A 72,089-nucleotide genomic window follows, 5' to 3' on the forward strand; every position below is an offset into this window, starting at 1 on the left:
GCAGCCCTGACTCAGTGCTCACTAGCACATAACCAAAAGGTACATCCAGGGAAAGAGACTTGACGCCTGCAGGATCTCAGCCAGCTTATTCCATCACTGCTTGGAAAATGGCCGTGACTTGGAATGCCTATGTCCACCCCCAAAAAGCTTCTCTCTCTTTTTCTGAGCCCCCACAACCCCTCTCGGCTACTAGATTATGTGTGGGCGCTGAGACTTCCCACAGAAGAGTGCAGCAGGGAGTGCAGGGAGTGCCGCTTCCATCTCCTAGTCTGGAGGCAGAGAGATTTAATCACGTGCTTTCCACAGAGCTTAGGGCTCCTAGCAGTGATGATGGAGAATGACTCTCTTCCCGATCATTAGGAGGTTCTCACAGAGGCTTTCCCTGTAGTTATCACACCCTTCAGGGATACAGGTGCATCTGCTGAACACTGCAGAAACCTGCTCTGACCCCGTGCACGGCATTCACCTTTGGGCTCTCTCCCGCCCACACTAAGGCCACAGTTTCTCTTACATCTCTGTCTTTTTAGGATGACATCCAAGTGGGACTGAAAGACTTCAGATGACAAGGAACTTACCATCCCTAAACTGTCCCACTGGCTAACCAGCCTCACAGTTCAGAGTGCACACCCTGTTTCCAGACGGCCTTCAGCTGCCAACCACTGAGGTGACTTCTGTATTAATAAGCTAAGCAGTTCAGGCCACGCACTCAAGCCCTGACATGCAATTTTCTGCATTGTTAAACAGTTAGCCTGCTTCATGGCAAGTTTTGGCTTGTGGCAGCTAGTACTCTCCTAACAACAGCAGGGCTGAGTCTGACATCACATGTCAGGCCATCATTCCCAACAGGTTATTTGGACAAGACTACCTTCTTTGGGGTAGAAGAAATTTTATTCAGAAGGATGCTGTGCCACTTGCCCTCAGGTTCAGAGAACTGGCCCTGGATCGCTTTATTTACTAGTGTAGGTGTAACCTAAGATTTCAATGAGACCTTTTCTGCCAGCGTTGTTTACTATTAGAAATCTCTCTCCCAAGTGAAGTATTTGTAGACTGTGATTAAGTAAATTCTTAACTTTCTCTTATATAAACTACATTTTGAGTCCTTTCCAGTTTTCAGCATCCTTTGAGAAATATAAACAGGAAACCAGAAGACAGTACTCCAGTATGATCTCACCAGCCATACCTGTACTCCAGGTCCTTCCCAGCTTCCCTTCCACTTATGAGCATAGCACAAGGCACAAGTCCTCCTGTCCTCACCTGTATACCTCATTTCCAGAGTCAGGAATCCTACAGGTGTGGGCCAGCTGGACAATACACTAATCTGGTCCCTGACATGAGCTTTCAGGGGACCAAGAGTTTAAAGGGTGCCAAGTTACATTTGTGCTGCTCAGCTTGGGAACAGAGGTTAGTGGGACTGAAAAAATGAAAATGTCCCACTTGCTATTCCCCTCATACATTTAGGAGTGATATCTTTCCTAAACTGTTGAGCTTTTTAGCCTAAAGATTATTTACTGTGATGCCCATACCCTCTATAGAGGCACTGTGTTCCAGGATACTGTCTCCAATCTCCCTGGCACATCCCACATACACACTTTGCTACAAGAAGGTAGCTGTGGCATTTCGTTGTTCAAATGCACTCAACAGATCCATCTCTGTGCAATTTGAGCTGACCTTCCTGTTGTTGCCCTTCCCACTATTATTTGTGTGACATGCTAATATGCTAGCAATTAAATTTTCCTGATAAATGAGTTCAGTACCACCAGGCTAAAAATTTACCTCTGTAGGAACCCCACTAGAAGCACTTGCTGATAACATGATCCCTCCCTGGCAGGTACTTTCTTAAGTCTAACCATTGATAAGCTTTCAAGCCATGCAACAGAGGTGGTATTGGTTATCTTTGCCTCTAACACTGGCATCCACAAGAAGGTTTGTCTATCACAGCCCACGGACTCTCACATGCCACAGGCTTGAAAATTACGTCGTAACACAAAAATAACTGTACTATAAATGAAAGGATGGGTTTGTATGTAAGGCATTGCTCTTGAATACAGTTCCAAACACAGCTGTACAGGTCTACAGAACTGCCACTCAGCCACTCTACCTCTTGTCTCTATGACTACAGCAAGGCTTGGTCATTTCTGTTCGCAGGGACGTTGCTAACACCAAACGAGGAAGCCGCTGCAGGGCACTTGGTGCTAGAAGTTAGGTGAGCGTGTAGACGGTGTCACTCTGTCACTATGCCCCCACTCAGGGATACACTGATGCAAGCACTGCACTGTTGCAAAACAAATACTATAGAGTTTCAGCCTCACCAGCCCTCTGGTATGACACAGCTGTCATTGTGCCTCAACACAATTGTCACCCCCTTGTAGGCAACCATCACAACACGGTAATGTCCTGTCAATATACAGCAGGAAGGTCATAAGGCCAAATCTTCAGCAGCCATCTCCAAGACTTCTTTTGTAGAGCTCCCCTTGGCTGGGTAGCTGAGGAAACAGAGATTTTCTCCAGCAAGCAGTATTTGCATGGGTAATTAAGAAAGAAAAAAGGGAAAATAAAAGCCTCAGCTTGCTTTGCAAGCACAAGTGCAGTTTGCAACTATGAAGCTGAATTTCCCAGCCATCAGAATGAGTTTTTCCTCTGTATCTGTCCCTTTTCTCTCCTGCCCCAGACAAACACTGCACTCTCTGATTCAAGGGGAAAGTTTTAGGGGTTAAATCCAGCCCCCTTGGAAAGCACCATACCTGCCACACTAAGAGCTTATTGTCAACACAAAGACTTCCCCTTGAAAAATTACTGGTAACCTCTACTGGGGCACTGCTGCTTAGAGGGACAAGACTTTGCCTTCAGCAGAGAGCGAGGTGGCATTAAGTGCTGAGCATTAGATAAAGCTAAGAAAGCAGGAGACTTATTGTGCTAACCCTTATCGCCAGAACCACCTTTGACATGCAGAATGTTTGTTCACCGTGATTACCTGGGTGGAGAGGTTATTGTTGCTTAAATTATTTACTTTTAAAACCACAGTTATTTTCCTCCACCCTTCTCACGCTGCCCTGTGCACCCCAACACTAACACACCTTAGCATAACTGGGGAACACCGGGAAGGACTGTAAAGAGTGCTAGGAGCATGGCTCCTCTGGGATACATCTGGCAAGAGACAGAGATGTCCACTGGGAGCAGTCATCAGAACGAGAGAGCAAAAAAGTGGCACCTGCCTCTGTTGTAAGGGCTACTGGGCAGGGGAGTCCCATGGGGGCAGAGGGCGTTAAGTGAACTAAGACCAAGCCTGGTAGAAAGGCATCTATTCCTTCCCCTTTCCCTGCCTCTGCCAGATCAGAGGCCAGGGCAAGCTTCAATTAATCAAATAAATACAGCTTTGCAGGCCTCATGCACAGTATGGATGTGCTCCCTCCCATCCCTGGTGGTGAGAAGTAGATCTGGCTCTCTCCTCCTAATGCTCTGTGCATCTCAGAGACTCTTGTACCATTCCTTAACAGCTGCCTGAAGGGAACAAGCAGCAGAATTGAATGGAAAGGCATGGTTTTGGATATCCTGGTGACCCTGCCACCACCACTGCACTGACAAGAAACACCTTTGAATGTAGAAGAGAGATGGAAAATCAGCACTGGATTACTGTTTAGAAGGAGCCTGTGTCCCCTGAGGTCACTGGCAATGCTCGCATTGCTTTTTTATGGTGCAAGGTCACACCCATAGTCTTCGTCACAGACAAAGCAAGATCATTTCCTGGCCTGCAGTGTGTTCTCCTGTGTCCAGTCCAGTTTTGGGGACTAGCGCTGATAGGCTAGGCTTCCACTACTGGGTTTCCCTTGGGAAGCTATTCCACACACCAACAAAAGTCAGCTGCTAGCAAAGATTTCCTGATATTCAACTGAAAACTTCCTGTCACTCAAACTCTTCATTACTCCAGCTACTTTCTTTTTGATCTTCTCCCTTAAGCAGCGTATTCCACTTGCCTCCATCGTTCCAAGAAAAAGTTTCATCACTGTGTGTGCAAGCCCAGCTTTTCAGAACTGCCTGTGCCAGCCCTGCCCTGCCCTGGTTCACCCCCCTGTCAAAAGGAATCACACCACTTGCAAGGCTAGGAGCAAGAGCTAGATTTTCAGAAGTGATAAGAAACCACAGTTCCAGAGCAGTCTGTGGGAGCTGTGACCATCTCCAGCTGCCCACAGCAGGCAAAGAGGCTACAATCCTGGTGGAACAGGACTGGTTGCCTCCACACTGCTCCTGATGACAGCCATGTGGTCACCAGCAACAGAATAACCGAGGTGGGAAGGTCAGCATCACACGTCTAGAAATATTCCCCAAAGTATCCAAACTGAAGAGCACATGAAAAGAAAATGGCTTCCTTCCAGGCCAACCCTTGCACTCTGAAACAGGGACCCAGACCTCTGTGATCACTATTGCATTTCAGCATCACATTTACCTCTACGGACAGTGGTGGCTCATTAGATATTCCCCAAAATACATGTCTATTTGAGATGTTCTGGTGATTGTATCCCACAAAGAACAATTCTAGCTTGATAAAAGAAAAAAAAAGTCACTTATTCCCCAGAGCTATTAACCCCTTGTTCCCTCAACAGTCTTCTCAGGGAAACAGTCACAATGTATGAGTCAAACTAAGGTAGCATGTAAGCTGAATATGGCCCAGATACGTGTAGACCATTCTATTACATTACATTATATGGGGCAGCCTAGAAAGCCAAATTAAGTCAGACAAGTCCCTATAAAATGTGTCATGGTTTAAGTCACTCTTGTTCAGCAGTTTATTGCTATCCTCTCAGCTAAGACGCACAAGCTGAACAGTGCCTGTAGTAGTATGAAGTGGAACAGGACAGCATAAATCATATCCTGCAACAGTTAACCTTTAAAAAGTTGGATGGATGCCTTTAATCTCTCAGGGGTTGAGAACTAGATAATTGATACAGCTCTTTTATAATGTATTCCTCCACCTCTTGAGTGCATGTACATACATATACATCTATTCTTCTCAGAATAAGGCTCACTTACTTTAAGAGTAAATATTCAGCCAGCGACCATGAATGGACTAACGTAGAATATAGCCTCTCTAGTCTGCTCAGATTTGCAATACAAGAAGGAACATCGAGGCAGATGTTTCTAGGCAAGCAGGCATGCAATATGAGTGCAACAATACCTTGTGTGACACCAGAAGTTAAGGTAGTGGGACCCACTCAGGTCTCAGAGACCCAATACAGTGTGAAACACCCAAGGCTATTGTGCAGCCAGACCAGTGAGCTCCCCCAGGAAAGAGACAAGTTACAGGGTGCAGGGAGCCACTGGCCATTATCAGAACATAAAAGCCGACAGAATCCCATTAGAAAACAAACAGGACACCCCCCTCACTTCTTTTTTTAAGGGAAAAAACACACCTGCTTCCTCTGTGCCAGGCCTTAAATACCAGACCTGCAGCTCAATGATCTTTGTCCTATTAGTCACGACAGGGGCATTTACGATGACGGTGAGTGTGGTTGCTAGCATTGTAAAGCACTCAGTAATGCAGTCATAGATGAAAGCATATACAGGCTAAGCAAACACAGAAATAACAAGTAAGTCTCTGTTCCGAGGTATTTAAAATGGACTTACAAATTATCCACCTGGCAAGCAGGGGTCAGATTACAGCAATTTACTCTAAGTGGGCAGGGAGGATGCAAGAAACCTAAAGTTTTACTCTTCGGTGGTGGAAAAGTAACTAGGAGCCTGGGTGAGCTGCTCTACAGACAAGATGCAGCCCACAGACCACCGGCTGGACCGTTCAGACAAAATCAGCTGTGGATGTTGGAACCTACATAATGCTTCAGACAGCTTCATTTAACTGTTGCTGGGTATGTTTAACACCTCAGAAGAATAAAGGGCCCTTTTTGAATTGCTTTCAAAGTGGGTATTTGGAGACCTCAAAACTAGCAAGCCCTAAACCCAAATAACAATTGTCTTGTGGGGAAGAAAGTTTTTAGTCTTGAAGTCTGGCACTTGCAAAAGGATGCAGGGGTCACAGGCTTCTTCACGGACTCCCCTCACAAAGCCCCTTTCTGCCATGCCTGCACAGAGTATTTAGACAGAAGGTTACATGGGTTGGATTTCAAAGCAAGGAATGTCAGAAGAGATCTTCCAGCTGTGAATGGCCTCCAGATGTGGGCTTTTCTTCTCCAGGCCTGGGGGAGGGGATGAGAATGCCTTGCATATGCCTTGCGTTTGCCTCATAAAATTAAATGGAAAAACATTGTCTACCAAGGAGGGTGGGCAGGCAGAGAAGGTGGAGTCAGAAACTGGGCGGAATAGAACAGGAAAAAAAAGCAGAACCACAGCTGAAATGTTTCAGGACATGTACCATCTTAAAAGCTGTAGTCTCTGAGTAGAGGTTGGTCGTTAAATGCCATGGCAGACACCAGCAATCAAGGCATCTGTAACGGAAAGGGCCAAATAAACCAAAATGTAGTTTTGTTTGCAGAAAGTATATTCTCCCCCTCCCAGAGCTGTGAAAGGATCTGACACTGTGAAAAACCCCCAGAGAGGCTGCAGCCAGGGCCGCTTGCTGGTTGAAACTGTGCTAAGCCACGACCAGCATGTTTCTCTTAACAGCACTCCACAGTCCTGGACTTGTAGCTAGTTATCTTTTCCTCTGCAAAGATTGTCTGTGGACAGTTTATACCTCCTTCCAGCTTATTCATGCAAAATTATTCTCCTTAGTTGAAATTTGGCCCCAAGCAATGAATCTGTGCAAGCTGGAAAGACCAGCGTCCCTGGGGACAAATTTTACTCTCAGTTACTTCTGCAAATGTTCTACTCACAGTTGCGAATACACAGAATCCAAATTTCATTGCTGATATGGAACTTGGCATTTTCTGCTTGGACAGGTGTAACTGTTTGGATCAGACAGCCAGAGCGTATTTACTGCTCATCCAGCAAGGGAAGGCTATGTATCTCTTCTAACTCCTAAATGTCTAAGGACATCTACTGCCCTGGCAAAGCTAATAGGGAAAACAATGCTTTTCTCATTTTAAAAACATGACCACAATCTTTGCTTACTTTCACTCAAAAGTCCCTATTTCTGGTTTATGGCATGGCCTAGCACACCAGTGCAAAGAACATTAGGAATGTCCATAACAGATGTCAGGTCTCCGTATAGAAGTTTGTGGTCTTCTCCAGCTCATTGGTTCACTTTCCACTTCTCCTTTAATATCTCACCAGCTGTCAGATAATAATTTGGGAAATTACTGTAGCAAAAAAAAAAAAAAAAAGAGTTTTACTAAAAATGTAAGATGACCTGTACTGGCCCAGACTGAAGAACCAGTATCTCTTCTCTAGCAATCACCAGTTATTAAGGAAAGGAGTTTAAGAAACAGAGGAAACATAAACTACATCCAGGTACACCTGCTCACCTTACATCAGCCTGCTGTTTAGGACACTTCTGATGCAAAGGTAGCATCTGTGCTGCTGCATTCAACAGTCACCAAAGGAAATGTGCTGCATAGATGTGCCCAACCCATTATGCATTATCTTCCACCAATAGTCTGTGGCAATGAGTTCCATTATTCCTTGATGCTTACATGGAAAAGTCCATAGCTTGTTTGTTTTAAACCTGTTGCCTCACCATTTTATCAGATGCCATTAGTTTTTGTGATATGGGACTGCATGAATGTTAGCTCTCTGTTGACATTCTCCGTACCATTTGTGATTCCCTTTCAGGCATCTCTTTTCCAAGATTAGCAATCTGTGCTTGCCCAGAAACTATCTCCTACTTCTGATCATTGTTGGTGTCCTCTCTATTCTTGCTAGTGTTTCTCTATGCTCTTCAAAGTAATAGTCAGAAGCACTCACAACTTTCAAACTTTCAGCAGACCATGAAGTACACAGAGGCACAATTATGTTCTTTGTTTCTTCTGTACTCATTCCTAACATTTCTGTTTGGCTTTTTGACCTCTACAGAGCCTTGAAAGAGTATTTTCAGCAGGCTGTCTGCAATGAATCCAAGATCTCTCTGCTGGCAGCATCTGACTTAGAGCCGTTCGGTGTATCTGTACAGCCAGGCTGTTTTCTTCCTCGTGGAATTCCCTTGCATTTGCTGCCACTGAATTTCATCTTCCAGGGAGTGCCCAGCCACTCACAGATTTTCTGCAACCCTTTGCAGTCAGCTTTATATTGCCTCTCTGGAATAACTGTGGGCCACAAGTAAATTGTTAACTTGCTGTTCATGCTCCTCTCCAGATCAGGACAAGTGTGTTGAATAGTGCTAGTGTTAGCACAGAGCCCTGTGAGGTCCTTCGATGAGCTCTTTGTCGAGACTGACCATTTGAAGTGCTGAGGTTGATGCTTGTTTTCTTACTTGTGATCCCAATTGGGAGAGCTCTCCACAGCCAGGGCTCACCTTTGAGAATAATCCAGCGCATAGGACTGCCTGGCACCAGCCTTTTACAGATGCAGTGTGCTCAGACAGCAGGTATGTGAGGACACTCTACGATAACTAGACCTAATTGCTTTAATGGCCTGGACCTTAAATCTAGCAAATCCAGGGATGGAAGAAACTGGACACAGTTGCTTGCTGGTTTCTGTGTTACTGAGTTCCAGGGGATGTGAGGGCTGCATAGGAAAAACAGACTTACTGCATGGGAAATGTTGGGGGTCTTCACATGAGTGGAGGATAGGGTACACATCTGCAGCATTCCATTGCAACTCCTCCCCTCCCTTGACTTGGATCACTCCTGATACGTCCCTTCCCTTTCTCTATGGGGCTGGTGACGGCAGGCAAGGATGCCTTGGGCAAGTTTTCACCAGCTGTGAACAAGCCTGCACACAGAAGGATCCTCCTTGAGCCATCCATCAAGAGTGGTATAGATCAGAAAACAGATCAGTGGGCCAAGTGTGGGCACAGCACACCCTCCACTCTCCTCTGCCAAACCACAGGCTCTCTGAGCCAGGGTGTCACCCCAATATCCTCCTCTGATACACCCCAGTGCCTCCAGATCCAGCCCCTCAGACTCCCCCAACTGGGATTCTGATCTGCAAAATACGTCTTCTGCTCCTGACTTTGCAGCTGTAAATAACCTCATGGTCATGTGGCCCATGGTTTCAGGTGCCACACTGTCTCCAAGGTGAGAGGGGCCACCTTGGGGGAAAGCAAATAGGAAACTATCCCAGGCATGAAAATGCTTCTGTGGTTCTTGAGACAGGAATTTCTCTCACACCCCTCCCCTCCCCTCTATTCCTCTCCACTGCTTGGTGCAGCTGAAACCCAGCAGCAGCAACAGCAGGCAAGTTTAGTCACTCTACCACCTGGGTATCGATTACACCTGCAGGTGGAAGCCAACTGATCAAAAACAAAATGTCAGCTTTGCCAGAGGATTCTCCTCGATTCCCAGTGTGGGCCCAGTGCCAGTCCTCACCCTGTTGCGTTTCAGCATCCCAGCTCTTCCCATGACAGTCTGGCAGGTGTTTATTCAGGCAGAGGCATTTCACTTCAAGTGTCTTCAGCTTTCATGGAAGGCAGAGAAATTCCAGAGCTGCTTTCCTGAGCAGCATTGAGCAACCCAACACCACTGACAGCCAGGACAGGCATAAAACAACAGCTTCTTTGTGTCTGGGTCAAACCCTCCCATTAGTTGTTTCTGCCTGCTGACATTTCCCTAGATGGCAAAAGGATTTTTAAATTACAGTGACAAACTGGCTTTTCGTGTACTAAGAACTCAGCTTTACAAATAGCACATGGTACCCAGCAAGGCACTGGCTGAGCAGCAGCCTGCCTTCAGAGACTGCTCTCCTGGGAGGAGAAACCCCTGCAGATCTCCTGTGACTCAGTGCCTCTCAGCTCGGCAACTCTCTCCAGGCATTTTGGGAGGGACACAGTGCATACCCAGGGACCCACGCTGGTGAGCAGCATCAGCTGCCAGCCAGCACAGAGAGTGGGTCTACCAGCAGTTGCTGCTTGTATGAGTATTGGGTGGGATCAGTTTCCAGCAAAGAGAAAGGCTGGGAATTCATGTCTCCAATGCACCCACATATCCTGCTCCCCCAAAAGGGGACAGCAGACACAGCAGTAAAACCCCTCTGAGAGAATGGAGATGCACGTCAGCTACCAAAGACTTTGCAGCTTCCATTTTTCATTGCTGTTTCCACCCTGCTTTCACTCTGCAATCAATTATTTTGGTAGCTGTGACATGCAGAGGTCTCCGTTAACTTTCAGAGCTCCATCATGCCCACTCTTTGGCCCATGGCATGGATATTACCTCTACATTGAGCCATGAAGGTGACAGCACTGGACTGGAACAAGCAGGTGGGAGGCAGCACAAGGAACCTCCATAAGCCGCATTGCAGCCCACAAGTGTTCATTACCTGATCAGAGCTGGTCTGCCCGCCTGCATCACTGCTTCTGAGTCACACAGAGCCCATTCTTGCCATGAAACTTGGAGGGTTCAAAGGAGCTCAGTACCTCCCTTCCCCTCCACCCTGACCACTTTTCTTACAGAGAAAAGGACTCCACAGCCAGCCAGATGGAACTGCTGGTGATGGCTGGTGGGAATAGCTGCTCTGCAAGTCGTCCATGAGGCAGAAGGGCCTCTTGTCCCCACCACCTGTAGAAAACATCACCAGCTTAAGGAGTACAACCAGCTATAAGAGATGTAACTCAAGTACCACATAGGAGTTCTTAACATGTGGTTCGCTGCCCCTTTAGCCACAATAATAGAAATGGGATGTCAGAGTGGCCTATCACCCTGCCAGCACATTGCTCATCCCGACACATAGACAGCAGCACTGTGAAGAGGATCAGACCCTGCATTCAGAAGTCTTTTGCCCTGTTCATCTGGAAGTGATGAAGATGATGGTGCCCCTTGCTCCTCTGTGTTTCACCTTGACCCGGTAAACTCATCATTCATACCGAACCTGGCCACCACAAAGCTATTGTTGCAGGTTATTCAGCCCATGCCTTATTTTGCTCAGTTTCACCCTCTAGTCCAATTTGGACCAGTATTATAAAGTAGACCCACGTGCTTGCATATCACAGGAGACATAACATTTGTTCTCAGCAAGGCAGTACCTACAGCTTTGGGGTTACCCTTAAGCTTCAGTCCATGGTTCAAAAATCCCCTCACATAACCACATCCTCCTAAGCATTTCTTCAGTTCACCTCCAAGAGCCCTTATTCTTTAACTGGGAGCACTCTTAACCAGTCTGCCATGTCCTTTGCTTCGATTCATTCATTCTCATTGTTTGTCTGGTTGATCATGTATCTCACAGGGATGGTGGTGCCCAGACACAGCTATCGAATTCAAGCCATCATTTTACGCCATTGAGATGTTTTATGGATTTTTGTTCCACACCCATGAAGCATCACGCTTTATAAGCATACTTGAAATCAAAAAGCCCAGGCTTTTAATTCTTTGCACTATCTAATAATCCTCAGAGCCAGGCAATGTGGTGAATGCTCCTTTTCTCCTCCCCCTTGTCTAGCTCACATCTTCACCCACGCTCCCAGCATGAAGCTGCACAGCGACATGATGTCTCTGACTTTAACTAGTATGAAGGTACCACAGGCCAGCTAGGCAATTCCTCAGTCCCACAGCACTGCTGGGACTACACTAGAGTGATTCCTTGCCGTAGGATTTGAGGCAAATCTCTCAGCAATGAGAACCTTCAGCTTTTGCTGTCATTACCAGTGATAGGGCCTCTCTGGGGGTGATATATGGCTCTGAGATTTGTGGATGCGAGAGGGACATCAGCAGCTGAAGAGCTGTAAATTACATTGGCTGCCTTCTCCCCTGCTGAGTGCCATAACACGTTGCAAGCTCTTCTCCAGATCTCTGTCTGCTCTCCGTGTTAAGTGGCTTCCACTTTATTTCTCTCGCAAGTTCCAAAGGCTCCCGCCCTCTGAATAGCTAACTTTGGGTTTATTTTCCCCCAGATAATAGGTTTGCGTTTTTCCAGTTTGAATCTTGTGTTATTATTTCCTGCCCATATCCTGCCTCAAACACAAGGGAGCCACGAAAGTGGTGACTGTACATTACAAAAGGAGAAGGAATGGAGTCATGAAAATTTTTGTGTTTGTGAATGCATAAGGCACAGAAAGGGAGCATGTGTGTATAAGGGGCAGCAAAGCATGATTATGTTACCTCTCAAAGACCAATGGACAGCTGGCAAGAAGCAGGGGAGCAGGTAGCAAGGAAGGAGAGAGAGCTTAGTTGAATGCTCAGTCTCTGTGCTGAAGTGAGAGGTTTTCCCCCTCACAGATTCTCTCTCTACCACCAGTTTCTTGACATGGTGGCACTGCTTCAATCCCTGATTCAAAATCAGAAAGACTGCCATGAAGTCGATACGAGTTGTTCCAATTCTGTGCTGTTGCAAATAAACTCAGAAGCTGGCCCACAGTCTGACACATGTAGATGTTTCCTCTTTTAGAAGGGAACCATGCCTCTGCAGTCACAGGAATTGTTTCCTTCTTTGTCAGGCAACGAAAAAGCAAACCTAGAGATCGTCCCCTCCCTTCTGCCATGCAACAGCAACAGGAGGGAAAGGACTTCCCAACCTCCTGACAGACCTCTACACTTTGCTCAGGGACTTGGAGCTCAGAGGCGCTTTCCTTATTGGCTCCATCACCAATGGTGTTCAGCCCTCTCTGCCCTGCCCTGCCCCTGTCAATGGCCAGCCTGTCTTTCCATCTCAGCTGCATTTCCCTGTTTTCCTTCTCCTCCCGCCTCACTATGCACTGAGCTTGGTGCTTTTCCCCTCCCACCAACCCTTCCCCTCACTGGGAGACCAGTACAGGTACCACTGCCCTCCCTAGCAAGACTGCTCTGGGCTTTTCTTTCAGTTTAGTTAGGTGATCTGCCTGCTTGGTTTGTTCATATGCCAGGCCCCTTGCGATCTCTGACATTTAGCTTCCTAGGCTAGCACTCTCCCTTCCTGCACACATGTAGAGCCTGTGACACAACAATGTTACTTAAACAAATGCATCCTGAGATTAAAAAAACCAAGATACTGCAAAGAGTGAGAAGCAAGTGTACAGTTAGCCTTCATGCACCCTCCAACCCTTATCTCTGGCTGCAGAGGGAGATCCTACAACTTTCTCAGGACAACAACATCTGCTCTAAGAAGAAAGTCCAGCAAACCTTGAGTAGAGCTAACACGTGCAAACATGGGAGCAGCAGGTAAACAGAAAGATGTCCTGTTATCAAACCTCAACCACAGCACAAATGGCACTTGCCCTTGCCTTGGCTTCTTAGCCAAGGTCAGTTTCTACAGCTAATGACACAGCTGTAGTCCAGGACACAGGACTGTCATGCAGCTAATTCCCTTTGTCAGCACTGAATGAAAGCAGAACAATAAGGCACTGTCAACTCATGCCATTTCTTGGAGCTTGCAGGATTTTTTTTTCTCCACTAACATGGTAAAACCTGTCAGTGAAGCAATCAGTAGTGTGTACTGCACAATACAGCAGCCACAGAAGGCAGAGGTAGAAATGAGCCAGGAGCAGGAGAAAGCAATAAAGAAAACCTCCTTGGTTGCCAGAATGGATGAGAGAGGCCTTCATGTGCAGGTGGAGAATACCACCAGCCACTTTGATGTGGAATGGGAGAGGTTCTTGGGGAAAGTAACAGCTCAGATGGGTCTGCCAGGGCAGAGGTATCATTTGCACATTACAAGCAAATGTCTTCAGCTGGGCTGTTTCCAACAGAAAAAAGGAAGAGATTGAAGTAGAGGTTAAAGTAAGGGAAAATGACATGGGGAGTGCAGTTCCCCCACTCTCATAAAAGTAGGGGAAGACCGCCTCATTTTAGATGGCTCTCGTCTCACCACAGCTTTTTTGCTCCAGGGCATGGAAGAAAGTTATGTTTTCCCAGGTTCAGGTCTCTGTTCCTAGCACCAGCCAGCTCATGCTGCCTCCTCCAGGTGTTCAGAATCTCAGCCTGAGGATCACACTTAGGCAACCCAACAGCACCTGGGAAGGCAAGGCACTTCTGGGCTAACTAACGCCCTGAGAACTAGTCCAAACCCCTCACCCAGTTACGAACAGATTGCCATTTACCCAGTTTGCCAGAATCTCCAAATCTGCTGCAGAGACCACAATGTGAATGTCAGTACTCTAAGACAGAGTGAGATGCCAGTCCACCCACTGCACAGAGGAATCATAATCCATCCTCATCTCCGTTTCCAATGTAAGAATGAAGTGTATGGTCCTTTTCACACGGTAGGACAAAACTGAATTCCAATCACTATGCAAATTATGGTAGGAATGGTCTCCTTATCTCATGCCCATATTCATTTTTTTATTCCCATTAAGAAACAAGGGAAGTTTTGAGGCTTCCCAGATGTGGTAGGTGGGATGCGGGGAATGCATTCTGGCATAGACCCCATGCATAATGCTCAAGTCCTGGAGGAAACTATTGCAGTTCTTGCCTGTTAAAAGCTTTGTGACAAACCATTCCTACACAAATACTATAAACACAGGGCATTTTCAACTCTGTACCTATCAGCCACTTTCAAAAGAGCAGTCAAGTCTGGCAGTCCTTAGTGATTTTGGAAAAATCAGATGTAGATGTTTCTGTAGGTTTTGTTATTCATACAGTTTACTAAAGTATTTGGGCCAGAGATCATCCCTGCCACCAAAAAAAGAAACCAACCCTAAAAAACAGAGTGTGCACAGGAAGAGTTACATCTGCTCAGTGTTGACTGCAATCCACTCCCTTCTTGTGCCACTGAGCTTGTAAAGTCAGCTTCCCTAAGTACCAGAAGTCTAGCAGTCCTTGGGGGGACAGGAACATGACAAGACACATTAGAGAAATGACCAAAACCATAAAGGAGTGACTTCCAATATCTGCTTCCTCAGAACTGAGTGAAGCTATAAATAAGGGAACCATCGCTTTTTCCTCTCCAGTGGATGAATGCTCCCATTTGAAGCCCTGCAGGGTCATGCGTGACAACTGCAGTTTATCATATGGCTCTGAGATGTATCATAAGTCTCTGCAAATTACTGTATCACATGGATAACCCCATGATACACACACAAACGCATCAGTTACACCACTACAGAGCAGTATGAAACTTGTTGGTTACTATTTTTTTAACCCCACACATTAGGTCAGGCTCAACCTCGCCTTCTCCATGTCATGACAAGTGGAGAAGTAGCAAACACCATGGAGCATATCACTTCCACTTGTCCTGCAACCAGCCAGAAGAATGTTGCACAGAGTAAATAGCACATACAAGAGAGAGGAAAGGGTTTAAGTACCTTTAGGTGGAAAGGCATGCTGTTTAGACTTGGGGGGATTAATATGCAATGTATGTTTTCAGATAGTTATCTAAAAAAGCATTTCCAAATAGCATATGTTGAATTCCTGTTGAATTTATACTTGAAAGCATCCCAGAGAGCATGGGAACTCAGCTACAGACCTCTCCCAAGCATAGATTCTGGCATCTGAAGAAAGTGCAGAGAGACCATGGCCTATCTTCCCTGACACCCCCCTCTCTAGAAACAATCTGTTCTGGATGCTTCCAGCTGAGCCTGACTGTGCCTCCCCCACCCCTAACTCCACAGCCCATCTTCCACTCCTTATCGTCTATTCCTCCTTTGGTCTGGGCTTGCAAAAGCTTAATATTTGTCTTATCTAATGTCACTGTGGATGATCATCTTGATACACTAAGGGCTACTGTTCACACACAGTAGTGATGTGTGCAAATGTGTGGTGCATGGCAAAATAAGCAGACAGACACACTGCAAGCTGCTTGTTTGGGAAGAGCTTCAGCAAAGGCATGGCATGCATGGGAAAGCTTCACCCTCTCATTGCCCATGGAAATGCCAATCCAGATTCCCACAGCTTAAATTCTCATGGCTTTCACCTAAACACCTCCTATTAGCTGGCTGTAGGCATTCAGAAAAGCCTCTGAAATGAGTGATGCTTAGGTCAAGGGACACCATGGATTATGGTGTGGGGATCTTAGTTAATTCAACCTTAGTGCGTCAAACCGGCAGCATGCTTTAGAATTTTGATGCCATGATGAGACTTTTCCTGCCTTGTGAAAACCACACACCCTAAAGGGAGAAGTTGCTGGAGGCACACAGAAAGACCAGCCTCTTCTCTAGGTGGTGGATAGAGCTGGTTCTCCATCACACACACACATAAAGGCTTATGGAGCTAATGCTCCATCCACAGACAAACTACAGAAAACATGACAAATCTTATCAAGTTGAAATACTCTCCTACCTTTACCTATTGGTAGGAAGTTCTCTCACTTCTACCCTGTCTCCCTGTCCAGATGCAAGGTGGAAATATCCCAGAGAGCTACCAATCTGCTCAGTGGAAGCTGAGCTCTCCCCGCACCTCATCCCACCCTGACATTAGGGGAGTACCCTGCCCTCTGGCAGGTGGGCAGTCACAGAAACACAGAATCACTAAGGTTGGAACAGACCTGTAAGATCATCAAGTCCAACCATCAACCCAACACCACCATGCCCACTAAAACATGTCCCGCAATGCCACGTCCACGCGTTCCTTGAACACCTCCAGTGATGGTGACTCCACCACCTCCCTGGGCAGCTTATTCCAGTGTCTCACCACTCTCTCAGTAAAGAAATTTTTCCTAATATCCAGTCTAAACCTCCCCTGGTGCAACCTGAGGCCATTTCCTCTTGTCCTGTCGCTAGTCACCTGGGAGAAGAGACCAACACCCACCTCTCTGCAACCTCCTTTCAGGTAATTGTAGAGAGTGATGAGGTCTCCCCTCAGCCTCCTCTTCTCCAGACTGAACAACTCCAGCTGTCGCAACTGCTTGTCATAAGACTTGTGCTCCAGACTCCTCACCAGCTTCATTGCCCTTCTCTGGACATGCTTCAGCACCTCAATGTCCTTCTTGTAGTGAGGGGCCCAAAACTGAACACTGTATTCGAGGTACAGCCTCACCAGTGCCGAGTACAGGGGCACGATCACCTCCCTGCTCCTGCTGGCCACACTGTTTCTGACACAGGCCAGGATGCCATTGGCCTTCTTGGCCACCTGGGCACACTGCTGGCTCATATTCAGCCGGCTGTCAACCAGCACCCCCAGGTCCTTTTCTGTGGGGCAGCTTTCCAGCCACTCGTCCCCAAGCCTGTAGCATTGCATGGGGTTGTTGTGACCGAAGTGCAGGACCCGGCACTTGGCCTTGTTGAACCTCATACAATTGGCCTCGGCCCATCCATCCAGCCTGTCCAGATCCCTCTGCAGAGCCTTCCGACCCTCGAGCAGATCAACACACCGGCCCAACTTGGTGTCGCCTGCAAACTTGCTGAGGGAGCACTCAATCCCCTCATCCAGATCGTCGATAAAGATATTAAACAAGACCGGCCCCAAAACTGAGCCCTGGGGGACTCTGCTTGTGACCGGCCATCAACTGGATTTCGCTCCATTCACCACAACTCTCTGGGTTCGGCCGTCCGACCAGTTTTTTACCCAGCGAAGAGTGCACCTGTCTAAGCCATGATTCGCCAGTTTCTCCAGGAGAATCCTGTGGGAGACAGTGTCGATGGCTTTGCTGAAGTCCAGGTAGACAACGTCAACAGCCTTTCCCTCATCCACTAGGCGGGTCACCTGGTCATAGAAGGAGATCAGGTTGGTCAAGCAGGACCTGCCCTTCATGAACCCGTGCTGGCTGGGCCTGATCCCTTGTTTGTCCTGCGCGTGCCCTCTGAGCGCCCTCAAGATGAACCTCTCCATAATCTTCCCTGGCACCGAGGTCAGGCTGACAGGCCTGTAGTTCCCCGGATAACTTGTCACTTGTGAACAGGCCTGGGCCAAAGGATGCTCTACCACAGCTGAACTCTGGTCCACAGAGTCTGCTTTGGGATTGTGCACTCCAGTATTTTGTGTGGAGCTGAGCATCCCTCACTCCAGTAAACTCTGCTGGGGGAACAGGGAAGGGCAAATGGACAGTGCAGCTCAATGCAAATGCCAGCTCCTTCTGCAGGGTAAGCAAATGTATTTTCCTTTCCCTGGATATCACATTCATGTATATCACCAAGAAGCACGTTCTAACCCATAGGTATTAAACACAGGCTTATTCTATCCTCGGGGAACAAAAATCTATCTTTATTTTCCATCAGTGGCAAAATTCCCATGGGATTTTCTGGGCACGATATCTTTGCCCACCATATGTGTCATCTTTGCTACTGTTTTATCCATAGCTCTGTTTTTAGGCAGGTTTCTATAGCCTAAAATTAGACCAGACACATATCAATAACACCAGAGAGAAGGAATAATCTGAAGAATGGCAAGGTCTTTTAATCTGTGTAGACTTCAAAGAGCACCAGCTTTGTCTTTCAAATAAAGGCAATCCAGTGTCCTCCTCGTTAAAGTGGGAAAGGCCTTTGCCAGATATTTTATCAGTATCTGCTTATCTCTTTCCAGGCCTCTGCAAAGACAGGCTTGATTTCTTGCAGTAGCAGATCACGAACTCTATCACAATATGGATCACATTTTAACCCAGATGCTTTCTGACAAACTTCTTCCCCCTTCACCCACATCTCAAGCACATCCCCACTAAATCTTGCCTGTAGCATCCACGAGACAGCTACACCAGTCAATTCTCTGCAAATGTAAAGGGTCTATTTTTAGAGGTCTTTAAGATGACAAGAAATGCTGACCTCAGAACACTGTGAATCACAAACTCCTTATTTCATCTTCCTTGCCTGCTCTCTCTCCGTGGAAGCAAACCACCACCATCTGGCCAACTTGCTCCAGAGTAGCCACCAGGCCAGATGTGTGTTTTGAGCATCTCTGCTCCTTGGTATGTTCCCAAAAGTCTTGTCCACGCCAACCCCACAGGTCTGATGTGCATTTCCACATGCCACCAACCTTGGGGACTTCTCTCTATGCAGCACAGGGAGGGGATGTGGTGACTCACCCAGTGTCACAATGCCCCCTGCCAACCAGCTGCTTGTTTGTTTGAGTAATTGTATTGTTGAAGTCCCGTTGCCACATTTGTAACTATACTTTTTTTTTTATGACAACCAGAAGTTCAGTTTTATAAACAGATGCTGTTGTGGGCCTCTATTACTCAGCTGGATTAGCGTCAGTCGTTTTTCCAGGCTGCGGTCTCTGTACTGCACATTGAGTCAGACTAAGTCCTGCACAGATTTCTTTGAATCGCTGGTTTCCTCCCAGCGACTCTTGACTCCCTGCCAACAAAGCAGGGCGTAGCTCATTAATTTTTTTTTTCCTTCTCCCTCTCTTTAAAGGCAGACTGATTCATAGTAACTCCTTTAAAACAGAGTGGAAAGACACCACCCTCCTGCACCACCGAAGGAAACTTAAACCACCACCAGGTCACTCCCCTTCACTACAGCTCCGTGCTCCAGGACATCAGCACTGCAGCCCAGCACGCTCCTACTCCCACAGGTGCCAGGACCGGCCCCAGCCCACACGGTAAGAGCTGCTCTCAAAAATCCTCAGCAACTTTTCTCCCTCACTGGCGGCTGCTCCCCTCACTCAGCAGCTCTAGCCTGCTTTTCTCCTCTACTGCGCCACTTCTCTTCAACTTGGCACATGAGCTGGACACAGGAAACATCTTAACTTTTCAGCTTTTGCTTTAAAATCCAGCTGCGTTACGGGGCAAAGCGACTCTGCAAGGTACCCCGGTGCAACCGTAGAGTGCTGGCAGCAGCAATGTTATTTTCGCCTCCAGAGAATGTGCAGCCAGGGTGCAGGCACAGGGTGCCCAACCTGGGCCAGCCCTGGTGTAGGAGCTGCCACGCGCTTTTGGAGTAGCATTGTTTACAAACGTGGAGAAACACCTGCTTGAAATTAGGGTTGCTGGTTCAGCGTTTCTGGCTCTCACATTTTTCTGCGTGTGTTTCTCCCCTCCATTGGTAGTTTGCCAAGCTTTAATTTAAAACAACAACAATCATTGCAAGTGAAGTCTGAGAGGCCCCAAAGGTGCAGACTTTGGGGTACAATGGAGAGGAGCTTTCTTTTTCTGTTGGGGTCCTGCGCCCCGAGGTTGACGCCAAGCCCCGGTTCTCAAGCAAAGCCACACGATAGGTAGAAATGCATGCTACACCTTCCTTGGCAGCACAGACCCTGGAGTGGGGAGCACTGAGAGGCGAAGTGAGGGATCGAGTGGAATTGCTAAGAGCACAGCGGGCTGCATGGTAGGGTGTGGTGGCGGGAGGCACTGATGGGAAGTGTAGGTTTGCAGAGACTGGCAATTTTCCCTATTCACCTCCCTTTTTCCACGCAACCACCCCCTCCCTCCTCTTCTTCACCAGTTCTTTCACTTCATCTGTCTGCTATGGTTTGAATCCTGCGGTCAAATCTGAACTATTTTTGAGGTCTGAGAAAGGGAGTGCAGCAAAGCCAGTTTGTTGGCACTAGGCTTTGATTCCTGTTGCAGGAACCCAGCCCGCCCCTGTACAGTTTCATGGGTCTGAAAGAGACTGAAACAGTATTTAGCTTAGTCTGGCCAGGAATGGCTGGGGCTCAGGCTGCTGCTGTGGACAGTTGCTATACGAATGGCCGAAAAGCTGAACTGACCTTAACTTTGTGGCAGAAGGATGGATTTTGTGAATTTTGAGGTTCTCTCTGCCCCTATTGCTTGCAACTCGGTCATGCAGGGGTGCCTCCTACCTGAGAAATAGATGTGTTTGAGTTGTTTGAGTGGTAGGGAAGTTAACAGTGAGTGTTTCCAGGGCAGTCAGCAATCAGTCTGGGTAGAAAGCATTTTGGGAAGCTGTCATTTACCACGATTAACAATGAAATTGGTTTGAAAAAAAAAAAAAAAAAAAATGCTGTGGCCACAGAGCAACTTTCACTCAAAAGCTTTGAATTCCTCAAGGCACCTCTGAGAGCAGATTTGCCCAGGAACTGCCCACTTGACATTTCTAGACGGAGTGGGATTCTTTTCTTAGCAAACACACAAGAGGGAGCTGGGATTGAAGAGTGTGAAAACTTGGGAGCCCATTAACTATTGTTCCTATGATAACAGGGGTTTAAGTCAGCCACATGCCTCCACCCAGCCCACCTCACACAGCTGCCAAACCTGGGGACTGTGTGCACTGAGAGAGTGTGGGCTTAAAGGCAGCTTATTTCTATTTGCTCCCTTGGGGGATCAGCATAGGAAAAGGATCAAAATTGAGGTATCTTACTACCACTAACACTGCAGTGCCTGGAAGCACACCCTAAAGTGCAGCTCCTTCATGCAAGGCGTTGCACACCCACCTAAGGAGTTCCTCCCAGTAGGCTCCCGTGGAAGCTCCCCCCAGCTATGACTAATCATTCAAACACGTGGCACACAGTCTGAGCCATTCATCCAGGCTACCCTCATGTGAGAGCTGGGCAGGCATGTCCACCAGGCACGTGCCATCCTGAGGTAGACATCTGAGAGAGATGGAGTTGAGCCACACCCAAGGACACATTAATGGAGGAGGGACTTGGGATCTTGTGGAGAAACACCCAGTTTTGAAGTGCGTGCCTCAGAGCTGCAGGGTTGCTAGTGCTCCCCAGTACTTTGCTGAGGACAGAGAGCCCTGGGCTTAGAAAACTGACCCTGCTGGCCTAGCCAGTGGTCTCTGAGTTTTGCAGTGTGCGAGCAATGCAAGTACCTGCAGGAATTACTGTTTGGTGGCCTGGGGTGGAGCAGAGGTTGTATTTTGAAACAGTTCTGGGAGATCTGCTGATAATAGCCAGTGTTTTTTTGGTAAAAGACCCGCCTCAGGGCCTTGTTTATAACGAGATGGGGGAGATTTGCTGCAAGCATAAATCCTCCTCTCTATTCATCACCCTCTCAGCTGCAAGGCAGGCACATGGCACTCAGCCTGTGCCTGCTTGAGTTTCCTCAGAGCAAAAGCGGGAGGGGTGGTGCTTCTTTAGCCCTGCCTGCTCCCACGGGGCTTCACAGGCCCCATCAACCCCACGTGGCAGCCGCGACACCCCTTCCACAGCACGTTTCCACTTGCTCACCCCTCTGGTTTCCTTTGGCTGCTGGACTGGTCCTCTCTTCACCAAGTGCTACACCAGATGGTGTGTAGAGGGAGGCACCTGATGCCGGGCTGGGATTTGCTCTTGGATACTCAAGTGCCCCACAAGGCAAGAAATAGCATTACTAGACCCCTTTGATCTCAATTGGCTCCTGTGCCTGTACCCTTCAATAGAGAGGTGACAGCACTGTCACCCAACACAACACAGGCCAGGCTGCAGGGCGTGGTACTCCTAATTTTTTTCCTTCCTACTGTTCTCCTGAAAAAAAAGTAATGAAAAAGGGCTAAAAGATGAGATTTCTTTACCCTTCCTTCAAGGCAGGGAGAAGTAAGAAACCCAGAGGTACTCTTTTACACCTCCAAAAGGGAGAGGAAGGAAGGGGATTTCCTATCTCCCCATCTGAAGATGGATGCTTAATACTTCAAGGGTCTTTTCTGCTGAGGCAAAGCAGTGTGCACAGAAAAGGAGGCTCTTCTCCATGGCCCTGCTCCTTTGACAGCCCTTGCCAGGACTGATAACTAACTGGTAGCCACAGTGCTGTAATACTGGCCCTGAATAAACATGCTGAAGCACCAGCTCAAATGTGACTACACAGATCCTCTGCCAGAGCCGGTCCACACCCAGTCATCCCACAGCATGACACAGGGTCCAGCAGAAGTTCCCCATATAAACTCCCCAGAGGGAAGTCTAGAGTGCCTGCTTTCTTAAACTTTCTGCTGTTACATTGCAGGGAAGGCAGCAAAGCAGCACATCTGGCAGCTGCCATCTGGAGCGTGATTTCTTCAAACCCCGCTGGGATAGTTTTGGAAAGTACCTCCTTACTTAAAATAGCTGGACAATGAACAAAGGAAACCCTGGCCAATCTGCAGTTCCACGTATCCTTGTCCTCCTGAACTGTTTGCAGCAGGGCAGAGAGTACATGGAAGCTGCTCCCTGAGTAAGATGAAACATAGCCCATGCCTTGTCATGGTAGGGAGGGACAGGACAACTCAGCTCCAGAACCCACTTTGCCCAAGGGAGTGACCGGTTTGCCAAGCTCATAAGTAAGATCTATCCCCTTTCCCCTGTGAAAACCAGTCTGTACTGCAGGCATGGGGAGACACCCACAGTGAGAGCCCAGAGACAGATCCTGGGCTATGTCATCCCCAGTCATGCAGAGAAATGCAATGAACTGTGAGCACTGGAGTGGCTGATGGCAGGTGAGCCGTGGCTCATGCCAAAGGTTTAGCTCTTGTGATGTGGGGCCACCTGGGAACACATTTGGATTAGAGGAAATCTGGGGCGAGGACCTTTGCTGTCCTTTTGCCCTCGCAGGGCAGAGTCTACTCAAGGAGGGGCGTTGTGAAAGCAGCTGCCTCGACTGGGTCCAGCGTCCACATTCTTCTCATTCTGCAGAGACATCTCCCATACAGGCCCCAGTAAGCCTCTGGAAAAGACAGCGAGAGCCATGGGAGCAAGAGGGCAGAGCTGCAAAATGCTCAGAGCTGAGAGCAGGCTGGTCAACGAGTTGCTGAAGGTCAGCTCCAGGAACGTGGACCACTGCTGAAGGAAAGCTGGGCTCTGAGACTGGTGCAGACACTGGTCGTGCCAGCTCAGGCAGCTGAGCCAACCTGCCTGCTAGCTGGCCTCCAGCAGCTGCAGCCAGGCCAGCGTGGTATGCCCAGACAAGGGGAGTTCTTGATGCCTTGTGGAAAGCCATTTCCACATATAAGATGAGCTAGAATGAGCCTTATACCATTCTGCTAGCCCATACTAATCACAGGTGTAAGAAGCCCTCTTGAAGCCAGATGGGGCATTTTACCTCACAACCACCTTTACCCCACCCTGCACAGAGCACCAACCAACTCCAGGCTGCACAGTATCCTCTTGCTTCTGCTTTATACTCATGGTCCTGCTCCCCCCAGTCCATCACTTGTGCACTGTGGGTTGAAAGAAAGAGCTATCACACAATTTTGCAATTTAATCCTGCACAGTCATTTCCAAGCTGGGTTGCAGGAACAAGGACACCCTGGAGGCAGACTGACCCAAAATCTCAGACTCTTTAGATGCCGAAGTTGCATTGACCTCAGTGTCTCATAGGCTGTACTGGCATGTTCAGAGGTTTTGTAGTCTTGAGAGAGAGGGACGCTATCTAATAAGGAGCCATTTCTTTTTCAGAGTTACCCTCCCTTGAAAAAAAAGGGAAGATCTTTACGAAACTGTCTATGTAAATCAGATCATTGCAGTTTTAATTTTAAAATGCAGCCAAAAGCACAGCTGATGTGGGCTCTATGGACCTTCCACCGCTATCTAAAGGCTGTTGCACTTTTGCTCACACCATGCCGTAACCTGAATTTTTTTGTCAGAGCTGTCAAATGGTTTCTCCCACGTGGGCACTGTCAGTGTCAAAGTCACACAGATAGATACACGGACCCATAAGGAAGCCATGCATGACCACGCACACAGGCAGACACACACTCACACACACGATTCAGCTCTGCTCACAGGGAAACCACAGATGCACACTCCCATTAGAAGAGGGAGCCATGCAGAGCTGCAGATGCACACCCCTACACACACCACGTCATCACCCAGACCATCAGTCCTCCCACAAACGTTTCTCGCATATCTCAGCATCTTGTTTGAACCCCTGCAAGTCCCAGCAACTCCCGTGACTAATTAACCCACACAGGGACTCTCCAACATGCTATGGGGTGAGGGAGCTCCCCATTGCACCTCCAAAGGTGCAGAGGAACACTTCTGCGCTTCCATTAGCCCTGAGGTCCCCTTCCCCATCCCTCCCTCTTACTTGCTGCCCATCAGTCCCAGCCCTTCTTTGGCATGCAGAGTGTGAGGAGTGACAGTGTTTTCCTCCAGCAGCGGCTGCTGGCTGCCTGCCAGGCCCCGGGCAGCTGTCTCTTCCCTTTCCCACTATCAAGTGAGCTTTGGAGTTTCAGTTGATGTTGTCACATGACTGAGTGCTCGAGGGAGGTTTCTTCTGGAGAAAATGCCAATTTCTCACTGTCTGCCCTAGGAGCGCTGATATTTCCCCACTCTCATATGAATCACAAGCATGAGAGCTGGAAAACCCTTGTGTGTCATCTTTTGTGACTCCCCGTTGCATCCCTCAGTGAGCGGAGGTTTGTTACCAAGGGTCTTGTCTGGTCCCACAAGAAACAATTCACATGCTGGGCCTTTACCACTCCCCTGGGAAGGCAATTCCCCTGATCCCTTGGAGACCATACCACCAGGAAACGCTTCCCAAGAACCAGACAAAATCTTCCATTTGCTTAAGCTTATTTTCAGTTGTAGCCCCTCAGGCTGCTCTACACTTTCCTTTTGGTTGACATTCATCTGCTACTTTTACAGCTTTGCTGTACCCCATGTGGTCACCACAGCCATCACCCGTGCACACACAAAATCTTCTTACTGCTGTAAACCAAAGGCTCCAAAGGTCTCCGTGTGCCCACGCACACCTCCTGCCCAACCCTTTTCCCACACATGTGAAATCTCTTTCCAGAGGTACCAGCCTACTCATCCACATGTCTATAAAAAGCATCTGACTTGTAAATTGAGTCAGGCCGGTCTGTCAAAACCAGGTTGTCAACAGCAGTGCTGGCGTACAGTGGTTTATAAAAGTCTGGAGTCAGCAAGGCCTCTGGATTCAGCTGGATCTGAAACAAGAATCAGAGCAAAGGGTGAAAGCAAAAAGATCCTTCCCTGGGGTTGTTTAAAGTTGTCATGTGCTTTCTAGTAACAATGATGTGATGGGTCCAAAGTCACTGTGCCACCAGAATATCACAGAGATCTTCACATCTTTGCCCAAATGACCCTGGGCACCATGAGGGCTCATGCTCATATCACACACAATGACAAGGTGTGCAGTTGTAGCAGGGCTAAGATGCAGTCAGGGCCTCAGCTCAGTCAAAAGGCAGATCTACAAATTCTGCGGAAGGTTTTATCCCACCCTGAGGTTTCCCTTTCTGGTAGCATCATGGCAGCATTGCTCTTTGTAGGTTGGCTTTGCACTGAGGAATGCACCAGTGATAGAGGTGGCAGTTTGTGTCTGTCTCAGACAATATCAAATAGTTTTTATTTTCTGTCCCATCCTCTCCAGTTTTCCCCTTCCTTTCCAAGTGGCCTTGGCCCTGATTCAAACCACCAGTATTACTGGTGTGACTCTGTGCCACCTCAGACAGTGGCCAGGTTCATGTGCTTTCTCCTACTGCCGCCATCAGAGACAGTATACTGGGTGAGACAGACTACTGGTCTGACTTACAGCTGCATTCCTTATATTCTGTGGTGGCAGCTGGGGAAGGCAGAATTTCTTTTATCTCAGTTGCTTTCAATCTATGGAGATTTTTGTTCACATTCTGGCCAAAAGCATTTGCTTTTTCCCCAAAATGCCATCTTTCCTTTGTTGATAAATTGAATGTATCAAACCCAAGGGAATTCAGCTGAAAAACTGAGTTTTAGAGGAGTCAGAGGTCAGCACGGTGCTCACGGGCAGTGTAATTTAGATGTCCTCTGCTTCCTGGACACTATAGGCTGCTCTAGTCTGTTGGCTGAGTTCTCCCACCAACTTACCCTGGGAGAGGCAGTCCTAAGCAGGAACCTCAGCTGAGAGAGAAGAATGGGAATGGAAGTCAGATGAGCTACATCCCTTAGGAACACTTCAGATCTGAAATATTTCAGATTTAGTTAAGAGTGCTCTGATTTTTCACCCCAAACAACGGGATCATTCCTGCAGAAACGTCTTGTACATTTCTTCTCTACTCCTTCCACTGCAGTGCGCTTTCTACCAGAAGCAAAGGACCACTACCTAATCTGGCTCACCCTCTTGAGTAACCCACTCCCTATATTTGAGGAACTATACCGTTGGCCTTGGTCATATCTCCAAGTGGCACTTTGCGTTCCATTCTGATGCTTTGCTAAGCAGCAAACCACGGGCAAAGACTCACTTCTCCGGATTGCCCTCCAGATAGAAGCATCCAAAACACTTAAGTAGTCAGAGAGGCAATATGGGTGGCTATGCTTTGCCTGCGCGAGAAGACTTTGTCTTAGTTTTTAATGGATAGTGCTTGCCTGCTTGAGCTTGAACTAGGGTGCAGCAGAGCTATGTGTTGTTCCCAGTATGCGTACTCCTGCACAGTCAGAGAAACAATCTCTACACAGATAAGAGTCTGTCACACTTGTCTGTAGGCTTTTTTGTGCTGAAGGCTGCTATGGTGATTGTTATTCATGGTTACTGTTGGTGTGGCTTGTTATTTCTCCTCCTCCATCATCCCAGGAAAAGGAAACTCTGCTGTCACCGGTGCAAGACATTCTCTTGACTCATGCAGGCTGTTCAGCAGGTGCATGACCTTCACTGTTTCTTCCTCACCAGCCTGTCCTACCTCAGTAGTCATTCTACTCTCATGTTTCAGCTCTGTTTTTCTTGGCTTAGCTGGGGTCTTTCCTCTGGAAGACGCACCAGGAGGCTCAATGCAGGATTGACAACCTGGTTGCTTGACTGGTTCTTGAGAAGCAGTCCTAAAACTGACAGTGTCCTGAACACTTGCAGGGTTAAATAACTGTGGTTTTGGGAGCTTTGGGGTGAGTCAGTGGAAAAAACTGGCAGCCCTAGGAAGGCTAAGACTGACTCATAGCCCAAGAAGAGCCTGAGGAGCTCCAAATCCAGCTGCAGTTTAGGTAGGGGAATGGAAGAAAAGGCATTTGCATGCAATTGTGTCCTATTGCTCCAGCAATGTGACCCCACCCTGTAGTGGAGAAAGATGTCTCACACTTAATAAATGGAATGAGTATCCTGTCAGTCACCAATGCTCTGCCAGCTTCTCTGTCTAATGGGAGGAAAAGTCTGTGCTGTACCATCAGAGACAGAGATGACTCTATTTCAATGCCATTTGTTCACCCACTGCTCCTTTGGGATTGTTCTCTAGTGTTTTATTTAAAAGGCAGGGAGAGATGAAGGAAGGGGAAAACGAATGAATAGAGAGGGAGACTTGTACTTTAACTCACAAAGAATCAAAACTAAGCTGTGAGCACATATCCCCGGGTGAGTTTGCATTTGATAGCGTGTGTATTCAGGGAGAGGTGCTGACGTTCTCAGGAAGTAGGTGCACTGAAAGCACCTGAACTAACACTGCTCTCAAGCATTGTGAGAACAGGGCAGAAAAGGCAAAGAGAATAAAGGATTTGGGTTTTTTCTTACTGTATTAGTCAAAGTTCTGGGTGTGGGTTTTTTTTTTTTTGCATTGAAAAGTAACATTTATCCCTCATTTTCATTTCTGAACGCAAACAGAAGATGCATTTAAAAAGACTGTTCTAGTCCTTTAGGGTGTCTTGGAAGTAGGTTTTAAGCCTTTCAAGAACTGGGCTTTTTTGAAGGTCCTCAAAAATAATTGGCAAAACCCCTGCTGAATTAGTTTTTAAAGACTCCATGGAAAAATACATCCCCATCTAAGAAAGAAGAAAGTTTAGCCACTGTTCAGTAAAGGCAAATTTCAGAGCAGGCAAATCTGCCACAATTTGGTGTATGCATACCAATACACCATGGTGGCAAGAGCACTCATTACGGTTTGTGTAAGAAGCAAGGTAATCAGAAAAAAGGATGACAAGTAGTCAAAGGAATGGGAAGATTTGACTCAGAGGCTCTATTCAAAGCACCTGCTGCAGGTATATAACTTAGTCATGGCAACAGCAATAGTTTTGCAGCTCAGAGTACAGGGGCGATATCCATATCAGTTGCCATCCAGCATTTTGAAACCCTCGTTCCTTTTGCAATCAATGGAAAGAAGGCGTTTAACGCTCACATCAGATGTGTTCATGGGGTAGCCTGCATATAGTATTGAGAACTTGGATTTTATCAATGCTGAACTCATAAATGACTGTCACTACAGCCAGAGAGGAACTCTTAAGAAGGCTGTACTTTCTCCGAGATCATCACTAAGGGAGGTACTGTGTCAAGAGAGGTCACAGTGACCAGGCCATCCAGGCAAATCAAGCCCTAGAGCATGAGGAGTTTGCTAGGACACCCCAAAGCAGACAAGCAAGCCCAGCCCCTGTTCAGCAAGCCAGGGCTAAACAACTCCAGAGAGTTCTCCCAGGTGAAGGAAACCTCACAGCGGACAAGTTCTTGCTGAGGAGATAGGATCAGTTACCAAACCTAATCTGTCCTTCTAAGGAGTGGCCTCATTTGGGTGGGAAGGGTGACCTAACAGAGCTGGTTCCTTGAGGTCCTGAACTCAAGAAATTCCTCCTGGTCATCAGCTAATGCTGAACTGGACAAAGAGCCACTGATGGAGAAGCCTGCCGGCCCACTGTGGTTTGGGAAACTGTATCCAAAGCAGTGCAAGGAATAGCTGCAGCACGTTACAGGAATACACGCCCACACATGGCCACAAAGAGAGGAAAGACAGAAGTGGAGAAGGTGGAGTCATTGAGTAAAAAAACCCACATTTATGGGGCTTTACAAAGCCTTTTGTTACAGTTTGCGTGAAAGACATCATAAAGCATAATTGTGTTGTTCCATGACAAAGTTACCACACCCTGTACAAATGGTGACAGCATCAAACTTTACCTGAGTCACCTGGACCAAAATAACTTGACAGCCAACATGAATCACATACTTGATACTGCTCTTCAGTACTAGCACTACCCAGAGGAAGAGCAACACAACCCTGTGAAACTTTCTAGGAAGCGGTCTTTCACTGGCTGTAGAGTGGACCCAGTAAACTCCTCTTCCTGATTTCTGTGGCTATACTGGAAGATTACTAATAAATGCCTGGAAGGAGGGGAAATATGCTCATTCGCTTTGTGTGAATTGTCTGCACTCGCTCTCACAGCTTAGATTTGTTCCTTGTATTTCACGTTTTCAGGGAAGAAGTCAGCAGCCTTGACGAACAGTGTTGTGAGAGCTATCTAAAGCACATTCCCCTCCCTTTCCAATCACACTTTCATCCATGACAGGGAATCTTCAAAAAGTAAAAGTTTGCAAGATACAGAGGCAAAAAACCCCAAAACAAACCAAAGAGGAATTTGCACTACGAGAGAATCTTATTGCAGTAATAAAGTGATCTGCATGCCTCAAGTTTTAAAAGGGAAACAGGCAATTTTCATTGCAAACCTAAGCATCTTCCTTTGCCCTAGCACACCTCAGTTGTGTTTCTGTTCTGATTATTCTCCTCTGCACATAATGGAGTGGGCCACTGAGTATGGGTAGCCCCTCAGTCCACTCTCCACTGCTGCTCAACACCTGATGCACCCAGGAATAGAAAGTCCTCCACTCCACACCATCTGTCCGTGTCCCAGACCAGCTGGAGAAGGCTGTGCCATAAGAGGAAAAGGGAGAACAGGAAGAGAAAATCTTTCCTGACCTCTGTGAATCCTGTGGGTAAAAACTCCTCTTCCTGGAGTGTAGGCCTGGAGTATGTCATTTTTACTTTACATAACCACACACCAATTTAAGCAACCGGTGTATATACTCAGGCTATTTTTAAAATGCCCCCAAGCTAACTACCCCTGCTCTACATCTCCTCCCAGACTGGTTCCTTTACGTGCAGGCTTTCTTCAAACTCTTGAGCAAATCCCTTGCAGATTTTGACAAGGTTTTTAGTAATGTTTTTTTGTGACTACAAGCTTCCAGAATGAATTTAAGATTAACCTGTTTTCTCACATGTAAATAAAGCTTATAGTAATGCTGTCTTTGATTCAGCCCTTCCCTTCACTTCCTCCCTCTGCTTTTGTTCTCCTCCAGAGATCTCCGTATTGGTGACACCACCTAGAAGGGACCCAAGATGTTGGTGCTACTGGCTGGTATCTTTGTGGTTCACATTGCCACTGTCATCATGCTCTTTGTCTCCACCATTGCCAACGTAAGTAGAGACCACCCTGGATGAGACACGGCCGTCACCTTCCGCAGCAGTAGCTAGCCCTTTATACAGCTGGCAGGGAGACAGGTGGGTGGGTGCTCAGGTCTATAGGTGAGGGACACCCGCTCACGGCCATGAGTAAATATGAAGCAGTGATGGGTGTGCTCAGGGAGCAGAAAGGCAGCCAGGGTGGTACAGGAGACAGCCTCTGCCTGCTGCCCCCTGCTCCCAAATCCCAGAGCCAGCAGCACCTCAACACTCTTCATCCAAGAGAGTGCAATGAGGAGCCCGGGAGATCAGCAGATGACAGCTCTGAAGCGGTATTTATCATCCTGTCTGGCGGCCAGGCTGTTGCACAACTGGGCGCTCGCCCATGCCTGTCTGTTTTGACGACAGCAGGCCGCTGCCGGGGGCAGGGGGTCCGCCACAAGCACAGCTCCCAGCGCTGCCTCTGGTGGAAAGCCCAAGCAAAGGGGGGCAGCCGGGGCACCCCCGGCCGCCGGGGAAACCCGGGGCGAGGGTGACCCCTGGCGGCTCGGCGGGGACGGCGCGGCCGGGGTCTCTCCGCGGTCTCCGCACTGCACTGGGGCAGATTTCGGGGGCCCCTCGCACCCGCCTCGGCGGCTTGCTCGCCCCACCGTGCCCTCCTCCCCCCTCGCACGGGGAGAGGGTGATCTGAGCGATTTCACCCCGACCATGGGAACAGACTTCCCCGGTGTTTTGCCTGGACCAAATGCCTCCTGGCTTTGGAAGCCTGCGTCATCTCCCACCCGCTTCGGCTGTTCATCTGCTGCAGACACATGCTGACTTTTTCAGCTCTCTGTCTCGTGGCACATGGGCTACTCTTGCTCCCCTTACAGTTTAGTCTGACAGCTGGGCAGAAGAGCAAGGAAGCCCCCTCCCCCTTGATGCAACTGTTTCATCCTGTTTCAGGTTTGGATGGTGGGTTCTTCCAACTTAGGAAAGGCCTCATCAGGACTCTGGCTACTGTGCAACAAGACCTGCGAGCAGCTGCCAGTCAGCAGTCGTGATGAGGGTAAGTTACATCTGCATTTTCATTGTGTTGATGAATTGCAGGACCTTGGTGCACAATACCAAGGCTGAGTCCTGACCTTCTCAAATCTATTCCCTGTGTGTTCACAGCTTCCCTCAAAGCCGTGCAAGCCTTTATGATCCTCTCGATCATTTTCTCCGTCATTGCGCTTGTCATGTTCATTGTCCAGCTGTTCACCTTGGAGAAAGGCAAACGTTTCTACATCACTGGAGCCATCATGCTGGTTTGCTGTAAGTATGCATGCCTTGTGATGGCTCTGCATGTGTCCCACTGTCTCTGCAAGTGCAAGTAGCCACACATGTCTGCCACACATGGCCATCAGGGGAGGTTGTCAGCTAGCTAAATGTTTCCAGTGGCCCATTTTTTTGATAAAACAAAGCACTGAGGAATAGGAGTGTTGGGGGTTTTTTTAACTTTATATAATGAAAATATTTCCAAATTTTCATTAGAAAAGCTGAGCGGGTTTTGCAAAATACCTTTGAAAGACAACAAAAAGGATTCAAGTATTTTGGGGGGCAAGGGAATAAACAGTTAGACAGCTTCTGCTTGTGGGATTCAACACATAACACCAAACTGTCTGCAGATCTTATTACTGATTTCCTCCTAACAAAGGTTTATTCCCCATGGCACCCACTAAACAAGCCACGAGTGTCTTATGTCATCATGTCTGCAAGAGAAATCCTCCAAGAGTAAGCCTAATGGGCAGCAGCCTCTCTCTCATATGGCACAAGACATGCATTACAATCTCAGGGGACAACAGTACTTCAGAAGTCCTGCAGCAATGCTGGTTTCTGTACCTTTTCCAACTCTCTTTCTTTTCCCCCTTCCTTCCCACAGGGGTGTGCATTCTGATTGGAGTCTCCATTTACACAGCTCGGTTCACAGGCAAGATGCCAGAGACCACAAATTCTCACCATGGCTACTGCTTCATATTGGCCTGGATCTGCTTTTGCTTCAGTTTCATCATCGGCATCCTCTACCTTGTTCTTAGGAAAAAATAAGGCTGATGGGAGTCCAGGGGAGAGGGTTGGCTACTGGGAATGGGGAAGAATTGCTCTGCTGAGAACTGTTGGGCCAATAGACAGAAACAGCCACCATCACCACCACTGCCACCACCACAGAAAAATCACTAACAAAGCTAGAATCCTCAGAAACTCCTTCACCAAAGAGAGGGAGAAACAGCTCCAACTGATCTAGTACTCCTGGGGCTGTCACACGAGAAATCTGCAAGTGACCCAGACAGCTCTTCTCCTTTTCTGCAAAATCATGTCATACCTTCACAAAGCTTCAAACTCACCAGTGATGATTGAAGGGCACTACATAAACAAGGGCTACATCTTTTTCCCTTCCTAGAGTCCATCTCACTTACATTTAAATGTGCCTTGTGGGTTGGGCAGTGAGGCTTATGACACCTTTTTTTATCCATTAAAACAAATGGGATGGGCCTTTTGTTACATTTACATATATATGTGCACATATGTTGAAGTTAAAGACATTAAATTGAGAAGCAAGCCAACAAATCAGATCAAATTCTTATTAAAGTTGCTACAGAAATAAGGCAGCATTTTTTTTTTTCCTGTTCTGTTTACTATTTGACATTCCCATGGTTGAATCAGATACAGGTAGGAAGGGCAAATATATAGGCGTGGATGATGGGGAGAGAGTGAGACAGAGAGAGAGAAAGTGTGGGTGTGAAGATACACAGGGGTTCCTAATTACAGAGGATGCAGTTGCTCAATGAAGCATATGCAGGGAGGGAATCATCTGGGTGTGTGTCTACACTAAAATCTTCTGTACAGCTCCAGAACATGGTAACAACACTGCAACATCATAGATCTTTACTGAGACAAGTCCTTATCTGTAGGCAGGGGTTTTCCCCACATCGTTACCCAGTACATGGTATTAATTGAAAGCCCCACCTTGTGACACAGCTCATCTCAAAGGCAGATGATACTGGTTAGCAGAGGAAATGTATTCCCTAATGAGAGATTAGGAGAGATGAGGCAGGGCTTGTGAGTTCTGCTCCTTGCTGCACAACCTTAGGCCAATCACTTAACCCGGTGCTTTTCCATCTGCCAAATTCTTCCATAAAACTATACCTACCTCCCAGGGTTGCTGAGAGATTTTGAGTCCACTCTGTAATACAAGGTCCCCATGTGAAAGGGTGGCATAGGAAAGTAAGGCATTGGTACTGCTGCAACCCACAAATTTCTGTCAGTTTGAAGAATCTCAGTCACAAGTGGCATTTGTAAGGGACAAGAGGTCAAAACTTCCTGTGACTCCATCCAAGCTAACAGGCAGAGAGTATAAAAAAACATGCAGGTGTGGATTGTGCATAGATGCTATTTACCTCTCTCTCTCTCTCTCTTTCTGTTACATTTTCTTCTTATATAGACTTTATCAATTTGGTGGATATATTCTAGTACTGTATGTTGCTGTTTCATTAACAAAGGTTATTTCATATATAGTCATTGTAAATATTTTGAAATGCATATTTTTAACTTTGAGGGTATAAAAATAAAATCTTATTCCCTTTATTATAAAGAGTTTTGTTCTGCGTTTTTTATTACTGTTTCAGATATTTGTTGACAGAAGCATTTGCTGTTCTCACTGAATCAAAACTCACCTCTTTAAGATGGTGCAGAACTACCATGTTCTCTTGCTTGTCAGTATATGAGATTTCCTGTTCTGGAGGGGAGGAGGAAGCAGAACAACTCTCAGAGCTCCTGCTTCAGGCTTTCTTCAAGCTCAAGCAGATAGAGTGAGCAATGGTAACGCTCAGTCCCAGAGCCAGGTTTAGCTTCACACCCAGGAGAGCTGGAAATGTACTTTCTCACTTTGGCAGCATCTCATCTCTGTGGAAACTGGTGCCTAAGATGCTGCAGAAGTTATTATGTCCTAGACCAACCCTCAGCACAAGTGAGTCCCAAAGCAAAATCACCAAGGTGTTTGCCTGGGCCACGTGAGTTGGTATAGCTGTTGCCTCCTTAGAGTTGTCTGGCCAAACACCTCAGCAGCTCTAGAGCTTGAGCAAAGAGTTCAAAGCCCAGGACACAGGCAGATCTCTGCAAACTCAGGGCACAATCCTGTGAGCTGTGAGGTGAGGTAAGGCTTAGCGGGAATCAACTGGATAGGAAATTTTCCTTTATCAATTAATACACCTTAGGGAGAGCTAAGACACATGCTAACTGAGGGCAGAATGGTGACATGAATCTTTAGGAGCTGAAGTTTTGCCAGAGGAGGACCTCATACACAGCAGGGTGTGGGAAGGCTCATGGTGCGCGATGGGTGGACACTTGTCTTGGTCTCAGAAGGTTCTGGGGTCCTGCTCTGCCTCATACTCCTGGGACTCCTATAAGTGCAGGGTAACCAAAGACCAGTCAGGCACTGGGGACAAGGCTCCTCTGTCTACAGGCTAACACTGGGAGTGAGGCATGAGCCAGTGGCTGAGGTGGGAATACTGGGGGATGCTAGCCAGGGAGCTTTGCAGGAGCACACCCACTGCGAGGCTGGTATCCATGCCCTGTTTCTAGCATGGCACAAATCACGTGACAAAATGATATCTTTCAGGATGGCAAAACAATCCCAACTTTGTTGGGGTGCCCAGGACAGGTCACAGGCAATGGTCTCAATTTTTGAACAATCATCTCCAAGAAGCTTTGCCTCGTCACAAACTGTTGTCTTTGGCAGCTCAGCAAGGATATGAAGGCTAGTGGACACTCTGGGCAGCTTGGTTTGCCTGAAAAAAACACTTGGGCTTTTAAATGATCAGTGCCCTAGTCTACAGTTGGAAAAAAATCACTGGGTCCTCTGGCATCTGGCAAACCTAGCTGATCTAGTCCCTGAAGTATAACCCATTCCAAATGAGGCAGTCCTTGTTCCACCACCATCTTCTGAGTCCTGTTACATTACGGGCTGGCAGGCAGGGAGTTACATTGGGACTGAACACACCAAACAGAAAAGCAGATGCCAACAAAGATGAATCAATTACAAAACAGAAGAAAGCAGAAAAGGGTAGGAGCAATTGGTGCTATTGGTTGTGTCATATGACGGGTGTTTGCCCAAAAATAGTCTTCAACACAGCCTGAAGTGACACTGACCCAGAACCACACAGACTGTGAGATGCAAATCATGGTGCTCCTGCAAGAGCCATTACAGGGATTTCAGGGACCAAGCTTCACAAGGGCCAGGACCAAAACTGACTTCACAGCAGAGTCCTTGCACTAGGAAGAGAAGTCTTTGGAAGAGGAGAAGCAGAGAAACAAAATGATTCCCATGCCTGACACTCCACTGCAGAGCAAAGGAAGGATTCCCCCTCCCTGGTCCTTTTTCTGCAGGTCACAGTGCAAGGAGGAAGGGATTTTCCATAGACAAACAACTGACTAATTCAGGGCATTTGACTAACAGCAAATGAGCTGCAGGAAGCCCTAAAAGTGAGGGACAGCCAAGGGGGCAAGAGTAAGAGACTCTCTTGCTCTGACCAGAGAGTCAAGCTATGCAGGCTGGGAAGAAGGAGTCCAATAATTCCTCACATTAATGGGTTTGAAATTATCTGTACATGTTCATGGGAGTGTTGCAAAAGCTGCTGAAGACAGCTCAGGGGGGTGCCCTGCTCTGTGAATGGCAGAAGCCAAAACCAGCCAAGCAGAGTAACTGACTCCTGGGCTGATCAAGGGGTGATGACAGCACTGCAAAAACAAAGGCAGCAGCACCATTACAGAATGCAGCTGCCTGCCAGCACCCACAGAGCGAGAGAATGGTTTGATTCCCTTGCAGCAAAGACAACAGAGGAAGAACAAACCACCACCAACACAAAAAACAAGTGTGCAAGGAATGGGAGATCATGGGAGGCATAAAAGATGATCCTAGGAGTGGTGTAAAAGCTTATGGGTCACTTCCAGCACTGGAGTAACTCTCCCCTGCTGGCATCCAGGGTGCAGTTAGCCCAAGAATCATTTAAGGAAAGTAAGGTGAAATCAGCATGAAATATTATCCCACTCAAAACATATGCAGCCCAGGGGCCAGCCCAGAAATGTACGCTGCAGTTGTACTAGTTGTCTTTAGAAGGGTGCCTAATCTTGTGATTATTTACATTTGCATCTCTGCCTGCTCAGATAGGAAGAGCAGTCAGGGTACCAGTTGATTGCTGGAAGAACTGGGGAGGAATTTTAATCCCAGACCCTCTGTTCCCACATTGCACAGTTGGCTAGGTGCATCACTGCAGGCAGCTCAGCTCTCCCAACATTGTCAGAGCTATGGTAGTGAATTAGACACACAGTGATCTGATGCATGATGACAAATCTCATGTTGCACAATTCACCCGAAGTATGTGGGTATCTGGTATAAATATACACCTTGTCATCTGTTACAGTTCTTAGGAAACTTGTTTGCCTTTCTGCTCAACCTAGCATGGAGGGCTGTAGCTGGCAGCCTTCCTCCGTTCCATCCCCTCTCAGGCTTCTCAAGTGGACAAGGCTAGCCAGGGACCAGAGGGATCAATCCATAGGGTGAGAGGCCTCCAGCCAGCATATACCTAGAGGCAAGTACAGGAGGCATGGTCCTCAGCAGAGATTTATGAGAAGCCAAGATGCTTCATCTGATCTCTTAGGCTAATCCCACTGTCAGGTTTGGGCAACTGAGCTGGATCTATCTGCAGTGAGGTCTGGGGAAGAGGCAGTGCTGTGGAGCTCTGCCCTGTGATTACGGTCACTCTCATACAGATGATCTGGAGAGCATAATGCAGTCAGAGATGCTAAAGGAAGAGGTGTGGGGGTGCTTCTGCCTCTCTCCACCTTCCAGATAAATCTGCAGGTGGACAGAAGCCTAGCTTTAGGCATTCACAGAGCGATGTGACTTTTTTTCCTGAGTTTTGTGGGGCATCATAGATTATTTCTTCCTCTGGAAACAACTCCCAGAATAAAAGGTTCATTTCATTGACATCCTCACTGTAGAGCTTTTTGGGCCTTGCTCTGATGATAACATGGAGCTGAGGGGGCTGAGCTGTAATTCAGTAAAAGCACTTAATAGGACTTGGTGAGGGTAGGGGGATGTATGGCTCTGAGAGAGAGGGGAATATCAACTGAATAAGGCACTGTCTTGTTAACAGAGCCCAGAAACCATACATGCACACACCAGGGCAGCTTAGTGAAGCAAGGAAAAGGTGGTGCTGTAGGCATGGCCTGTTGGGGGGGGGGGGGGGGGGGGGGCGGGTAGCATGCAGAGATGGGGGGGAGGGCTGGGAAAGAAGCTTCCACATGCTCCTCACACTGCAGCCACGGCAGACTCATGGAGGTAAGAGATAGTCTCAGCACAGCTTGAATGTATTTTTTTAGGGGGTTCTGTTTCTAAATGGCATTCTGAAGCGGGAGATGCTTCATGTACATCACATAGAGGGTGATCAACCATGCAGCACAGCAAGCAGCTTTGTGGCAAAGAAACCAGAACCCCTGCACTTTGCATCCCAGCTCTGGAAAGGGCTTGCAGGCTCTGCAAGAGAGCCAGGGTGTGGGGAGGGGGAGGCAGAGGTGAGAGGCAGAACTGAAGTACTCAGGACCATTCCAGAAGCAAGGAGCAGGGGCACTACCTAGCCAGCAGGGTGGACTGGCAGTGGTCAGATGCCATGCAGGAATGGGGCAGCAGAAAGAAATGGAGGATCAGATTTATAGACGGGAGGGAGAATGAGATGGACAGGAAGAACAAACACTGCAGAAGACCTGAAGACCATCACAGCATTGGTGGGTTGGGGGAGGATGAGTGGTTTAGTGGGGAGGTGTTTGGTGTTTGGGACACCTAAGACCCACTGCAGTCATCTACCAAGCAGACAGACCTTGATCATGCAGTAGGCTTGCTTCCCCAAGGCAGTACGAGAGGCTCATGTGCACGATCCTGCCAAAAACTGGGGTGAACCATTGCAAACTATCCAGAGCCGAGGACGCAAGTGTGCCCTCTCAGCACCTTGATGGCTGAAGACCCCAGTCCCCTGCATTGACACTAGAGGTCAGTGCAAGCCCAGCAAATGCCTCTGCTGAATATAACTTACGAGCTTATGATTTGAGGCATGGGCATCCCCAGCCAGGGACAGTGCTGCTTTAACATAGTATAATTCAGAAATGGGAGCATGCCCCAGCCTCACTCGGCAGCCCTCAGATGGGCTCCCTGCTGGCCTGTGGCATCTCATGTAGAAGAAGAAAGAGGCATCTCAGGAGGAATCTTGTCCCACATAAGAGGTAACATCGTGGGAGCATTTATCACCAGTGAGAAACCTACAGGGCAAATGGAAATGGAAGAAGAAACTCTACGGGGGAATGAGCAAAAACTTTCCAACCATCAGGCCTGAACAGATGACTGTGGCTCAGTACCCTTCGGCCACTGAGGAGATAAAGGGCTTTGCCTCTTGCTCTTGCAGTTAATGCCATCCCCTCTGCTGTGTACTGTCAGAGAAACTGAGGCAGAGAAATTGCATTGAGCTGGGGCAAGCAGGCTGGAAGCAGAGAATGGAGGAGATGCTGGGGTGGCCTGAAGATGGAAAGACTACAGTCCTTTAGGACGTCCACAGTTCCTGCTTCAGGGGAGGACCCTTTCCAGCTAACTCCCCTTCACTTCCAGTGGATCTTAAAAAAACAGGGTCTTTCTCAGTTTCCCAAAAATCAAGCCCTAGGTTCCCAAAGACTGATTACAGCAGGCCAGTAGCTAAATCTGTATTAAGGTAACCAGCTTTCAGGGGTGTGGTTTTAATACTGATGAGTTGCCAGCGAAATCTGTGGAAGCTGCAGAGGCTCAGCAAGGTCCATCAGCTTAAGTATCTCATTTCAAACACTCAAGCCAGAAAAACTGAACACAGACACCCAGTAGAGACCTTGAAACCCCCCACAGCAGGAAGACAAAGAGATCAGAGAAGTCATTGCTTTTTTTCCTGTGTGCCTACCAGAAGATTTGCAATGACCTTGCTGCAATAAAGGCAAAGTTTGTATTTGTGGTGCAGTAAATCTAGTAGTCCCTGCTGTATAATTGCATACCCATAGAGAGGCATGACTACTCCCTTGCTGGGGAAAAGAGAATCATGGGGTGGAAGTGTGGTAGAGACCAAACAACAGGAGATAAATGAAGCTGAGCATAAGAGGTGAGGTTTTCCACTCAAATTCAGAGGATTCTGTAAATTACAAAGCATTTGTTTGATCCATTCATCAAAACTCTGTCAGAGGTGAGAGAGATCCAGGAAAAGGCCATGGCTTTGGGGAGTTCTGGGAGTTTCTGTTGTGCTTTGGACAAGTGCTTCCTTCTGCCCCCTCAGCCTAACCGCTCAGGTGTTGGAGAGGAGACTTCCCTTTCCCTCCAGCCGTTTGCACCCTCAGCACACAGGTCCCTCAGCTGTAACCTCCCAGGCTGCCTCTGTAGGAGCGGGAAATCAGAGGGGACCTTCCAGGCTCTTTCTGCAATGCACTGCACTTGGGACAAGGGAAAGGGAAAGATTGTGGACATAGCAGGCAGTTCACCGGAGACTGGGCAGCAGGACTGATCCAGCTACCCTATAGCCTTCAATGTGCCTCCCCTGGCAGCAGAGAGCTGAGAGGGCAAAGAGGGGATATCGTGCCCCCCAGGCGCAAGAGGGGATCAGCTGTTGACGCCATGCTTGCCGTGTGCCAGCACAGGTAAAGCTGGTGGTCAGCTCACTCCTCACCATCTCCCTAGCTGCTGTCCTGGGCAGCTGCCTGCTTCACCTGTGCCTGCGGCTAATGATCAGCAATGAGTGGTGAAAGGAGACATTCCTCCAAGGAGAACCTTTCCATATTACTTTCGCAATGTGACTAGCAAACAAGGGCATTCAGGTGAGGATTCACAAACCCTCAAGCAGATATTGGTGATGAAGAATCAAGCACAGGCACATCCAGATCCAGTGTGCTTTGGAGCAGAACCAGTGCAGCACAGGGAATGAGACCGGGCTGACCAGTAGTGCCAACAGAGCCGTTACTGCATATTGGCCCTTATGAACATTCACATTCAGATGACTATGGCTTTGACACATACTAAGCACCTATGCTGAACTTCTCCCATGCTGGGTCTCTCTGTCCCATTTTATTTTTCCATTCACAGGGAAAAAACAGATTTTTGCACTATCTGCTTCTAAGGCAAAGCTTAATGAAAAGCAGATGCTTTGTACCATGACTGTTTCCTTTCATCCTTCCCTAGATGACTTCTACCCTCTCCCTGCTGCAGAGATGGAGGCAAAATTTGGCAGAGCAGCAAACTGGGAGTCATGCAGGAGCCCTTTATTGCCCAGGGGAAAATCAATCCCACTTAGGCCAACACATACGCTATAGACAAAAGCACTACTTGCTCAAAGAAGCCGCAGTCAGGAAAGTTATCCCATTCCTAACTTTCTGACCATTCTAGCTGTGTTGCACATGTCTCCAAATAAGAGCAAAGCTTTTGTGCCGTAGTAGAGTCAGATCTAGACGCAATTCAGGTGGAAAACACTGCACAGCCACGCATGTGTCATGCCAGGTAGAGTTAAGAGAACAAATCCATGTCCCTGTCTTGTAACCTTACTCTTTTCCCCAGAATCAATGATCTTAATGGGATCCAAGCAAAATGGAGCTCTTCTTTCATCAGAATGCTCTCTCTATGAGAAGGTGCAATTGATGGGAAGCCACAGACCCTGAGATCTTTTTCACTGTCTGGAATTGCTGTTTATAAAAGCATCCTTCATATGCATGGATTCATCTCAACTTTCATAGTTTCACATAACCTATTTTACGAAGGTTGAGAGCATAGCTGCAAAGTCACCTCCAGCAGGCCTAGGAAGACAGATTTCTAGTATGAGAGAGAGACAAATTATACTACCTCTGCCTTCTGGGTCTACAAAAACCTTACACCTGACTGTTCCTGATATGCAAAATAAGGCTACGATCTGCATTCCCACCTTCAAGACAGCCAGATTAACAGGCACAGTGTAGGCACCACTTGTCATTATTTAATCAAAAGCACCCTTCTCCTGATCTGATCCCCAACCCTTCCAGGAGTGGGCTGGCTGACACATGCTATGTCACCCCCCATCACACTGCTTCCTTGGGGACTGTCTTCCTCTTGCTTCCCAGTCCTGTCACCTTCCAGAGCTGCCACAGGTACTCAAAGGGCATGTATCACAGCTTTAATCCTCAAAGCCATCAGCAATTATCTTGCATCACGTTTGCCCCTCTTTATCACATGTGCACTCTTAGTTCCCACCAGTGTTGAAAGCTTCCAACAGCCCTTGCCTTTTCAAAGGGCACTGCAGACAGCCATTTACACTTTAAATAGATATTAAAATGAAGCCACCTGCACGCCTTCCAGTTCCGGAACTGCAGAGCAGACTGATGGATAATGGAAGTGTACCAACACATCAACAGTTTCCACTAGCAACTGCTGCAGAATAGCATGATACCAACTTCAAATATGGACAGGAAATGGCTTTTGATATCAAATGTAAGTTTCAACCCCACAAGAGTGTCTAAAAATAAGCATTTTATTCCCATCTGCCCTTGATTTGATACCAAATGGATTGTGGAGAAGGACCAAACTCTAGAAACAGAAATAATAATAGAGGTACAATTTTAATTAACTGATCCTATATTCTTCCCCTTTCTACTGGACCCGCTGCCTCATTTAGCACATAGAAATGCTCCGCGGATGAGGCTATCTTCCTTATTCACTATGTGGCCATATTTATCTGCACGCCAGCAGCGCACTGCACAGCATACAGAACTCTGCTTCCCTCCTGGGCTTTTTGATTTGCCTTGTTATTATCACTGCTGAGCAGTTCCCAAACTCAAAAGGACTTTTGTCTTCCAGTCACCCTACAAAACCAAACCATTATCACAGGCATTTTAGAGACAGGGGAATTGATTCATAGGCAGATCACAGCTAAAAATCTTCAATGCTGACCATTAATTTTGGCCACCACAGTGGCTGGCTGCCTCTACATAAAAAAGGAAACAGCTCATGGCCACTACTGAAAAGTTGAGTGTATATGATTTGCTCAGTATCACATTCAGAGTCCATGGTAAAGGCAGAAAGAGAAGAGTGGGTTTCTACAACCCACTGTAAGGTTCTCAATACAGCTAGCTGTATTCATCTTCTTGCCTGCACACAGAGGTAGAATGAAGGTTGCACGCATCTCCTTAAGCCACCAGTCACCTCAGGTCAGGATTCCTGATCTGGGAAACACCGGGAAACTTCCCACCAATGTGAACCCTCCGGATGGGAAATGCAAGAACACGAAGATAAATGTCAAAAGGATTGGTTAATCTTAGGTGCACTATCGAGGCACCAATACCCCACGTATAGAAATCTTCATGCACTCAAAGCACAGTTACCATGGGTTTCAGCTGTAGTGGTGATGTCTGCAAAGCAGACCCCAAGGGCTCCCATCAGCCCCTTTCTTCCCCTGCAATAAGTCATGTCTGTGTAGATCTGCTTTTAAAAAACTGAGCACAAGCTCTGTCTTGGCTGAGAACCAAGTGCTGCACATTTGCATCCTAACTTTACGCCTTCTTGCGCATTGAGTCCATCCAGATGGCAGGCTGTATTTGAGGCTTAATGATTTGCTTCCCTTCCCCCCAGTATGGGCATAGTAAATGACTGGAAAATCTTCCTGATGGTCTTTTAGAGGGAGGACAGATCAAATACATATAGTGTGTTTTAAAATACCAAGTCCTCAGGAAAATTATGGTCTGCAACATTGGTGCAGAGCATGGATTCAACTGGATGACTTAAAATGGCTTTCCCTGCCAGCCCACCCTTCCCAAGTCCCCATGCCTGGGACTCTTTCCTTTGCCAGGCAACAATTTTGCCAGACTTGGCTTGCCCACTCCACTCTTGGTCACTGCAGTTCCCTGCCCCCTCCAAAGAAAGGCTCTTTTAGCAGAGACAGGCAGACCAAACCTTGAAAAAATCTTGAGAAGAAAAGCTAAAGTTTGGTCTATTTGAAGGTCGGGCACTGCTCACCACAGAGGCTGCTGGAGCCCTGGCTTCCAGGGCAGAATTTTACACACCCAAGTCATGACCAGGAGATGTATGTGTTCATGACATGACACCCAGCTGCATCTTCTGCCTGTAAAGCACTGTGCAGAATACAGGGATCTGCTCACAGGACCAGACCTCAAACACTGGGGAGAGACCTTAAGATATCTTTTTATGTGTGGCCACATAAAAGACTTTTCTCATTTGACAAGAGGGTAAAGTGGCACACACAAACTTAGTCTCAGTAAATGGCCACAGAAATCTGACTGCCCCCCACAACATCACACAGAAAGCTGTGTCAGAGGCAGGCACTGCCTCTGAATTGTCCTGACAGCACTTAGCCTTATCATGAAGATACCTCTGTGTCCAGCCTGGAGACCTCCATTTTATTCTCTTCAAACTTTCTAATATCTGTAGTGACTAAGGCAAAGGCTTCGTGCTCTGCAGTCCTCATTGCTACGGAGATCTCACCTCTCCCAAAAACTGCTCCCACTCTGCCTGCTCAGTGAGGCATGCTCCTGTGTTGAAACACTATGTGCTCTTGTATTTAAAGATCGGTGAATGGTTTGGGATGCCAAAGCAATTAATTCAGGTTCACACCAAACTTGATTGTGACATTTCCTGGATACTTGATTTTGTTCCTCAAATTAAGTCTTTTATCATCAAAAGACTGTCTTCCAGTGTGTGCAGTGTATTTATAAGAAGAAAGTCCTTCCTGTGGACTTCTTTGTGTTTCTGTCCACTTAAGCTGGATCTGACAACTAAAGTTATTTGTATGCCTTGAGCTAACCATCTGCATAGGAGTAAGCATCAGCTGTAGCTTACATGTAATATACTGCACAAAACATAAATATATCCACATGTGCATGAAAACAAAATGTCAATGCTATTTCTCAAAGAATATGGGAGCAAGGGCCAGGGGCCAGTAAAATAATTTTCAGCTTTTAAGTGACAGACAATGGAAGTGATCCAGTCTTGCATCTCATAAGTACTGGCAGATTGGCCGGGATTTGGATGCTAACAATGAGATTCAGTACATGGGCCTGGTTTCAATTAATGAGCATGTGTCCATATGGCTCTGTGTGTGTATGTGTTTATACTGAGTGTTCTTTCCTGTTAATTGGTGTTGCATAAGTACAAGCGTGCATGTGTGTGCCTATGAAGACAGGTTCAGAGCCAGTTCAAAAATGCTCAGCAGCACAGGCAAAATTTGGTATTGACACCCAGGACAAAAGGTCTTGTATATTAACTGTGACAAGACCCTGGAAATACTGTGTTTTAAACAGAAAACCTCTCTTCTCTGGCAGGAAATCAGATCCACGCGATAGCACCAAACCTGAGCCGCTGACCTTGTGGGATCTGCCACTGTGTTGGGGCAGGGTGGCAAAAGTTGGTGCTGGGACAAACCCCACCCGGAGAGACAGAAGGACCAAATACCATCAAACCTGCTCCTGGCAGACACACCAGCCAGGCTGCTCTGCTCTGCCTGCAGTGTGAGAAGGCAGAGACTGCCATTGCCTACCGCTCAAGTGGCTGGTACCAGTCTCCTCTTGCCGTGGCAGATCCTGCCGTTCTGCTGCTCTGGGCAGCCTGCCTCTCTAGGAGACGTCCCGCTCTGCCAGTGCCTGCCACCGGCCCACCTGTGTGCATGTTAGACCATGCACCTGCCTGAGATTTGTCAGCAAACAACATGGCTGTGTGTCTTGTCCACAGCACTCACTTCTCCTTTAGCTTTTTTTTAAAAAGTGTAGTTGTCAACTCAGTAGTTGTCAGATGGGTAGAAGGAGGAATAGGCAAATGAGATAAAATACTTTGTACATGATAGGAAATTCAGACCCAGCAATTTTTAAACAATTTGTGCATCCTTAAGCTTAATTTAATTCTTTATCCCCCCCACCGCCTCAGTTTCTTAAGTTGTAATTGGTTCTGCAAATGATAGGCTAATTCAAAATTAAGAAGTACGAATGAGGTTGATGATGACTATACAGAACCAAAGACGCTGATAAGATGCTTACCTGCTATTTTAGAGTTATCTTGCCTTTCCAGCTCTACATTTCTTTCCCCCAAGATGTGCTAACTTTGCATTGTTCTAACTAATGCTTAATTTAAGCTGGAGTACTTTCATATCTGTTAATATCAGTGCCTAAATGTTTGCTTTAAGTACCCCTTCAAGATCTTCTCTCATTTTATTCCCATCAGCCACATACACAGGGCTCAGGACCTAGCGGTTCTGGCATATCTGAGGATCCTAAAGAGCAAGACGGTGGCCTGATGTCACCAGCACAAGACTGAAAGTTATTCAGGAAGGAGGGGATTAGGACAAGGTGTGCCATGAGATCAGGCTGAGTTCAGGGATAGCTCAACTGCCTGGAAACAAGTCTGGGCCCAGAGATCCTAACAGCTCTGGGACTCTGTGTAAGACATTCTCCCTTGCCCTGCCAGACCTCTGGTAGCACTGCAGCCATTGCCGAGCCCAGTTTTAATCCTAACTCTATCTGCAATCAAGTTAACCAGTTTCTGTATTAGCACTATGCATAAGCCATTTACTCCTGCCAATGCCAGCCTTTCTCCATCCTGGGGAGCATGCTGGATGCAACAACAATATGAGCACTTCAGCATCTATTGCTTGAATCCATAGTCTTAATTGCCACTCATCCCTCACCTTCTGCACACTGAACCTTTTTGGACCTTTTACAAATGGAGACATTCTCCATCTTCTGTTCTGAATAGTTGTTTTGGTGCCTTCCTCCAATGCAGAGATAATCCCCTGTGACAATGAGCAATAAAGCCACAAAGTAATCCACAATCAAACCATTACTCCAGATTTTCTTTACAGAACCACTTCCAGTATCTGAGCACCTCAGAAGTACTCTCTGTACCTTGTGTTAATTTTCCTGCCCAACTCCGTGCCCGCTCCATTTCCCCACAGGATCAAATATACGCTGAATTATTACTTTCCCCTCAGAATAATTCTGTGAGGTAGGAAAGTCTAATCCAGAGTTCTCAAACACAGCTTTAAGGGCTTTCATAAATCATGGTCTAGAGTATCCTGCAGTGCAATGACAGAGCTAAGTACAAACATAAGCCCTTCAGAGAACTGGTACCTGAGAATGGGTCTACCCTGCCATAACACAACCTCCAGCAGCACTTCTGATGCCAAACCCCAACACCACAATCCTTGACTGGACCGAAAAGCGTGCTCTGAGGACTCTCAGCTGGAAGCAATGAGAAGTAAGGGATCTCAAGAGTCTCAGATCCTTCTAGGACCCCTAGGGCATGTGTAGTCCAAATGACTCAAGCATCAGGATACTGCCTGCAGCCTCTCAACCCACCAAAAAGTCTCCCAGAGCCAGCATCTCCATACTCTCATGCCACTGAGCAACACCTGAGAGCTTCTGTGCATAATGTGACTCTTCAAGCCATCACAGTACAAGAAAGTCACCCAGTCCTCTCCTTTGTGAGAGCATAATGCCTTGAGGGAAAGCAGTCACCAAAGTCCTCAAGACAGCTTGGTGGAGGGGCAACTGCCCACTCCTCTCTGTGCTCTCCTCTTCCTCAGCACTGTGAAAGCCATCCCAGAGAGTCGCATTGACGAGGAAGTCACTGGCAGGACAGGTTAACTCCACCAAGCCTAGATGGATAAAGGTGACCAACTCTCACCTCTTTCTCCCCAGGAAGCCTGCAAGTGACCAAGGAGAGTGTCTTCAAGAGGGGCACTTGTCTCAAAAGCACTTGGGACCTGGGAGGCTCCCAGGAGGGAGACTATTGCACAGATTGTGGGACGTCATGAAGCTAAATGAGGAGAAGCCTACTGAGAGAGACGAGGGAAGGAAAACAGTAGACGTCCAGCCACTGACTATGCAAAAGAAAACCCTTGTCTGCCATCTTCCTTTCAACAGGAGCACATTAACAGCTTGAGGAGACCTCTGTGAACAAAAAACACATCACAGGCCCCTGACATCCCAGCTCTGCTCAGGAGTCCTCAAGGCAGTGCACAGCCAGTGACACGAGACATGAGGGCCAGGAGGACAGGAGCAGGGTGGTAGGAGCATGGATGAGTGAAGTGAGAAATGCAGGGAGGTGTATCTGTGTGGCAGAGCAGCAAAGCCAGGAGTGGGACTGGGGACCAGAGCTGAGGGATAGCAAGAGGACTGGAGTGTTTTATGGATGGGGTTAAATTCCAACACTCATTTATTTTAAAAGCTTTTTTCCCCTTTGATGATGGGATGCAATTACAAGCCTAAATTAATATGCTAAGACAAGGGACAACAGATGGATACCAACCAGGAGGGGAATAAGAAGAGACAATGAAGCAATTCTGGTCAGTCTGACAGATCGTGAGCTCAGCAGCATCCTACTCACACATATCCATTAATAGGCACATCGATCTTCGTCCTTCAAACTCTGGTTTCACTATTTCCAGGAGAATTTTATTACTGTCTTTGCCCTCATCAGCATTTTTACTATTTATTTACTCCAAATCTGTTAGGCAGCAATTGTCTGAGGTCTCATGATGATGGAATTCCCGGCTAGGAAAGAGATCTGAAGTTTTGTAGATGAACTAAGGGAGAGGGCAGAAAACCAGCTCAGAATTCATGAATAGCTGCACCCCTGTATCTACAGCAGCCCACACGTGGCATGTCAGGCCTGTGGTCTGACCTGCAAGCAAACGGGGAATCCATGTGGCATCTACATATCCAGAGCTGGTTTGAAGGTACAAATTTGCAGGTTCCAGCCTGACACCATGCTGGGGCTTTCAAGGGGAAAAAAAAGCAAGCAATTCTTCCACCCTGGTGATTCATTCTTCTGTGTCTCAGACATCATGGAGATGAAGCCAACTGTACCTTTTCAAGTATTTTCTCCCTCAATTAAATACAGACCTAGGTACCCACAGCAAAGACTACTATCCTTTAAGAAAAAGCTAACAACACTAAATACCAGTTTTCATCCTTGTAAAATCTCTGAGGCCAATGCCAAGCACGTGATGGATTTAACTCTTTGGAGAGTATGAAGGACTTCAGGGCTAAAACATAGAAATCACTTAGCTGAGTTGAAATCATTATCTTTACGGAAAGTAATGCAAGCTGAAAATTTTGATAAGGATGACAAATTCACTTCTTCCAGGATAATTCATCCTAGAGAACCTGAGTGCACTTTCTGGATAGCAAACAGCAGCTACTATTAAATTTTGCAAATGTCTTCACAAGCAATTAAAGTTATCACAGCACTTAGGCGTTTCTTCCTCTAAGAGTACGGAATAACCCGAGCACCTGGTAGCATCAGTAACTTGCAAAGGCAGGTGTACCGATTTTAAATGTACATAATAGGATGAAAAATATAGAAGACAAAACTGTGATGCACCTTCACTTGAAACAGCACTCTCCCTCCCAGCTTTTGAAGTGAAACCCAGGCACTAACAAAGCCATCCACACATTTTGCCTCTAACTTCAGTGGGACCAGGATATCAAGAAAGACGTCACAGAAACAGAACCAGAAACAGAGGGGCAAAAACCCAGGGAAGTAAAGAGACTGTGGCATAAAGAGAGATGAGAATGATTGGCTTTGCTTCGTTTCAAGAGGCAATAAATAAGCGAGGGCTGCAATAGTAAAAATATCAAAGGAAGAAAAAGGCAAAATTACTGCATTGTGCAGGAAGTGGAAGGGCATTCAATTACAATAGAGGCAGGTACAGTGACATGTTTTCCACATGCTTGTGGAACTTATTGTTGGAAGAGGTCATTCAGGTTAAGAATTTAGCAAAATGTAGAGCAGGATTCATGCATCTTGCAATGGATGGGAATTTTTAGGAGATTTGTGTTTATCGCAGGACATAAAAAACAGCTTCTAAGTGGCAGGGACTAAGCAGAAAGTAACCCTCTGGGAAGTTTATCCCTAAACAATGTCCTGTGGGATGCTCCCCTTTCTTTTGGAGTGCTACGGACAAGCCAGAGGTAGCCTACCTCATCCTGATCTCATCTACAGGATAATTCCAGGGAAGAGTTTTCACAGCTGAATAGAGGAATTGTATGCCATTTAATCTGAGTTCATTGGGAATGCTTAGCAGTATCTCAGGCTGCACTGTCAGGAGATCAATTATTACACCAATAAAAAGAATTAAGAGCTTTGTCAGAAAAACATCAGGAAATCAACTGCCCTAAAAGATACATAGACCAAATTCTCATGCTGTTGCTGCTGAGATGGAAGAGGGCCCTCCCTCCTGTCCCAAATCTGTGCCACAGCAGGAGGGAAGCAGATTACAAAGAGCAACTCCTCCCAGTCCCCCAGGTGAAAGTACCACTTTCCCCCAGTTCCCAATAGTGTTAGTGGAAAAGTTCCTCCTGGGCTGATTTGCATGGACCTACAGAGCCATATATGTGAATACAGTAGGTGTTGACTTCAATGTCACAAAATAAGAGTAGCAGTCACAGCATAATGGCTTAAGGTTATTGCATAGTTTATTGAACACGGAGGGGCTCTGCCTGCCTGGTGGGAGCTGGGTTGGCAGCACTACAGTGGTTCCAGCAGCCCTCCGCCCCACAGCAGCTGGAAGAAGAGAGCAGAGCTAAGGGGGACAGAGACCACTTTGGAGGTAGGTCCCCAGCTCTTCTCATCAGCAGGTGTGAGAAAAAATGTAATCGTGCCTGGCTATGGGAGAAGAGAGGGAGGGAATGGAGTTTTTTTCTTGAGTTGGATCCTGAAGTCTTGGTTCATGGAAAAGGAACATATATTCTGGGGATGAGGCTACAGTCTCCGAATATAAGACCATTTGCCTGTAGGATGTAAATCACAGTACTTCTGCAGACTCCAATGGAAAAAAATGGTGGCACACTAGCAGCTAATTCCAGACAACAGAGGAAGCCAAGACTGTTTCTTTTTTAGAAGTTCTGAACTTTTTTTTTTTTCCCAATGTTCAAAAGCAACAATACAATTCTATTATTTCTCTGGAGCAAAATAACCTCTTTTTCCTCCTGTGTACCTTACCATCCCAGAAATCGAAAAGATGACTAGGATGGGGAAGAACAGCCAGGTGCTGTCTGAGAGAATATAACAGAGAATGAACAATCGGGTAAGCTAGTTACCTGCTAGAGGACTTGGACAGGCCTCCTCTGCACCTCAGAAGCCAGTACAGAGCATCTCAGCTGCTGCAAATTGCTTAACCCAGTGCACTCTGCTCCTGATAGGAGTCTGCGGTGGTACACCAGCCTTGTTCCTCCCCCTTGTTGCCTGCCTCCCTCACGCGTGCATGCACGCACTGAGGAGGACAAGTTTCTGCCTCTGAGTGAAAGGTGACATCTCTTCTCTTCAGGAGGGTCGTTCAGTGAGTTGGCAATTTAATCCAGGCTTTCAAAGCTCTCATGCTGTCCAGGGGCTTGACTTGGCTTCCTACTGCTCTGTATTGCTTCGAGGTTCTTTGTTCTGTAGGGATTTGATTTTTATTCTCTCTAGGATCGGAAAAGAAAGCATCTTTTTTTAGCGTGTATCAGGGGCTGGCTTAAAAGACTAAAGAAAGGCAAGGTCATCGGTTCAAACCAAGCCATATCATTGTGAAAATGCTAACGAGCCTGTGATAAGAAGGGAACTGAGACTCTCTTGCTTGATACAAATTATTGGACCACAGAAGGGCCATCAAGTCCATCACCTCTGCACTATGTCACAGACAGGATCCTAATGTCATCTACTGTATCACCCAGATTTCTCTGCCAAATGTAGATCAGGCCCAGATATGCTTGGCTTGCAATATCATACCATCTTCAAATTGATTAACTATTCAATTTTCTCAGCTGCCTGGAAGGGCAGGTAACAGCTATTATTGCTATTCAATGCAAGAGAGAATTGTGGCTGAGAGATTACTTAGAATACAATCAGGACAACGATCTGAGAACAGCCTGGCTCCCAGGCCTCCTCCTGACCCTTACAGCTTCCACCCAGCTCAGCAACAAGATGAAGACTCAATGCATGTCATGAGAAAATTTATACAAACTGTCTGCCCCCTGGGCTGCTTCTTCAGATGCCTAGTGCTGCTAGAGTGATATTTCATAAATGACCGCAATAATTCTTTTACCCACTTATGTGCAAATGGGCAGCATTTTAGTAATCAGATTGGGGTGGTGCCTACCTAGAAAGCAAGCAATCCAAATCTGCTGCAGTTCTCAGCATGATGGCAGGAGCAGCAGCACCAGGTTGGCACCAGCTCTGCAGCAGGTCTCCCCTGCAGCTGCTCCTTGGCTAGCCTTGGACACATCACGTCATTCATAATCCGTGCTGCAACCACCGAGCAATGAGTTCAATGCTAGCACTCCAAAGGGACTACATGGCTGCCTTGCCCCCAAAGATTAAAAGGCACGGGTTTATCTGAGCCTTCTGGGAGTAGGTTTGTAATTTCCCCTGGGTGTGCAGGCACATAAACACACACACAAAAGCTTACTGCATGTTGAATAACAAAAAGATCGCATCTGCCCTATCAAGCACTATTTACTCTTTTCCTGCTATAAGTCAGACTTTTTTCTTCCTTCCTTCCAAGCTGACCCTTGCCTCTTCCTCCCAAGGGGCAGCTGCCTCCTTCCTCAGCTGGCAAAAAAGGAAATATCTCATTGTTCCCTGCTGGATTTCCACTGCTAGCAGCCTTTCACTGTCCAGCCCGGCACACAAATCACAGCCCCTCTCATTCAGAAGAAGGCAGTTTCTTCCAGAGGTCCTGTATTGGTCTGCACTGGGGTGTCCCAGGAACACACAAATGAGGGACCCTGCATGACAGACATCTCAAGGGAGTGTTTAAGTCGTAATTTACTATATCCTGTGATTTCTTAAAGGAGAGCAGCTCCTGTTCTCTAGATAGATCTGCAGAGATGACCTCCATCGTGTCCTGTAGACTGTGGGCAGGTCAAAGTCTGACAACAGCACAAAGAGGAATGTTTGGTTTTCAGATCCAGACAAAGAGCTGCTCCACATCTTGATATTACAGGGATCAGCACACCTGGAGTACAAGATGTCAGTCTAACCTGGGAGAACCATCTTCTGCTCCTGATGTCTCTTGGAGGCATGACACCAGAAGAGATGTCCCTCTGGTCTAACCAAGCATGGCCAATCTTAAGTTTTTAAGAGTCTGGGGTAACCAGCCAGCCAGTGATGCTGTTTCAGCTAAAGTGCTGAAGAAGAGAAGGCTGAAGGAAGGGTTACATCTAGAAAACACAGCAGCACTCTGTGTTGACTCTTCACATGTCCTTCCTCTCCCCTTCTTCCACCACTCTCCCTGTTCTCCTCCAGAGACGCAGCCACCCTTGGACAGTAGTAGCTTTTGAGCTGGAGGTTTAAAAGGAAATGTTACGGCAAAGTCAAAGTTTCAGTACATGATAATTTGAAACTAATTCCAATTCCAAAACACTCTCTGAATTTTCTTTAACTGCACAGCAACAGCTTCCATTGCCTGCAGAGTAAATATGGCACTTCCCAGGCCAAGTCAATTTTCCAAGTAAACGTTACTGGGCAACAGAACAATATAATTTTTAATAGACTGGTGAAAATGTGTGGGAAAATAATGAAAAAAATGTTACACCACCATTTGCAAACTTCCTCCTTAAAAAACACACACACACAAAATAAGTCTTACAAATGGCCATATACATTTGGATGAAACTCAAAAAATGGAAATTGAAAATCTTCAGTGACCACCAGAGGGCTCTGGGCATGTGTGAGAAATGATCAGCTGAAGTGACTCCTTAGTTCATACCAAAATGCCTGTGTATGCGAAATACCAGGCAAGTCTCCCCATTCATTGCATTTTCTCCTGTGCAATCAAAAAAAAAAAAAAAGAGGAAAAATTTTTCTCCACAGTTTTTTTGGAGAAAATGCCCATCAACACTATCCCAGTAATATGACTGCTGTGTCCATGCCTTCACATGCAGGGCAAGCCTCCATTCATCATCACAGACTGAATATTGGAAAACAACAAACACTACAGAAAACACAAAGAGAGGGAGGAAGTGGGGAGAAAGGCAAAAAAAAGGGAAAAGAGAATGTTTCCTTGGAAGAGCGTCATTCATGCAATATGCAGGGCATCTGCCAACAATTCTAAAGGGCACTGCACGTAGACACACCCATTCACCAGCTGGTTAGGGTGAGAATGTGATGCTAGACCCTCTGAATCTGGGTGAAGACATAAAGAAAGATCTTTCTCCAGCACAGCAGGAATAACCAAGACTGCATAGCATGCACTGTTCCACTGGAGACAGTGGAATTGGGCTGGTTTCAGCAGGACCAACAGAAATAGCTGCCTTCCAGTCCCGGGACACACCTGCACTTTACTGCAGCGACTAATGGTGTTTGGTATAGTTTGGAGTAGCTGTTATTTGACTTTTGCTTCTTTCCAAGGATACAAATTTCCCCCCGACAAGCCCAAAGGATGTGTATCTAAATCAACTAATCTGGAGAAATGGACAGTCATGCATTCAGGTCTACACACTGCTTGGGAACCATGAGAGGATCAATGAGATGCTCCTAAGGGATTATGTCTCTTACCTCGCAGTGATTTTTGTGGTGATTCTGACACTCACTTAGAGAGGTGGCATTTAATCTTTAAACTGCTGACCGAACTGAGGTCTCAAGGTGAAACTCAGCAATATGCTGAGCAGCTAATATCCTTACTGGTGCATATCCTACCAGCTGCTACAGCTGAGGATGATGAAGACAGAACAAAACCACTGTGGGAATGGTCAGTAACCAGGAGTCTCTACAGTATCTGTTTCGAGAACAGTTAATGCTGTGCCTTCTCCCAACTTTTCCAGGCTGAGCCATGTCCCTGTATCAGCTGGTAAGTGCCAAAATGTGGAGAAGACACAAAGAAAGGGGAGGTAGTTTGCAATATCTATTGGTCATCAGGGTCAGCCTGCACTGCATAAACTGAGACAACAGCAAAGACAATAATTCCTATCATTTGGACTGAGCTGCTGCATCACCTCTCCATGTTAGAAGCAACCCCAGCCAGAGAACCAAGAGGAACTATAATAGATGCTTGCTTATGCCAAGTTGGTTTTTTCAAACTAGAGCTGGAATCATAGAGAGTAGATCATATCTACAAAAATATCCAGAAACCTAAAAAGGCAGATAAAGGCATTTATTTTTAAAAAAAAAAAGTTTCTAAGAGAAGCAGACATCTCCTCATCAGCCTTCTTTAACTAACTTACCTAGGGGCATCTGTAGATCACATAAGAAGCCAACCTTAGGTACACGTATCTTTTCTAAATCTGTTTTGGTATTTAAATTACAGATGCTGACCCTTAGGTGTCCAGCAGTCCAGGAAAGGTGAGATTATTCCCATTCCATAACCACCACTCATGTACATTGTCCCCACTCTGCCTCAGTTACTACAAGCTGTAGTAAACTCAGCTGAAAAGCTTGCCAGAACTGGGCAAGTTCAAGGTACATATACTGCTACAAGTCTATAAACTGTGGTCCACATGAAAAAGCACAGAGGAGTCTTCCAGTTTGATCTGCTTCAAAGAGAGTATCTACCTGTACTTCCAAGAAAGGATCCAAGAGCCCACAAGGCAATAAACCCAGGAGGCATCTTGCATAGATATCCAGCAGATTTCTATTCTTAGAATTATTCTAGCATAAAATGTTCACCTATTTGTCTTGCTGATGAAGACAGTTCTTAAAACTGGACATGATGAAAGACGCCATCACAGAAAAAGTGCTATCTAGGATGCCCAAGGGGGGCACAATCAGTGTGTATGAACACAGCATGTGTCACAGCGTATAAGTAAACAACAGCATTATGCTCATGAGCAATATCTCTCTGAGAAGCCAAGCAATATCTCCTGAAGTAGCCAAGCTTCAGTTATGCATACTCAAGGGGTATGGAGGGTACTGATGATTGTGTTTACCAGTGAAGACATTTTCAAAAATGTCCAAATGACATAAATATCTAACTCGCATTTTCAAATTTGGACTAGACCTCTGGGGTAGTATTCCTTATACTAGTTTGAGCTATCTAACAATTAGGCATCTGGGCAAAACTAATCATTTGGGTTCCCTCTACAGCAAAAGGGGAGAAACAGAAACATCCAGAGGGCGATTCAGTGGGTTTGATCACAAAACAGACAAGAAGTGGGCAGTACTACTCTCTCAGTGCTCTGTGAGATGGAGGTATATCTCTTCTTGCTCACATTACAGCATGACCTCACTGGAGCATGCTGTTGATTCATATTTCTCTCCCTGACTGTGAAAGGACCCCAAACAGCAAGCTGTGGTTAAATGCTTAACTTTTCTGTGAGTAAAGTTGAACGAGATGAACCCACCCTCCCTTTCTATCAGTGTGTTAAAATATATCACTATAAAATAAAAAGAAGCAGCTATTCTAGAAAAGGGGTTTCAGGAGATACCAAGAAAAAATCCTCCCTTTTGTGGTTTTGAAAATGAAATAAGAATAGTAGATATTTCAACTGTTCTGGCATGAAAAGATGTTAACAGCATGGCACTTTTAAAGAACTCTGAGATGACTAGACTGATTCTCCAGAAGCGATTCTTCAGTTTCATTTTGAAAATTCCCTGCAGAGAAAAAATCAGAATTACTGCTTATCATTCCCACTTACCAGGAAAAATGTCAAGAAGCCATCAACTTTGGCAAAGCCAGAGCTTCCAAGCCCCAGCAAACTAAAAACCTACAGCCAGTACTGTCACAGAGCAGAGGCAGCTCCTTAGGAGGAATTATTCTGCAAGTCCACTGTTGAATCAGGTTGTTTATTTAGATATGACACATGGCAGAAAACTTGCAACAAGCAAGAAGACCTGATGCTAGGTAATCTACCCCAAGATGGTGACAGTAGTGGTCAGCAGGCTGAATTCAACCATGTGGGGTACTGGAGGTGTCACAGGCAACACTAGCGGAACAGAAGCAGACATGGGATGACTGTATGTCCAAGCAGAACTAGCCTGCAGCTCCTGAGTACTCCTGGGTGCACCCATCCATGTCCCATAACATTCTTAAGAAAATCTCTCCTTGCTTTCATTTGGTAGAAAAAAGGCTTTTTGCTGGGAACAGCAAATCTATACTTTTGGTAACTAGAGGCAGGAGCAGCTTAACGAATGGCTGTTCGAAAAACTAAGTGCAAAATGCCTCTCAGCAACAAGCAGGATTTATCCCAGAGGAAAGGGAAGCGACCCTCTCTGGATGCTCTCCCTGCAGCCAAGGTTGTAAAGCAAGAGGTGAAAGAAAACCAGTTGTTCTGCATGTCAGGTATTGCCTCAGGGGCATGGCCGGGCAGTTGGAGCGCAGAGGGCAGGTGAAGGTGAGAGTAGCACAATGCTCCTGTATTGCCACCCGTCCTGGCTCCCAACAACCTGATCTGAGACCTGGGCTAGTCTGGCCTCTTGCCTCCTGACTGTGCTTCCAGAAAGCAAGGTAGCTAAAGAGGCACATAAATGCAGTGCTTTAGTTGGTGTTGAAGTCTACACCATGCTATAACCACCTCCTGTGTGGTAAGGTTTGCGTCTCTCCCCAGAGAGATATACCCAGATATGCAAGAGTGACAAAATGCCAGTGATAAAAACTTCCAACATCTCATATTATTGTAATGGGAAAAGAGAGTGGTTATAGGTTCCCTTGGTCCTGGATTTTCTTGTGGATGACATCAGTTTTTAATGAGCAATGGATGCTCACATGACAACTGACATTCTTACCCTTACCCTTCCACAACACAGCCATGTGGATCCACTGCGCCGCACACCTCCAGTCAAAACCCACATTCCCTCCTATCCCTGTACAGGCACCAAGGCAAATAAACGTGCCAGAAACATCACAAGCAAGGGCCTCTCCTTCACCCACTTTCCAAGGAGCATCTTCCCAGAAGAGCCAGAGGCTGAGGTTTCCCTTAAAGATCCCTCTTCCTAGTGGTGCCCAGCACCTCTCCAGCATCGCTGCCTATGCACAGCCCACCATACAACACAGAGCAGCTGAGCGTCTTTCAGAAGAGGCACAGAGGACAGATGAAAGTGCTTTCCTGGCCTCTGCAGTTCAGCATCAGTCTTCTGCCTGTACCAAAGCAAAGAGCCAACACTCCTCACTTCTCCTTCTTCCACCTCCTTCCTAGAGAAAAACTCCATACATTACTGTAAAATTACGACTAATGTTGCATAGAAGGAAGAGTCAGAGGGATAGCACACATGGCCAAACACAAGTGCTGCTTCACTCTTCTAACACAGAATGGATGACTTGTAAAGCCACTACAGAGTAGTCACAGTCACCAAGACAGGTTTCTGACAGCACAGATCTCATACGCTGGTCTCAGTGCAGCGCGTTGCCGGCCAGGACGCTGTCTCCAGCACCTGCCAGCGGAGGTGACAAAAGGTAGGAAACCATGAAAGACTGCCTGTTCCCATTCTGTCCCCGTCCCCTCCTCCCTGAAATCCAACCTGGAGCATCCTGGGGGAAGCCCCATCTGCTTTTCATTCCAGACCATGTCATGTCATAATTATTGCTAATTATGCCTCATTTAGCTTGATATGTACCAGATTGGGAAAGATGCCCTAATGAGAGTAAGCATTTTGGACGGCTGCAGCGGCAAGGCAAGGCGAGGGGAAGTGTGAAGCAGAAATTAATAAAGGCACAGGAGCTGTGCGCCAGGCAAGGGAGGGCGGCAAGGGGCCGGGCAGGTGCGGGGCCCCGCAGACACAGCCCCAAAGGGGAGGCGCAGCGGGGGGCGCTGCCAGCCCGGGGGGGCCGCGGCGCCACGCGGCCCGGGCCCGGACCCGCTCCGCCCGGGCGGGCTGGCACCCGCCTCACCTGCCGCCGCCCGCAAGGTGGCGCCCGCCGCACCCCGCTGGCGGCGCGGCCCGGCCGCTCGCCCAGCTGTGGCCCCGCCGTCCGGCCCCGCTGCTGCCGCGGGGCGGCTGTGAGGGCAGCACTCCTCGCACAGCCCTCGTCCCAGCGTGAGGCGCCTGGGGGGGCCCTGTGTGTGCTCGCCCCCACTCCTCGCTACCCCAGATGTCCTCTGGCTGGCCCTTGGGCAGAGAGGCTGCTGGTGGGTCCTGCTGGAATGGCGGGCTGGCCCTGCCCCTCCTGCCCTCGGCTGCTTGTTGTCTGGCTGCTCTCCCAGACGAGAGGCCTGGGAGGGCCCTTCTCCGCTGCACCCACCCCAGGGTCCTGCCGAGTCCCGAGGGGCCAGTTGTTCTGACGGCACGGGTTCGTACTGGTCCAGTCTGGGACACCAGTCCTGCACCGCAGCGGACACCTATAACAGGTGCTACAAAATTAACGCTGCAAAAATATTGTTACCCAGACACTGGTTAGGGGCACAACACGTTCCTCCTTCCTGATTGAAGGCCTACATAAGCGTTTTTTAATGGGTGCGCTTGTTGTAGTGCAGCAAAGCTCCACTCCCTATTTTTCCACACAGCGACATCGCAGATGCCCAGAGATGCGCAGCACCTTCAGCTGATGCACCAGAAGACACACTGAGTGCAAGGTAGCTGATCCTCCAGGACGGGTGCTGGGAACCGTGTGGCTCCATGATAGACCCTGGCCACCGTCTCTCTTCCTCCTGGCGCATCAGCCATGGGTCAAGGCTGAAATGCCACCTGCTAACGTGCAGGGACCGGCAACAAGTAAACTGCAGGAAGATGCAAAAACATCAGGGATGTCAACCGACAGAGGTTGGTTTGAAAGGGGCACTTGCTGCTCTGTACCTCTCCAGGGCCCGTGCTGCAGAAGCCAGCGAGGAATCCTTCTTCAGTGTGACTCAAAGGTCAGCATCACTGTGACCTGGGCAAAAAGACATTTTCACAAAACATTTTGGGGCAGGGGGAAATCAGCCAGCATGGGGACAAAACACGAAGAAGTGGCATCTTCTCTAGCACTGCTCACTTTCTGAAAAAAAACCTTTTTTGCTTGGGTCTGAGCTCCTGTGATTAATATGGCTGTTGGGAGAGCCAGTGCTCCACCGCAGTCAGCTGCACGCTGCATCTCTGAGCTGATGCAGGCATTGTGCCTGCAAAGCTGCTAGCCTTCCCTACTGCCTCTTTTTCCTCCTCAGGATCCACCTTCCGAAAAGCCCAATAGAGACAAGCCTGCATTCAGCCTGTCCTTCTCCCAGCTCACCACTCTTCTGCTGCAGGGGGATGGGGTCAAATTCCAGAAGGAGAGGGGGAGGCAAAGCCACTTGCAATGCAATCAAACGGCTGCGGCTGCGGTGGGAAGAAGCCAGGCAGTGAAGGAAGGATGATTTACTGACACAAAGCTAAGCCAATACACTTACGATACAGGTGTCTGTGCTCTAAGAGATTGCCTGACTTAATTCAATTGTTTTGTAAATCGATTTAGTTAAATCTGTATAAAACTGGTGTTTAAACAAGCCCAAACCATGTTTAAAAAGTCATTAATAAAACATACCACCATAAAACAAATACATATTACCAAGGCTTCCTTTTTGCTGACAGGATATATCCTTCCCCCCCCTATTTCTTTTTCCTTCTGTTCTTTTCTTTAGAGGTTGTGTATTCTTCTGTGCCATTACTGTCTTTTTCTTTCTGTACCGCACAAAAATAGGGTTGTCTCCATTCAAAAGTGTGCAAATCCACCTTTTAGCATTTCTCACTGTTGTGTAAAGTAGAGCTGGGGAGATGTTTATTCATTTTTATATAGCCTCCAATAAGATTCAACTTGAAACAATATTTTAGAGCTGATTTTAAGCAAAGTAGTTGATGCTGGATCCAGCCTGACCACTTTCATTCTTCCCAAACTGATGTCTCTCACGGTTTGGAGTTATTTAATCACTCTGAAAAGATGTTCCTATTTTTCTTGTTTTCAGCAAGGTCACTTTTTTAAAAACAATATTTGTATTTTTCAGTATTTTTAAGTCCTATTCCAAACTTACCCAAATCAAATCTTTAGCTGTGTCCAAAATGAACTGTTTCAAAATTCTAAGGTCTTTCCACAAACTTGGCCCAAATGCCTAATTAGTTCAGTCTCCTCCACCCAAACCCCTTCATTTTTTAAACAAATGCATGATAGAGTTAAAAAAAAAATAAGACAAAGTTACTCTACCCCAGCAGAAGTCAACAACAATGGGACTAGCATAGGTCAAGTCTTTCTTAGACATGTCTTTTTCTGTGGTCTTTGTTTCACCCAGAGGAGGAATTATGGCAAGTGCTTCTTGAGTCCAGCTGTTTGCACATCTGCACGATGCACTGGAGCTATCATTCCCTGGGGGAGGCAGGTGAGGGGTGGCTGGAGCAGCCACACTAACCAGCAGAAATTGTCACTGACAAGAACGAAGAAAAGAGGGACACATTTGAAAAAAAGGCATTGAGGGCGTTGTGGCGGACTTCCTGTATCAGGTGTGCAGCTCTGAAGGAGTTAGGAAGGGCCTGGGAGGGAAGGTGGGCTGGGGCTGGTCTGCAGGGGGTATAGGAAGCAGCCTCTGGACAGGTAGGGAAACAGGAAGCATTTAAGCTCTTAGATAGCAGTGTGACAGCTACGGGCTCTGGGGTGAAAAGGGCCAGCAGTGCTGTGTTGAGGCAGGGTGGCTGGAGGATGGACCTCTAACTGGGACTCTGGTTTGGTGGGCAGAGGCACGTCCACTGTCTGTTCCTACTGCAATCAAACTGCACTCACAGGCAGCCTTCCTCTTGCCCAGAAAGCAGACTGGCCTCCTACGCCATGCCACACAGCTCTGCTGATTTATACGCTCGAAGCCAGGCAGCCCCAGAGCACAGCCTCATGGCACGTCAGTACGGCAGAGGGCCACAGGGAGCCCAGCCAAGCCCCTGCAGCTTCAAGTTGCTGCTGTCTGAAGAGCACAGACCCTCGCCTGGAGAAAACGGTGTGCACACAAAGTCTCCTGGGAGAGGTTGTAACCCATACGCTCCCAGCTGTCCCAAATTCCTCCTCTTTATCAGTCCCAGAGCCCCTTTCCACTGCAAGACAAGGCTGCAGACTGGCTCGGGTGCCAGCACAGGGGTTGGCTCCTAAAAGCCATGCCATGAAGGCTGCTTTGCTCCAAAGGGCACATTCAGAGTAAGCCTTGTGTACATTTGGCAGGGACCATAGTCCACAACCACCCAGCCTGGCAACATCACTTAAGCCTCAAGGGCAGACAGTCCAAGCCAGGATTTGTGATTGTTTACCTTGACATCCATTTGGATACACTCCAAGTGTAGACAAGGGATTTAGATGTCCGGATTATTTGCCCTCATGGCACCAATGCACAAACACAACTACTAGGAAGATTAGACATATCCCATCTGCTTAAACTATTCCCCTTTTCCTGCCAGTACTGATCACTCTCTGATAACCCTGATGATGGGGATATAAGCCTCAGTGCCACTAACTGTGACTGGCACCAGCGTGATAATTACATTTCCCATGGGACTACCCTCCCAGCTCTGTGCAGCCCATCTCTGCTCATCTCATTACAGCAGTAATCTCATCTCTGCTGGTGGGGCCCCACACCTTGGTCCCCAGTAGCCATCCCCAACAGCTCTTGTGCAAGGCACTAGACAAAACTGTAGCAGAAAGATGTCTCTTGCCTTTTTATTTGGCTGTTTAACCAAACTGAGATAGTCCAGATCACGAGAAAAAACAGCAGACAACAGAAGGAATTACAGGAAATGTAGATCTTAGTTGTCCTCGCATGATTGCAAGTTGTTATGCTAGTTTTATTCATACTTTGAAATGTCACCTCTTTGGACTGTGGCCAAAAATATTAAGTTCTAGTCCACACTGGAAAAATAGAGGCTTTGACCAAAAGCATCTTTACTAAGCTTTAACTAAACCATTTGTTATCAGTAACTGCTACAAAATAAGAGACGCTCTGTTCAGCCCTGCATCTTTGGAAGGAAACACAATAAGTAATTATGAGTTTACAGCTTAATGACATAATGGTTTAGTCTCAAGCACTTTCCTTGGTGGTAGACAGTTCTGTCATTAGGCTGTGAACTCAAAGTGTGGTTTAGCACTTTTGCCTCCCTGTGTCATTTGGACCTGGTGAGCAAAGCCTTCCACAACTTCAAGTGCTCAGTGTTGTGGTTCTGCTCCCCAGAAAGAGGGCACCTCCCACAGCCAAATGCACACCTTTCACTTGCAAACAACATTTTCCATGGACTCTGTGGGAATTTCACCAATGCTGACTCCATCAAAACCTTTTTCTAGCCCAAGTTACGAGTCTCCTAACAAAATAATGACTTAGCTCAGCCTGACCCAGTTTGAGAGCACAGCTAAGAATACAGCAGAGACTAATCTCCTTGGGAGGCAGTCACACATGTATGCTGTACTGTTGCAGTTTCAAGCCTTCCAGCAGTGCATACATCAGGCTCTGGTAATGTTCCCCTCTGACCCTTCTCCTGGAGTGGGCCAATTGCTGTAGATGATAGGGAGTTAGTGATGATGGCTGATGAGTGGTTTAGGGCATGTGTTCCCATACTATCAAAAAGGAGCAACTTGAATCATAGGAAACCCCTCCTTTTATTTTTCTCTCTTTCTGCAATGGGCCCAACACCCATTAAGACTGGTCATTGTTCATCTGCTCTCTTGTCATCCCATCTCAGTATCTCAGCTATGAGATCGAGCTCCTGTTCTTATTCTTGGCAGGTAAACGCAGTAACCCTGTGCATTCTCTAGTGCTTTTTGATGTCCTACCATATTGTTTCGATGGGTCAGAGGATGCCTTCAATGCTGTCCAAACCCCTGCTGTATTCAAATAAATTGCCTTTTTCTTTTTTTAATCTTCTAGAAAACAGTTTGCCCTCTAGGGCTGACAGTTATTCCCACACAGTCAGAAGCAACAAAACCCAAACATACTACATCCTTTGTAGTCAGCTTAACAGGTAAGAGCAAAGGTACCCAAAGGTGTGCTTGTGGAGGGGCACATAAAGAGTGGAGGGAAGCAGAGATTAGCAGATGTGCTCATAATAATGTTTATCTGAAGTGTAGCCCATGAATGCTGAGGGGATGTACCATGATGACCATCGACATAAGACCCTTCTCTAGGCTTTTCACAAAAGTTTTCACGAGCTGGGAGTCACCTGTGGTCTGTAAGGAAGGAGCTGCAGTGGGACATGCATTGTTTAGAGGGCTTGTTTTGCAGGGCTTGTTAGAGGAATGGACTATGCAGGGAAACAGGCAGCTGCACAGCATAGTGAGGTCCATCTCTAAAGCTCAGTGCTTAACTGCTCCTAGATCCTAGATCATGCCCCTGTACTCGGTGCTGGTGAGGCCGCACCTTGAATACTGTGTTCAGTTGTGGGCCCCTCACTACAAGAAGGACATTGAGGTGCTGGAGTGTGTCCAGAGAAGGGCAACGAAGCTGGTGAGGGGTCTGGAGCACAAGTCTTATGAGGAGCGGCTGAGGGAACTGGGGTTGTTCAGTCTGGAGAAGAGGAGGCTGAGGGGAGACCACATCGCTCTCTACAATTACCTGAAAGGATGTTGGTCTCTTCTCCCATGTAACTAGCAACACGACAAGAGGAAATGGCCTCAAATTGCAACAGGGGAGGTTTATGCTGGATATTAGGAAAAATTTCTTTATTGAGAGAGTGGTGAAGCATTGGAACAGGCTGCCCAGGGAAGTGGTGGAGTCACCCTCACTGGCGGTGTTCAAGGAACGTGTGGACGTGGCATTGTGGGACATGGTTTACTGGGCATGGTGGTATTAGGTTAATGATTGGACTTGATGATCTTACAGGTCTTTTCCAACCTTAGTGATTCTGTGTGATTCTGTGATTCTGTGATCTCTTCTTTCATCTGTTGTGCTATTAAACAACCAAGACTCTAATAAGCAGGTGCACCCAGCTCTATGCAATGAAGCAAGCAGGCTGGGGCTGCAGGTTTCACAGCAGAGGCTGTAAGGCATTGAAACTGTAGAGATGGAAATGATTGCTGTGAAAGCACATTTCATCACTTTCCTCCCATGAGGGGAAATCCTTACAGCTCCTGCCTCCTCACCCCCAATACCCCAAAAAGACATTCAACTGCATTGTGTAACTGGGAAAAACTTCATCTGCAAGACAGGTCCACAGCAGCAGGGCTTCTCCCTCGTCCTTGGGGAGAGCTTTTGGGCACAGGCAAAGGAACTTTGTATCACACAAAGCAAATTGCTTTTTCTGAGTTAGATTGCCATACAAAGCCTAAGCCATCAAATGACAGAGACAAGGAATAAGAGGGAAGGATGGCAGAGAGAGAGGCAGTTGAGATGGAAGAACAATTTGGCGGGTTGTTTTTTGTTTGGGTTTTTAAGAGTAAGAGCATTGCACTTCCAGCATATGATGCACAGTAAATGCTGAAAGGCCAAGCAGAGGAAAAAGGGGGAAAGGCCCTGAAAACCTTCAATACATTATTGAAAGATGAGAAGGAAAAGGTTTTGTTTCCATGGCAACCGGTCCTATGGTGCTTCTACTGGAGCAATCTACTAGAGAAAGAGGACTTTTCCTGTTAGGAATGCCAGTGAAGTGAAAGATAATTGCAGAGACCCCTTCCCTCAACTGGGTGAATTTGTAAATATTCTACTTGATGTATGTAAGTGCCTAGAAGTTACATAGACCCCGGAAATGGGTGTCTCCATAGATGATAGAGAGTGAGCTCCTGAGCACGTGTAGGTGACTGTCACAGGCCAAATGTCTGTGAAGGTTCGGGTGCATTGTGGCTTTTTGCCCTTTCACCATGCTTCTTCAGTGTATGAATACGGCCCAAGGTGTCAGCAGAAACTTAGGAGTTAAAATCCTTCTCGACTGCAGATTTTGGATTACGAAGTTGCAGTTGTCTTCCAAGATAAGAGGACTTTGTTCCTATCCGTCACCTCCCATTGCCTGCATACCATGCCAAGGCTGAGGTGCTCCATAGCAGCTGTTTTGCCACAGCAGCACGGCATGAAAGAATTCAAGAGAAAAAGGGAATATGAAACAGGAGAGGAAATTTAAGAGATACAGAAGATACTGATGTAAGAGGAACCAGAACAGGACTCCAAGCATAGCTTTCATCCTCTTGCAAAGACCATCATTAGATTATCACTTACTAAAAATTATAAGCTTTAATACTAACTGAAACTATCTGTCTATGGCATGATGATGCTCAGAAGCCCAAAGAGAGACTGCTATGCATGTTGTAAAAAAAAACCTTTGCTCCGAAGAACTTAAAATCCAAGTGAGCAAGAGAAAGATTTAGATATTTGTATTTTGCAGATGGGGGACAGGGATGAGGTGTAAGAGGTTAAAACACCTTGTCTAAAGTTGCACTGAAAGTTTGTGATAGAATTGGTTGAACCTACAGCTCCTGACCTCCATCCAAATGTCTAATCTCCAGAGTAGTATCTTCAGGTGTTCAACTGAAGAATTCAGCAGATGTAGCTCAGCTGCTGAGACCCAGCATAAATCATACAGATGCAATAAATACAGACAGCGCAACAGCTCCATGGCCATGGGAACATGAAACATGACAGACACTCCCCTGTCCACCATGGTTTCAGCAAAGACATTTTCTCCCCAAGCTAGAAACAGCACCAACTAAACAAAAAAAATAACTCAGCATCCTTTAGCCATAATAGCACATTACATGGAGGAAGCAGGAGAGCATTTACCAGCTGGAAGGAAGATACCTCTACACTGATCAGCTGCAGTATAGTCACTTAGGGCGGCAACAACCACCCTCTCCTGTATTTTAAGGGCCAGACCCTGAAAGGACACCTTGGGAAAAAATTTTATTGGGCAGGTCTATCTGGTGTCCTTCCTCCTCTTTTTGTCTTTGCCTCACTAACTTTTGGAAAAGGAAACATGGGGAGGAGGCAAGTGGAGACAGAAGTGTGCCATAAGCTAGAGAAAACAACTACACGTGCTCTCAGGTACTGGTGCCAGGATCAGCAGAAGGCAAACAGTTTACAAAACTGTACTCCAAATGAGCAATCTTAGCACCTCTGGATCCTGAAGAGAAAAATGTACATAGGCGTTAGGGCCCGCACAGCAGTATCCTTTCCTTTCTCTGGGGAAGGAGCTGGCAGTAAATGCCAATCAATCACAACCTGAATCTGGCAAAGCAGTTACAGAAAGCAGACCAGACAGGGACTGATGGCCATAGATAACATCCTTCCACAGCTCTCTGCAGTTTTGCATTGTAAGGCTTTCCCTCCTTAGTGCTAAAGGCTGGCCTCCAGCCCTTCTTTCATCCCACCTAGCCAAGTGCCACTCACTCACCCCTGCCACCACCACCAGCATGGCAGTGACAAACCATAACAGCAAAACTCATGTGGCATCTTGTCCAACCTGTTTTCATGTTATGCCCCAGTTGCCTATCATGGATTTCTATTGTAAACTCTCAGGACACACAAGATCTATACATCTGCATCTGTGTGTGCACAAGGCTCTGGCCTCCATTAGCCTCGTATCACTACAGTCATTAAGGATAACATCACATTACCCATCACATCACCAAAGAGGTAGATTTCTTTCTCTGATCAGGCAGAACAGCATGGTGGCCATTTGAAAAGATGGGTTGCGGCTTTTGAGCCAACTACGTGTTTTTTATTTCTTTTCCTTGCAATATTCTCCATGCAGAGTCAGAGAAAACCTGCAGGCTTTTTCTACAGGGCTACTCTGCAACTATGCAAAGCTGCCAGAAGGTGATCCTGGAGAAGCATTTTCAGTAGCCCTTGGAGGCAGGGCAGTGACACAGGGACACTCACAGCGAGACACAGAGTGAAGGACTCAAGGCACGCAGGCTTACCAAATGTCATAGGACTGAATATCCCACAAGCAACACAAAGATCCTGTAAATGATCTGCTTCACAGCTAACCTCAGATCTCCACGTTTAGACATAGGTATCACATCCTCCTCACACACTCCCAACTCAGGGAGTTCACATGTTGGAGTTCAACATGCAGGACTCTGCAGGGGGGAGAAGCAGCAGCTGGAAAAGGCCTGAGGAGAGTAGGAGCATGGCTTCCCTGTGAACACCCTCAGGGCCTGGAGTCCCTCCTGGTCCAACACTGAGGGCATCCCAACTGGCTGTCTTGAATTCAAAATAGCACTGTAATTCTCATCTGCCCAGTACTAAATTATCCCTTTCCATTACCCCTTTTCCCTGCAAAAGTTAGAGAAGCGTAGGGGACATCTGAACATTTGGTGACTTTACGTAGCCCACAGGCTGCTCTGAATACAGAACTGGTTATCTAGGTCCATCTCATGCTAGAGATGCCCGCTACACTGGAGACCGTATCAGGAGTGGGAGTCAGTGTACAGCCTTGCACACAGCCTGTCCTAGGGGAAAAAAGGTTTTCATCAGCTCCTCTCTGCTAAAGGAGCTGCACCCAGCTGATAATCATCTCTCCCAGTACAATCTAATAAGTGGGCAGAGAGCTCAGTGCCTTCTCCCTTCTGTGAGGACACCCCACCCGCAGCTGTGCACCTAGATAAAGTGCCAATAAATTATGGAGGTGAGGCAGAAAATCATTCCTACAGCTCCATTTGCAAGATAATTTATAGCATCTGCTTCTGAATTAAAACAAGAGCAATGCCATAGCTTTTCTAACCTGCTGCTCTTGCTGCACGGTCATCATCATCTTCTGGCTGTTCAGGGAGCTTCTGTGAAAGGGAAATGCATTAATGGACCTCAGGCTGGCTATAAGCAGACGCTTGTCCGGATTGCAGTAGAGATCATAGCTTGTTTGCTTGCCCGCAGCCTCAGAAGAGGGGTCAAGGGCTGAAATAGGGTGACAGAGATGGTATTCCTGCTCTGACCCAGCAGCGCTGGAAGGATCAGCAGTCAGGTGTAAGAGGCAAAACAGGGCCCCATAGTCTCTCCAGTCTCTCATTAGCAATTAGAGGTGGTATTAATGTGCCAAGGAAAAGTGACCCAAATGTGGTTTGCCTGTGTCATATTCTCAATCTGGGAATTCCTCTTTGTGTACCTGTCACACATTGCCAGTGTGCACCAGGCCACCCTCTTTTTTAAGTCACAAAATCTTTGTTAAACCTTGATGGTGTGGGCTCGGGCTAGACTCTCCCCTTGCCTGTACCTGGCTGACTGAGGCACAGACCAGCATCTCTCCTCTTGCCCTTTCTCCTGTACACTCCTTCCTCAACTGTATCACAGCTGCCAACTCCCTGTGAAACCTTAGTTTCTCACCTATAGCTGGATCCCAGTTCCTACTGGCCAAAGGTAGGGAACACGATGCTAATCCCCTTCAAAGCAGGATAATAACCCCCAGGGTATCTGCCTGGTCACACCTGGCACCCGCTCAGAAGACAGACAAGTGGCAAATCAATCCAACCTGCCATGGTAAACGCACTTTCAGAGCCTGACATCTCTGCTCTCACTTGGATAGCTCTAAGAGTAGTGTGAATTGTCCTTTGGAGGTCCATATGTCCATGTCTTGGCCACTGAAGTTACAGATGTGTCCCCCTTTCCTCAGTAAATGATTGGATTAACCTCACTGATGTACAAGGACAATACGAGACCTGCCCTGTGGGCTGATGCATGTTGTGATAAGTCATGGTTTGTTCACACCACGATGCAGGCTGTGCCTGAGCCACTTGGGCAGAGCTGCCTAGTGCTGGGTCTCCTGTGGTCAGTGCCTCCTGCCAGGGAAGGAGCAGAGAGACAGCCACAAATGCTGCCATGCTGCAGGGCACTCCTCATGGTGCTCCTGCTGCCACTGGCCTTCCCTCCAAAAGCCCATCTGCTCCTCTTCCTCCCTCCCTCTCATCTTATGCAAAGCAGCTCATTAATCCCATTAGCAGCAGAGCACCATCTCTGATTGTTCATCAGTGATTCTTTTGTCACCCTCCATCATTCCTGTTGAGCCTCATTAGTGCAGCTAGGAAGCAGGGGAGCTGCTGGGATATTTATAGGAAGGGTGAGGTGTTCTTTACACTTTATTGCTGTCTAATATCCCTTCTCCACTCATCACCTCTCCCCTCATCCCAGCCCTCCCCAGAGAGCCTCCCTCTTAATATGGGGATTATCCAGGGGGTATACTGAGGCAGGAAAGCACTAGACTGATGGTTTTGAGTCAGGAAAATGAGAAAGGGAAGCTGAAGTTATTCAGAGGCTCAGTCCTTGGTCAGGAGTGTACAGGCCTGTGTAAGGCTGGGTACCTGGGTGGCGGGGGGGCTAAGTGTGTGCCCCTGTGCATACACACATCAGCTGGGATATCTGTAGCAGCCCACAAATGAATGCAAAGAGATCACCATATGTAGACGTCCATGTTGGTGAGGTACGTGCCCCAGCTACAAGCATGGCAGCTTGCGCATGTGACATCTGTGTCAGGGGCTGGATGTGAATGCATCTCCACGCAGGACACTCACCTCCCTGCCTGTAAGCCAAAGGAGAGCTGTACCATGCTCCCAACAGCCCCAAAGGGAGCGACCGCCTTGGTTACTTACAAGACTATTCTTTCATGTGGCACTTAATTATGGAGGCAACAAGACAAAGACTAATCATTCATTCTAATACAGGGGAGAATAATCATTCTGACAGCAGGACATACTCGGCTTCTCTGGGAGGAGAAGAGATAGTGTGGGGAGAAGGAGGAGGCTAAAGAAAAACCATAGGATAAGGAGAAGAGGAGGAAGGAGGAACAAAATCCTAAATCAGTTACCTAGTACAGACAGCTTTATGACTTCATAAATGGAATATGCTTAGTGTCAGCAATCTTTGCCGTACAGGATCATGAGTATACCTCTCCCTAGTCAAAGCCACAGGCCCTAATCGTGCCAGCAGTCAAACCAGGTGACATTCTAATACCACTTTTCATCTCAAGATTGCATCTTCCTTCCAAAGGGTCCCAAGGAGTTTTTATAACCTTTCCAGACACATAATTTATGTCTCGTGGCACTGAAATGGAACCTGTTCCTGAGAAGGATGAGCCAGCTCGACCACTGTGCAGGAGTTTGGACAGAAAGCAATGACAGCTTCTGTGTCCCTCTGAAACCATGGGGTACACATATGCATGTGCGTGAGGAGGGGGATTTCAAGGCAGCAGAATGCAATTGCAGAATATGGAAGCTAGCCAGGAGCTGTAGCCAAGTCCTCAACTAATATGTAGGTTATCACTGGGGAGCTGTAAGAAACGACAGTGGTGATTCAGAGCATGGCAATCCTCCCTCTGCCTCCCTGGCGGATCACGCCCCTACATGCGATCGGACCTCTGTGTGGCATGGGACAGCTCTTGAAAGAGTCTGCAAGCCAAGGTCCTGCCATGGGTAGTTGTTCCGGATCAATTGCCAAAAAACAGGGTATTGATCCAAGTGTCTTGGACAAAATCCAGGTTTAGGAAATGGCATCACACGCTTCTAAATCTCCCTTTTGGGTTTCAACCAAGTCCCACTACTTTCCTTTCCCCTTCAGAACGGTGCCTTGCTGGGACCAGAGACAGCTCTGTTCCCACCCTGCTTCTCCCATGCTCTCCTTGAGTGTCTGCTCCTTGCCCACAGCTGGTGTGAGTGAAGTGGATCTCCTGCTGGAGATGGTGTACCAGAGGCTGTGTTACCAGCTGTCCTGGACCATGGCTGGTGAAACACTGCCCTGTACTGCCCCAGGTGAAGGGTATTCCTTGCTCCCCACTGAGGATGTTGCTGGCTGACAGACATGAGGCAGGGTTGGCCCTCACTCTCTGGGAAGTGCTGCTCAGCTTTGTCCTGTAGACCTCACAGAGAATCAGCATCCTTGACAGAATATGAGCGGGGTCTATGGCTATGTGAGATTTCAGCAGAGCCCTCTGTCCCATAAATGTGTCAGGAACAGACTCTTCCCTTCCTCAGCCAGTAGACTGCTGCAGCAGCAACCCAAAGCTGTTGGGGAACATCTGCCCTCCTATACAAACAGAGACCTCTCTCTTTGGCTCCCTAAGTAGCAGGAGCAGAGCTTCCCTGCCCTCTGCAGCTGCAGGCCATCATGCATACCGTATTATGTTTGTATATCTCCTCCGCCTTCCTCATTGCTGCATCTCTCCGCTTTCAGCTAATTTAATTGACTGCTCTGGTTATGAAGAATCATAATGTCTAGGCACCAGGAGTAATACTTAGATGATATTGCCATTTTCACATCCCAGAGCTGTGCAAACATTAACTAACGTGAACTCTAATTAGCTGCGACTCACTGGAAAGTGGGTAAGCTTGATATTAGCCCCATTTTTTAGCTGATGACACCAAGACTCAGCAGGCCCAAGTTACTTGTCTCCGCTGTGGAGCTGAGTTCAGCAAAAGGACCAGGATGAAAATGGGCAAATATATTTTCTAGGTTG

At 47.2% G+C, this 72,089-nt stretch overlaps 1 protein-coding gene across 1 annotated transcript; it reads left to right on the plus strand.

Moving 5' to 3' along the window:
* Positions 1-19,282: 19,282 nt before the first annotated feature.
* EMP1 (epithelial membrane protein 1) lies at positions 19,283-34,303 on the plus strand. The gene is made up of 5 exons (XM_059816754.1): positions 19,283-19,418; positions 30,703-30,820; positions 31,751-31,853; positions 31,961-32,101; positions 32,709-34,303. Exons 2-5 carry the CDS (start codon positions 30,743-30,745, stop codon positions 32,870-32,872), a joined length of 486 nt encoding a protein of 161 aa, XP_059672737.1. The 5' UTR covers positions 19,283-19,418; positions 30,703-30,742; the 3' UTR covers positions 32,873-34,303.
* The last annotated feature ends 37,786 nt before the right edge of the window (positions 34,304-72,089 follow it).

This window comes from Gavia stellata, chromosome 4 (genome assembly GCF_030936135.1).
Source record: "Gavia stellata isolate bGavSte3 chromosome 4, bGavSte3.hap2, whole genome shotgun sequence".
Classification (NCBI taxonomy): Eukaryota; Metazoa; Chordata; class Aves; order Gaviiformes; family Gaviidae; genus Gavia; species Gavia stellata.

Coding starts and splice junctions, on each gene's coding strand:
- EMP1 (XM_059816754.1), top strand. CDS start 30,743: ATGTTGGTGCTACTGGCTGGTATCTTTGTGGTTCACATTGCCACTGTC. Junction 31,854..31,960: donor AGTCAGCAGTCGTGATGAGG/GTAAGTTACATC, acceptor GTGTGTTCACAG/CTTCCCTCAAAGCCGTGCAA. Junction 32,102..32,708: donor AGCCATCATGCTGGTTTGCT/GTAAGTATGCAT, acceptor TCCTTCCCACAG/GGGTGTGCATTCTGATTGGA.